The sequence below is a fragment of the Narcine bancroftii genome, chromosome 4 (assembly GCF_036971445.1).
Source record: "Narcine bancroftii isolate sNarBan1 chromosome 4, sNarBan1.hap1, whole genome shotgun sequence".
Taxonomy (NCBI): domain Eukaryota; kingdom Metazoa; phylum Chordata; class Chondrichthyes; order Torpediniformes; family Narcinidae; genus Narcine; species Narcine bancroftii.
Window position 1 is genome coordinate 753,105 of NC_091472.1, and position 72,089 is coordinate 825,193.

The 72,089-nt window shown below is 47.4% G+C and overlaps 1 protein-coding gene across 1 annotated transcript; it reads right to left on the reverse strand.

The window, feature by feature from the left end:
- Positions 1–22,891: 22,891 nt before the first annotated feature.
- On the reverse strand, positions 22,892–49,247 carry LOC138760257 (ribosomal protein uL30-like). The gene is made up of 7 exons (XM_069930585.1): positions 49,143–49,247; positions 48,896–49,004; positions 41,159–41,322; positions 40,901–41,038; positions 38,254–38,363; positions 24,230–24,440; positions 22,892–23,220 (listed from the first exon to the last, which is right to left on the reverse strand). The coding sequence occupies exons 1-6, from the start codon at positions 49,154–49,156 to the stop codon at positions 24,232–24,234; spliced, it is 744 nt and encodes a 247-aa protein (XP_069786686.1). The 5' UTR covers positions 49,157–49,247; the 3' UTR covers positions 22,892–23,220; positions 24,230–24,231.
- Positions 49,248–72,089: the final 22,842 nt, after the last annotated feature.

A 72,089-nucleotide genomic window follows, 5' to 3' on the forward strand; every position in this document is an offset into this window, starting at 1 on the left:
TGTCTGAGGGCAAAGACCATGTCAGTAGTTCCTCTGTTTGCGCGAAAGCCGCACTGTGATTCTGGGAGAATATTTTCAGCGACACTAGGTATTATTCTATTTAGTAGAATCCTAGCGAAGATTTTGCCTGCAATGGAGAGCAGCGTGATTCCCCTGTAGTTTGAGCAGTCTGATTTCTCGCCTTTGTTTTTGTACAGGGTGATGATCCTGAGGCAGTTTTCCTTGGTCCCAACAAAGCTTGAAAAACTCATGCAGTTTGGCATGCAGAGTTTTGCCACCAGCCTTCCAGACCTCTGGGGGATTCCATCCATACCTGCTGCTTTGCCACTTTTCAGTTGTTCGATTGCCTTATATGTCTCATCCAGGGTGAGGACCTCATCCAGCTCTAGCCTTAGGGGCTGTTGAGGGAGCTGGAGCAGGGCGGAATCTTGGACTGAGCGGTTGGCACTGAAAAGAGATTGGAAGTGTTCTGACCGTCGGTTGAGGATGGAGATCTTGTCGCTGAGGAGGACTTTGCCGTCTGAGCTGCGCAGCGGGCTTTGGACTTGGGGTGAGGGGCCGTACACAGCATTTAGAGCCTCGTAGAAACCCCTGAAGTCGCCAATGTCCGCGCTGAGCTGGGTTCGTTTGGCGAGGCTAGTCCACCACTCATTTTGGCTCTCCCGGAGTTTGCGCTGAAGATGGCTGCATGCGCGACGGAAGGCTTGTTTCTTCTCTGGACAGGACGGCTTTGTAAGGTGAGCCTGGTGGGTAGCTCGCTTCTTTGCCAGCAGCTCCTGGATTTCCTGGCTGTTTTCGTCAAACCAGTCCTTGTTTTTCCTGGAGGAGAAGCCCAGTACCTCTTCAGTGGATTGCAGTATGGTAGTCTTCAACTGATCGCAGAGGGTTTCAGGGGACGGGTCCGTGAGGCGGGTTGCATCGTCGAGCTTTGCTTTGAGGTTTGCCTGGAAGTTTCCTCTCGCTTCGTCTGACTGCAGGTTTCCAACATTGAACCTCTTTCTGGGGGCTTTACTGTTCCTGGGCTTTGGCTTGAAGTGAAGGTTGAGCTTGCAGCGAATGCCACATTGACCGGAATCATGTAAAACAGCAATAATCACAGAAATTCCAAAAATGGGAAAGGATCTGCTGTTGTCAGCATCATACAGGCCAATATCTTTATTAAATACAGATTACAAATTAATACCAAAACTACTACCAAACAGGCTGATTGACCGTGTACTGAAATTGGTGAAGTAGGATCAAACTGGATTTTTTTTAAAAAGATGAGTGGCCGATAATGTTTGTAAACTTACTAATTTAATCCACACAGCCCAAATTAATAAAATGCCAATGGTGGCTGTTATGCTAGATGCAGAGAAAGCCTTTGACAGGGTTGAATGGAATTATTTGTTTAAAGTGTTACAGAAATTTAAATTACTGGAAAAATGTATTAATTGGATTAGAGTACTATATAATGGACTGTTAGCAAAGGTCAGGTACACAATCCTTTATTTGGACATCTATAATCCAGAAAGATCCAAACTCCGGCAATTGGGGAGAGAGATGGCAGCGCGAGTCGGGTAGGTGACGGGAGAGACTGGCAGTGCAGCTGGAAGGGAGTGGGGGTGGATACAGCAGCGCAATTCGGGTGGGCTTCAATCTGGCTTTCCGAAATCCATAAAAATCTGAAATTCAGAACATACTGTCCGCCAAGGGTTCCAGATAAAGGATTGTGTACCTACAGGAATAAATAGATTTGTGTCAGATGACTTCAAATTGAGCAGGTTACTCACTGTTCACTCTGGTGATAGAACCACTGCCAGAGCTGATTAGGAAAGAAACTATGATAAAAGGAATAAAAATAAAAGGGAAAGAATATAAAATCAGCCTATGTGCAGACGACATCATAGTGTATTTAACAGAGCCAGATAGATCAATAAAAAGGCCATATTTGAAACTGAAAGAGTATGGAGAGATATCAGGGTACAAGGTTAACAAAAGTGAAGTGATGCCAATTAATAAAGTTGATTATACGGAATTTAATGATGAATTCCCTTTTAAATGGCAGTCACAGGTGATACATTATCTTGGCATCAGAATAGATAATAACCTAAAACATTTATATAAATTAAACTACGAACCACTAATAAAAAATATACAGGAAGATTTAGAGAATTGGAAAGAGTTACCGTTAACTTTAATAGGGAGACTAAACTGTATTAAGATGAATGTGTTTCCACGGGTGCAATATCTGTTCCAATTACCATTTCCCCTGACAGAAAAGAAAATGTTTATGGAAGGGTAAGAAATTAAGAAGAGCACTAGAAAAATTAACATGGAGATACAAACAAGGAGGGCTGCAACTACCAAACTTCAAAATTATTCTAGGGCAGGGCAGCTAAGATATTTATCAGATGTTTTATCAGAGAGGCGAAAAACCAGACTGGAGTAGGATAGAATTAGATAAAATGGGAGAAAATGTCCTGGAACATGTACTTTACAAATGGGATGAAAAGCTTGTACAATACAACAATTCACCAGTATCACATCACATACTTAAAATATGGAAAAGAATACACATGGAAGACAATAGACAATAGATGCTGGAGTAGGCCAATTGGTCCTTCGAGCCAACATTTATCGGATTTGGCTGATCTTTCCCTTTCAATAACCAATCCTAGCCTTATCCCCATAACCTTCAACTCCCCTGTCCACCAGAGCCTTATCCAACTCTCTCTTAAATCTATCCAATGAATCCACCCCCACCACCCTCTGTGTATTCCACAGACCCTCAACTCTCTGTGTAAAAATTTTTTCCTAATTTCTGTCTTAAATGGATTTTCCTGTTTTCATAAACTATGCCCTCTAATCCTAGTCTCACCCATCATTGGGAAAATGTGCTCTGATTTCACCCTGTCAAGCCCTTTGATAATCCTAAATGCCTTATCCTTCTAAATTCCATCGCATATAATCCAAGTCTTTCTAACCTATCCACATATGACAATCCTGCCATCTCGGGAACTAACCTTGTAAACCTGGGCTGCACTCCCTCTATAGCAAGTATGTCCTTTCTTAAATATGGGGACCAGAACGTGACTCAATACTCCAGGTGAGGTTTCACCAGGGCCCTGTACAACTGCAGGAGGGCTTCTCTTCTATACTCCAATCCCCTCTTTATGAAAGCCAACATACCATTCACTTTCTTCACCGCATGCTGAACCTGCATGCTAGTTTTTTAATGACTGGTGAACAAGAACACCCAGATCCTTTTGCATTACCCCACTCCCTAGCTCAACACCATTTAAATAATATTCTGTTCTCTTGTTTCTGCCTCCAAAATGGACAACCTCGCATTTACTCACATTAAATTTCATCTGCCATCTTTCCACCCACTCCCCTAAAGTATCCAAATCCCCTTGCAATTTCCTGACATCCTCCTCGCTCTTTACACTCCCACCCAGTTTAGTGTCGTCTGCAAATTTGCATATGTAGTTATTTATCCCCTCATCCAAATAATTTACATAAATGATTAACAACTGAGGGCCCAACACCAACCCCTGCGGGTCCCCATTCGTCACATCCTGCCATCCAGAAAATGACCTGTTTATCGCAATCCTTTGTTTCCTATTTCTCAACCAATTATCTATCTATGACAGACCCCTACCCCCGATACCATGCTCGTTGATTTTTCAAACTAGCCTCCTGTGTGGGACTTTATCGCAGGCTTTCTGAAAGTCCAAGTACAGCACATCCACTGGCTCTCCTGAGTCCACCCTCCTTGTTACGTCCTCGAAACATTCCAGGAGATTAGTCAAGCAAGATTTCCCTTTCAGGAGCCCATCCTGACCAGCACCGAGACTATTCCCTTCCTAAATGTTCTGCTATTTCTCCTCTAATCATGGATTCCAGTATCTTCCCCACCTCCGACGTCAGGCTGGCCGGTCTAGAATTTCCCGTAATCTCCCTCCCTTCTTAAAAAGTGGTACAATGTCGGCCACTCTCCAATCCACCGGCACCTTCCCCGAATCTATGGAACTTTGGGAAATGTCAATGAGTGCCTCCACAATTTCCAGAGCAACTTCTCTTAGCACCCTGGGATGCAGCCCATCAGGGCCAGGGGACTTATCAGGCCTTAGTCCTAAGAATTTACCCACAACCACCTGCTTCTGGATCTGGATATCCATCAAATTCTCTGTTCCCTTTGGTAATTTCACCAAGTCCCTAGATACTGCTTGACCCCCTACCCCTATTCTGATCATAAACTAAATCCTCCTTGGTGGAAACAGATGCAAAGTAATTGTTAAATTCCTCAGCCATCTCCATGTCCCCATTGATAATTTCATCTTTCTCTGTTTTCAAGGGCCCAATTTTGGCCCTAACCAATTTCTTCCTTTTAACATATCTGAAGAAGCTTTTGCTATTCCATTTTATATTACTTGCCAATTTGCCCTCGTACTTCATTTTCCCCTCCTGAATGACTTTCTTAGTTTCTCTCTGTTGGTTTTTAAAGGCCTCCCAATCCTCTAACCTCCCACTCTGCTTTGCCATCTTATACTTACTTCTTTTAGATCTGATACTGCACTTGATCTTCTTTGTCAGCCACGGCTCCCGTTTGCTCTTTGAAGAGCCTTTCCTCCTCTTTGGGATGAATCTATTCTGAATCCTGTGAAAAATGTCTAGAAATACCTACCATTTTTGCCCAGTTGTCCTCCCTGCTAGAATGTCCTTCCATTTTATTTTGGCTAGCTCCTCCCTCATAGCTGTATAGTCACCCTTATTTAGCTGTAGCACTAATGTTTCTGACTTCCTTCTCTACCAAAACTGCTATGGACACAAAACCCATTAATCCTTTTACAATAGATCATTCATTTTTCAAGGTATGGGTTAGAAAAGGAATCAATAGAAGATTGTTTTTTGGGGAATAACTTATTAACATTTGAGCAATTAAAAGATAAATATGGAATAACACAAGGTACAATGTTTGCATATTACCAGTTGAAAATTTATTTAAAATGAGACTACCAGAAAAGAGCAGCGATGAATATTTAATCAAGATACAAAGAGAGTTAAAAAAATTTATAACCAACATATACAACAAACTGCAATATAAGATATAAACCGAAACAAAGTTGGGAAAAAGATTTAAATATAAGGATAAAGAACGAAAGATGGGAGGAGTTACGTACAGGAACTATGAGAAACACAACAAATACTAGATTACGTATGATACAATATAACTGGCTACATAGACAACATATTACTCCTTAAATTAAAAGAGTGGGGCCCCACAGCATCGGACAGATGCTTCCGCTGTAAGCAAGAGACTGGAACAACATTACATGCAATTTGGACATGTTCAAAAGTGATAACCTAATATTAAACAAAATCACAAAAAATAATATACCAAAAGATCCAGAAATGTTTCTGTTAAATAGTAGGAGACAAAAAACTAGGACTAAAGTTAGATAGAGCCCAAAAATGATTTATTATGAGAGCACAAGCAGTAGCAAAAAAGTATATTATGACAACTTGGAAAATGGAAGCAAGCCTAAAAATACAACAGTGGTAAACAGAAATAAACAAGTGTATTCCATTCGAAAAAATGACATACCATCTGAAAGACAAGTGGACATTATTTCAACAAATTCGGGAACCGAACATAAAATGTTAGAAAGTGCCGACCTCAAATCTCCAGCTCCTAAAGTGATCATGAATACAAACACAATAAGATTCAAATATGGAAACCTGGTGATACGACTTCTTTGCTTTTTGTTGTTTTCTTTGCTTTGTGTGTTTTATTATTTATTAGTTTTGGAAGGGGGTTGGGGAGGGATAAGGGGGGGGGGAACAGGGGAAAAAAAGAAATGTCACTGTGTATATTTTATTGATGAACATTTGTAAATATTTTTATTGCTATGATTCATGGATCAATAAACAAAAAATATTTGAAGAAAGGAAGACGCAAACCCCTGACTCGTATTCCAAGTCAATTTTTCCAAAGAAACCCTGGGCATTTTATCTTTCCATAAAACTTTCCAAACCGCCAATTTAAATCCTGACAATGCAATTTGTTGAAACATCGAAACATAGAAGATAGGAGCAGGAGTAGGTCATTTGGCCCTTTGAGCCTGCTCCGCCATTCAACGAGATCATGGCTGATCTTAAAGTTCAGTACCCCATCCCTGCCTTCTCTCCGTAACCTTTAATTCCCTTATACTGAAGAAATAGATCTAATTCCCTCTTAAATATATTCAATGAACCTGCCTCTACTGCCCTCTGTGGCAATGAATTCCACAGATTCACCACTCTCTGGGTAAAGAAATTCCTCCTCATCTCGGTCCTAAATGGTTTGCCTATTATCCTTAAACCACGGCCCCGGGTTCTGGATTTTCCCGTCATTGGAAACATCCCATCTGCATCCATTCTGTCCAGTCCTGCCAGAATTTTATAGGTCTCTATGAGATCCCCTCTCAATCTTCTAAACTCCAGCAAGTACAATCCCAAATTGCGCAATATTTCCTCATAAGTCATTCCTGCCATTCCAGGTCTCAGCCTGGTGAATCGCCTCTGCACTCCCTCCATTGCAAGAACATCCTTCCTTAGATAAAGTGACCAAAACTGCACACAATACTCCAGGTGGGGTCTCACCAAGGCCCTGTACAGCTGCAGTAAGGTATCCTTATTCCTATTCTCAAACCCTCTTGATATGAAGGCCAACATACCATTTGCCTTTTTAACCGCCTGCTGTACTTGCATGCACGCCTTCAGTGACTAGTGCACAAGAACCCCTAGGTCTCTCTGCCCTTCCCTATCTCCCAATCTATTGCCATTCAAATAGTAATCTGCCCTCCGGTTTGTATTACCAAAGTGGATAACCTCACATTTATCCACATTGTAGTGCATTTGCCATGTATCTGCCCAGTCCCTCAATTTATCCAAATCACACTGGAGCTTCCTGACCCCCTCTTCCATGCATCATCTGCAAATTTGGAGATATTACATCCAATCCCCTCATCCAGATCATTAATGTAAGTTGTGAACAGCTGGGGTACCAGTACAGATCCCTGTGGTACCCCACTAGTCACCGCCAGAGAGATGAGCCATTTACCCAACTCTCTGTCTTCTATCTGCCAGCCAGTTCTCAATCCACATCAATACCTTGCCCCCAATCCCATGAGCCTTGATTTTGCATGCCAGTCGTTTATGTGGGACCTTATTGAAGGCCTTTTGGAAGTCCAGGTACACCACATCCACTGGCTCTCCCCCATCTATTTTACCTGTCACCATCTCAAAGAATTCCAATAGATTTGTCAAACACGATTTACCTTTTGTAAATCCATGTTGACTCTGTCCGATCCCTTCTCTGCTAGTTTATAAATTAACTGTTGAAATACACCTGACAAAATTCTTTCGCTGATCTGATTTTATTTCTTTTGGCAGACCAAATGAACTGAAAATTTTTCTCGAGCCGCAGACACAGTTTTTGCCTTAATGTTCCCAAGTGGTATGGCTTCTGTACTCCTGGAAATGGCACACATAATGGTCAACAGATATTCATTTCCAGTTTTCGTTTCAGGCATTGGACCAACACAGTCCACAATTACTTTAGAAAAAAGTTCTCTAAAAACGGAGTTTAAAGATGACATTGTGGGTCCTTCATTAGGTTTTCTTGCTACTTGACAAGTGTGACAAGTCTTACAAAATCTCTTACCATCCTTTTCCAAATTAGGCCAGTAGAAGTGTTTCATCATTTCTTTTACCCCAAGGTGCCCACCCAAATGTGTTTCATGATCCATGTTCAAAATCTCATCTCTGTAGGCTTTAGGATCTAAAAGCCAATGAACCTCCACCCATTCTTCATTGGCCAATATCACACATAACCTATATTTTCTCATTAATAAACATCCTTTGAAATAATATCCAACTGGCACTTTTTAATTTCTTCACCAGAGAGTGATTTCTCTCCAACTTCAGCAAGGTCACCATCTCCACTTTGCTTTTCTATCAATTTTGCCCCAAGTTCTGAAAAATCTTCCAACTGCTGCTCACTGTCACAAACCTTTCAATCATTTTGGACATCACTGCCTTCACTGTCACAACTGCAAGTTTAAAATCAGAATCAGAATTCTGACTGAAAGAAATATTTAAAATGCCAGAGATTCACAGCTTGTCTTTGATCGCCCAACCAGTTTGCTTCCACACCTGACAGCTTGTTTCTTTCTGTATCTCGCAAGCTTTCTTTAAATCAATTTGTCCAATTTCTTTTTCACTGGCCAAGGTTTTAAACATCACTTTCAACTTGGTTGCACAGCTTTTTCTACATGCCAACAATTGGATACTTTACTCCAGAGACAACATTATCTCTTGACACAAGAGATTTAAATTCCTCCCCAACTTTATCAACAGTTCCTTTTCCATACAAGTGGGTAATGTTGTTTCCTGTTCTCTCTAAGGAAAAAACAATTAGCTACCACATGTCCAGCTTTCTTACAATAATTGCAAAATGAACCAAAAGGTTTACCCTATTTAATTTCTACCTTATTTTGGATTTTCATGTAACCCTTTTGAAAAGGTATTTTGGGCACAAATTTCACATTGTGACTATTTTATCCAATGTAGCAGAATTATGTCCCTTCTAAAAATTTCACTTGGCTTTAAATTAAGATCTGGATTTAACACATCAAAACCAGCTGTAACTTTATTCTTTTTTCTGGCTTCCTCAGCATCAAATTTCCTTTATTTCCTTGCTTCTTCCACCGCAAATTGCCTGTCTTTTACCCTCCTTTAAGTTTTTCCCTTTTTCTGTCCCTCTGTTTTGCTTTCTCTCTCTCCCACTAATCTAAATTTTTCCATCTCTCTCTCCCTCAAACTTGTTTTTCTCTCTCTCTCCAACTTCCATTTCTCTCTCCCTCCAACTTCCATTTCTCTCTCTCCCTCCAACTTCCGTCTCTCCCTCCAACTTCCGTCTCTCCCTCCAACTTCCGTCTCTCTCTCCAACTTCCGTCTCTCTCTCCAACTTCCATCTCTCTCTCCAACTTCCGTCTCTCTCTCCAACTTCCGTCTCTCTCTCCAACTTCCGTCTCTCTCTCCAACTTCCGTCTCTCTCTCCAACTTCCGTCTCTCTCTCCAACTTCCGTCTCTCTCTCCAACTTCCGTCTCTCTCTCTCCAACTTCCGTCTCTCTCTCTCCAACTTCCGTGTCTCTCTCTCCAACTTCCGTCTCTCTCTCTCCAACTTCCGTCTCTCTCTCCAACTTCCGTCTCTCTCTCCAACCTCCTTCTCTCTCTCTCCAACTTCCGTCTCTCTCTCTCCAACTTCCGTCTCTCTCTCTCCAACTTCCGTCTCTCTCTCCAACTTCCGTCTCTCTCTCCAACTTCCGTCTCTCTCCAACTTCCGTCTCTCTCCAACTTCCGTCTCTCTCCAACTTCCGTCTCTCTCTCCAACTTCCGTCTCTCTCTCCAACTTCCGTCTCTCTCTCCAACTTCTGTTTATCTCTCTCTCCAACCATTTATCTCTCTCCCTCTCCAACTTCTGTCTCTCTCCAACTTCCGTCTCTCTCTCCAACTTCCGTCTCTCTCTCCAACTTCCGTCTCTCTCTCCAACTTCCGTCTCTCTCTCCAACTTCCGTCTCTCTCTCCAACTTCCGTCTCTCTCTCTCCAACTTCCGTCTCTCTCTCTCTCCAACTTCCGTCTCTCTCTCTCTCTCCAACTTCTGTCTCTCTCTCTCCAACTTCCGTCTCTCTCTCCAACTTCTGTCTCTCTCTCCAACTTCCGTCTCTCTCTCCAACTTCTGTCTCTCTCTCTCCAACTTCTGTCTCTCTCTCTCCAACTTCTGTCTCTCTCTCTCCAACTTCCATCTCTCTCTCTCCAACTTCTGTCTCTCTCTCCAACTTCCATCTCTCTCTCCAACTTCCGTCTTTCTCCAACTTCCGTCTCTCTCTCTCCAACTTCCGTCTCTCTCTCCAACTTCCGTTTATCTCTCTCTCCAACCATTTATCTCTTTCTCTCTCCAACTTCTGTTTTTCTCTCTAACTTCTGTTTTTCTCTCTCTCTCCAACTTCCGTTTTTCTCTCTCTCTAACTTCCATTTTTCTCTCTCTCCAACTTCCGTTTTTCTCTCTCCCTCCAACTTCCGTTTTTATTCCCTCTCGCTCATTAGCTCATGCTCATTCTACTGTAATTGCTGGTGAAGAGATCTACTCTCAAGAAATTGCTTTAACTTTATCTCTTCAAAAATACTTTCTTTTATATAGTCGTCAGCTATAATTTTCTGAATCACTGTTTTTGTCATCAACACTTTAACCTCCAGAAGTGTTATCTCCTTAGCAATAAGCAACAACTCCTCCTTTTTCAAATCTGAAAAGTTTGGTATTCCAAACACATTTTTAATATCTATTTGGACAAGTTCACTTGGCCCACACATAAGTTTTGTTTCCAAAACACACTCGTCTGTACTTTGTACAGAATCTCACTAGGTTTGGAAAGTTTCACTTGGCCCATACTTAATTTTGGAGTTTAAAACATTCACATTCTGCAGAATATGATCCAGAATGATTTGATGACCATGGCTCTGGTCATATCCGAATAAGGGCTAACAAACTCATCCAGTACATTCAGGAAGTAGAGATTCCTGTTATTGGATGGGAGGGGACCGTTGAAGACTATACTAAGACATTAGAAGAGATGGGTTGCCTTAATCAGTTGGGCTCTATCCAGTCCGTAAAAATGTGGCTTGCATTTGACACACACCGAGCAGTTACGGGACAGTTCCCGAATCTTCTCAACTGAGTCAGATAAATTTCTAGCCCTCACAAAGTGCTACAGCCTTGTGACCCAATGGTGTCAGAGATTGTGTCATGCAAGAACTTCAGACAATCCCCTTGTGCATTGGCACACGTTACCAGGACAGAGCACCAGCTCATTAAGCTTCCCAGCCAGTGTAAGATCTCAATAATTATATGTGGAGAGTTCAATTCTCCACCCCATGATCTTACCATTTTTTATTCTAGCCTTGTTTGTTGTTAAACATAAATGCAATGACCCTCTAGTCTATCAGCAGGGAAAATGGTCTACCAGCCAAATAATGCCTCCACTCTGGCCTGGGCCTCTTTCTCCATTGCCGAGTGTCGAGTGCCTGTGTTCTGGGCTCTGGAGTGTTCTAGAGAAAAATGCCACTGGCCCGCCAGCCTGATTCAACGTGGCTGCGAGGGTAACATCAGGAGGCAACACTTTCCACTTGGAGTGGGATGGATTCATCAAAGGGTTGCATCGCTACCTTGGCAATCTCATCCTTGATGCCCTCGAAGGCTTTACGAGCCTCATCTGATGGGGTAAAATCCATTGTCTTCTGCGTAATTGGGAACCCATTGGGCATAATAATAAAAGAATCCGAGGCACCTTTTCAGGGCTTTCAGGTGCTGGGGCAATGGGAGTTCCCTAAGGGGCCGCGTTCTCTTGGGGTCTGGGGACATGATACCTCCCTCCACCACATAGCCTAGTATCACCAGCACTTCTGATTATATGTCAGGTTTAGGGTTTTTGCCATGGTGAGGAATTCCCTTAGATTCGTTATCCAAATACAGGAATGTTGGCTTTAGTTTGTGATCGCCCACCATGTGGTCCATCTCCCTTTGGAACACCGATAGCCCATTCATCGGACTGAATGGCACCCTGTGGAACTGATAGAGTCAGCTGTCAGCTTCTAAAGCCGTGTAGGACCTGTCCTCAGATGGGTTGGGATCTGATGGCATGCTGACTTAAGATCTGTGGTGGAGAAGACCCAATATTGGGAAATCTCGTGCACCATGTCGGCGATTCAGGGTAGGGAGCAAGCATCCAATAACGTAAGTCTATTCGCAGTCTGGCTGGAGATTATTACCATCCGGTTCTTCTCCCCAACTTTTACCACCAGCATCTGTGCTCACCAGGGGCCGAGCTGGGCTCAATGATGACTTCGGCCCACAGCCTCTGGACTTCAGTTTTAATGAAATGCCTGTCCTCCAGGCTGTATCTCCTGCTTTTGGCAAATAGCGGGGCCAGAGGGACCCGAAGGGTGGACAGCCCACACCTACTGCCCAGCTTGCTCTCATTGGCTGGACAGAATTCCTCGTTCTGCCCTGTCAAACTGCCTCGTTACACTTTCCAGCTGACACTGGAAGTCTAACCGCAGGATAACCGACGGGCAGAGGTTGGGCATTACCATGATTTTAAAATCCCTGTACTTCCTGCTCTGCACCCTTCAGTCTACCCGACAGTATCCACACGTATCTGCAGACTGGGCTTTAGATGCCAGGGATATTCAGCACTTTTCCGGAGACACCTTCTGTGCACAGAGCTTTATTAAATCGGGGGGATAAAACTTTTGATGCTCCCTGTGTTAAACAAACAACCCGGGACACGACTGTTTACCTCAATGATCATCAATCGTGCCAGCTGGTGAAGCCTGTTCTGATCCAGCGTCACGGAGGCCAGAGTTAGGTCCGATTCAAAGACACCATTGTACTGTTCCTGTCGGTAATATGTCGGACTCGACATCTCAGAAGACGCCGCCCCCTTACGGAATTTCAGCAAGCCCTGCGATTTTGCAAGCAACAAAGGACAAATTACTACATGGACTCTCAGTTGGGTGTTTCCTCGATGATATCATCGTCGCGGGCTGAACAGAACCCCTTGAAAAGGTTTGAACCGGACGACACAGACTAATATACGATTATGAAAGGTCAAATATGTCTTCATGTGACCTCAGTAACATATCTCGGGTTTACAATCGACAGCGATGGGGCGCGAATGAATCCAGCAGGAACAGAAGCCGTTCGCAAGGCCCCGGGTCCCAACCAACAAATTGGAATTACAGTCCTCCCTAGGACTTGTTAATCACGACCTAACATCGAAGTACTCGAGATGGCAGAGGTCGACAGTATCGAGTCCACGCTGCTGAAGATCCAACTGCGCTGGGTAGGTCACGTCTCCAGAATGGAGGACCATCGCCTACCGCAGGGGGCAACCTCTGTACCTGCAGGAGTGTAAGGGGACAGGACAACTCCTGGCCGGCTGTCAATCGGTCAACCTGAAGGGATAAAGCCCCATCCAGTCGGGTGTCAATCACCCTCCGGGATATAAGCCTGTGTCAGCTTCCCGAAGTTCACTCAGAGTTACTGCAGCTATAGCCAGCCTGGTTCTGTGGAAGTGGTTGTGGATTAAAGCCTGTTGTACAGTCTTTACCTTGTGTGTGTCTGATTCTGGCTAACAGCGCACCACAATTTAATCCACAAAATTTTCTCACGGCTGCCATGGTAAAACTCTTGAGTGCAGGGAGCCTCAAAGTCGACCCACACCACCCAGAGGCCCAGACACGCTTCAAGATCTGGCAGCACGCAGACAAGGCAATCAGAGAGGCACACAAAGGCGGCATCCTGGACTCAGATCAGAAGAGGTTGGTCCTATTCCGGTCAAAGCTGGGTCCCCACACTTTCCAGGCAACCAAAGGCTACTCCACAAACAAGAGCACAATGGACACTCTCGAAAACTTGTACAAGCCCCCCATGAATGCAAGATACCTCCTCAACACCTGAGCTGAGCAACCCGGGGAGACGGCTGAGTCTTACCTGGGACACCTGCAAGAGTTGGCCCGACCATGTCTGGCTGAACCTGGGGTAAGTGCAGAGGAGAAGCTGATCTGGGATGCCTTCATCTGAGGGCTACGCTCGAGGGCCATCCAGCAGAAGCTGCTGGAAGACAATATCTACGCCCTAACCAAGACAGTGGAAGTTGTCCAAACCCTAGAAGCGGCAGCCCTGCACATCAAAGCCTTCAATTCCAGGTTCGCCCAGGCTCCCTCATTGCCCTCTAACACTGCACCTGCAGCCCCAGACTGAGCTGGGAAGGAAAATGTCACTGTGGCAGGTGCCCAGCGCCCCTGTAAGTACTGTGGGCTCCTGATGTGAGTCAGCCCAACAATTGTGCCAAAACTGCCCAGCTAGGAACCAGTACTGTTCCTGATGCGGCAAGAGAGGCCACTTCGCTACAGTGTGCCTCTCAAAATGAGCCAACAGCTCAGCAACTCTCTATAACCTTCCCACCTCCCCTGCAGACTCCTCCATGTGCGCGTGCCGGGCGGCGCCATTGTCCCCGCTACTACTTCTGCCTTCCCCAACTTCGACGGTGCAACATCCAGCCCTGCCAGCGACTGTCGCTGCGTATGCGCCGAGCTCCTGGACCAGCCCCAGCCCTTGCCAGCACTGCTCGCCAAGAACTACAGCGACGTCACTTCAAGCTCATGGTGTGACATCACTTCCAGCTGATGTCATGATGTCACTGCTGCCGGCTGTGATGACATCACTTTCCTGGCACAACGAACAAGGCTGGGGAAGGAGGCTAGCTATGCAGCGGGCCCCCACATGCCGCCGCCATCTTGGGCCAGGCAGTGGCCAACACGGAGGGCACCCGACAACGTTGAGCACATGGTCAATATGGGCAGTGACCAGGCCGCCCTACTGACACTCTCCACGCCTCCGGATGCTATCGACTACCATACGCCACACTCCACAACTGATGTTGATATGGTCAACATGACCAGGCCACCCTATTGATGCTCCCCATGCGTCCAGATGCCATAAATCGCCGCGCACAACCAGAGAGCGATGACTCCGACTCCGAGACGGTTCTGGCCACTACCACACTGACCAGGGACATTCCCCATGATCTCGGGCGCTCAATGATGGGCGTGCGAGTCAATGGGCAGGTAACAAAGTGCCTGTTGGACAGTGTCAGCACCGAGAGTTTCGTTCACCCAAGTGTGGCCCACTCCCTAAGGTTAAAGGTCCACCCCACCACCTGCTCGATCGTCCTCGCCACCAAGGATAAGACTGTTGGTACCCTATGGCACTGCTCGGTCAATATAATGGTGGGAGGGGAGACCTGCACAGGATTCAGGCTCTTGGTCATGCCCAAACTCTGTGCACCAATCCTGGGCCTGGATTTCCAGTGCCACCTGCAGAGTATCACCCTTGCCTTCGGGGGGCCCCAACCTCCACTCACATTGCACAGCACGCCAACCTACCAGCCCCGGCCAACCCACAGCCTCTCCACACTGCGCATCACCCCACCGGTGGTCTTCCTACATCTTGCACTAGGCTGCAAGCTGATCGCCGCCAGAAGTAGGCGCTATTGCGCTGCAGACAAGGACTTCATCAAGGCAGAGGTGCGGCGACTCCTGGTGGAAGGCGTTATAAAGCCCAGTAACAGCCCTTGGAGAGCCTAAGTCCTGGTGGTCAAAGGGGGAAGTAAGACGAGGATGGTCGTGGATTACAGCCAGACCATTAATCGGTACACCCAGCTGGATGCCTACCCCCTGCCGAAGATTGCCAACATGGTCAATGAGATTGCCCGCTACCAGATTTTCTCCATGATTGACCTGAATGCCTATCCACCCGAAGGACAAGCCCTACACCGCCTCCGAGGCAGATGGGTGCCTGTACCAGTTTTTCCGGGTTTCTTTTGGGGTCACGAATGGGGTCTTCGACTCCCAGTGGGAGATGGATCGCATGGTAGACCGGCATAAGCAGAAGGCGATGTTCCCATAGCTGGATAACATCACAATCTGCAGCCGTAACCAGCAGGACCACGATGCTATTCCTTCAGACGGCCGCGGAGCTGAATCTCACTTACAACAAGGAGAAGTCTGTCTTCAGCACCACCCGCCTCATCATCATGGGGTATATCATGGCCCATGGAGTCGTTGGTCCAGATCCAGAAAGGATGCGCCCATTAAGGGAGTTACCCCTTCTCCCCCCCACCCCACGCTAAATGCCCTCCGCAGTTGCCTGGGCCTGTTCTCTTATTACTCGCAGGGGGTCCCTCACTTCTCGGACAAGGTCCATCCACTGGCCCAAGCCACAACTTTTCCCCTCCCTCCTGAGGAGCAGGCAGCCTTCACCCGCATCAGGCAAGACATCGTGGATGCCACGATGCAGGCTGTGGATGAGGTCTTCCCCTTCCAGGTGGGGAGCAATGCCTCCGAGATGGCCCTTGCTGCTACCCTCAACCAAGGGGTGGCACCCTGTCATCTTCTTTTCCAGGACCCTCCATGGCTCCGAGCTAGGGCACTCCGCCATTGAAAAGGAGGCTCAGGTGATTGTGAAAGCGGTCCGCCACTGGTGCCACTACCTGGCAGGCAGGAGATTCACTCTCTTACAGACCAGCGGGCCGTGGCGTTCATGTTTAACATTTCCCATAAGAGCAAGATAAAGAACGACAAGATCCTGCGCTGGAGAGTCGAGTTGCCACAACATCCAGTACCGCCCTGGGAAGTTTAACGACTCCCTTGATGCCCTCTTTGGCACCTGCGCGTCTATGCATGACGACAAGTTGCAGGCATTGCATGAGTCCCTCTGCCATCTGGGCGTCACCCAGTTGTACCATTTTGTTAAGTCCCGAAATCTGCCATACACCATCAGGGATATGACCAAGGCCTGTCGGGTCTGTGCGGAGTGTAAACCATGCTTCTTACGCCCCCACCCAACACCCCCCCCCCCCACCAGGCCCACGTTGTAAAGTTTACAATCCCATCCCACCCCATCCTATCTTCCTGCCTCCCACGAACCGAAACATATACTTCCTCACGGTAGTGGTTGAGTACTCATGCTTCCCTTTCACCATCCCTTGTCTGGACACCTCCACGGCCACCATCATCAGGGCCCTGGGACAGATCTTCACCATGTTTGGCTACCCCACCTCCATCCACAGCAACCGGGATTCTAGTTTCTTGAGCGACGAGCTGCGCCAGTAACTGATGGCGAGGGGCATCGCGACCAGTCGCACGACAAACTATAACCCAAGAGGCAACGGGCAAGTGAAACGCGAGAATGGGGTGGTCTGGAAGGCAGTCCTCCCGGCTCTCAAGTCAAAAGGGTGGGCCATTGAATTCTGCCAGGACGCCTTGGCCGAGGCACTCCATGCCATTCGGTCACTACTGTGCACGGCTACCAACGAGACTCTCACAAACGTCTGTTCTCATTCCCCAGGAGGTCGGCGACTGGAATGTCACTCCCAGTATGGCTCACGTCCCCAGGACTGGTGCTTCTGTGTAAGTATGTAAGGACACGCAAGGCTGAAGCCCTGGTGGAACAGGTTTTCCTCCTTCATGAAAACCATAACTACGCTGACATCAGGTTCAGCAGTGGCAGGGAGGACACCGTCTCAACCAGGGACCTGGCAGCAACAGGAGCACCCACCACTCCATGCCACGCTCAAACCCAGGACAATGCTGACCGGACATACACCCCCATCCCCATGCAGCTAAGGGGCACGCAGCGCCTCCTTGACCACCAAGGGCCCACTTCAGACTTAAGAGATAAACCCGCACCCCCCACCTATCCAATACGACTCACATACATCGACCCCGGCTCCCCTGGCTACCCCTCCACGTGGCACACCAGCCACACACACCCCTGTTGCCAGCCCCCCCCTTCCCCTCTGACCAGGAGCCAGTCCTACGACGGTCAGAGAGACCCCGGCAGCCGCCGAATCGTCTCAACCTGTAAATATTGTGTGTACATAGTTTGCCCCACCCCCCCCCCCCAACTTCCAGGACAATTTTAAAGAAGGGGGTGAATGTGGTGGTAAACCTCCGGCCTACTGCAGGGGGCATCCTCTGTACCTGCAGGAGTGTAAGGGGACAGGAAAACACTTGGCCGGCTGCCAATCAGTCAGCCTTAAGAGATCAAGCCCCACCCGGTTGGGTATCAATCACCCTCCGGGATACAAGCCTGTGCCAGCCTCCCAAGGCCTCACACTGAGTTGCTGCATTCACAGCCAGCCTGGCACTGTGGAGGTTTTTGTGGATTTTTGTGGATTTCAAGCTTTGCTGGGACCAAGGAAAACTGCCTCAGGACCTTCGTGATGCCACCATCATCACCCTGTACAAAAACAAAGGCGAGAAATCAGACTGCTCAAACTACAGGGGAATCACGCTGCTCTCCATTGCAGGCAAAATCTTCGCTAAGATTCTCCATAATAGACTAATACCTAGTGTGGCCGAGAATATTCTCCCAGAATCACAGTGCGGCTTTTGGGCAAACAGAGGAACTACTGACATGGTCTTTGCCCTCAGACAGCTCCAAGAAAAGTGCAGAGAACAAAACAAATGACTCTACATCACCTTTGTTGACCTCACCAAAGCCTTCGACACCATGAGTAGGAAAGGGCTTTGGCAAATACTAGAGCGCATCGGATGTCCCCCAAAGTTCCTCAACATGATTATCCAACTGCACAAAAACCAACAAGGTCAGGTCAGATACAGCAATGAGCTCTCTGAACCCTTCTCCATTAACAATGGCGTGAAGCAAGGCTGCGTTCTCGCACCAACCCTCTTTACTATCTTCTTCAGCATGATGCTGAAACAAGCCATGAAAGACCTCAACAATGAAGACGCTGTTTACATCCAGTACCGCACGGATGGCAGTCTCTTCAATCTGAGGCACCTGCAAGCTCACACCAAGACACAAGAGCAACTTGTCCGTGAACTACTCTTTGCAGACGATGCCGCTTTAGTTGCCTATTCAGAGCCAGCTCTTCAGCGCTTGATGTCCTGTTTTGCGGAAACTGCCAAAATGTTTGGCCTGGAAGTCAGCCTGAAGAAGACTGAGGTCCTCCATCAGCCAGTTCCCCACCATGACTACCAGCCCCCCCACATCTCCATCGGGCACACAAAACTCAAAACGGTCAACCAGTTTACCTATCTCGGCTGCACCATTTCATCAGATGCAAGGATCAACAACGAGATAGACAACAGACTCGCCAAGGCAAATGGCGCCTTTGGAAGACTACACAAAAGAGTCTGGAAAAACAACCAACTGAAAAACCTCACAAAGATAAGCGTAGACAGAGCTGTTGTCATACCCACACTCCTGTTCGGCTCCGAATCATGGGTCCTCTACCGGCATCACCTACGGTTCCTAAAACGCTTCCACCAGCGTTGTCTCCGCTCCATACTCAACATTCATTGGAGCGACTTCATCCCTAACATCGAAGTACTTGAGATGGCAGAGGCCGACAGCATCGAATCCACGCTGTTGAAGATCCAACTGCGCTGGGTAGGTCACATCTCCAGAATGGAGGACCATCGCCTTCCCAAGATCGTGTTATATGGCGAGCTCTCCACTGGCCATCGTGTCAGAGGTGCACCAAAGAAGAAGTACAAGGACTGCCTAAAGAAATCTCTTGGTGCCTGCCACATTGACCACTGCCAGTAGCCTGATATCACCTCAAACCGTGCATCTTGGCGCCTCACAGTTCGGCGGGCAGCAACCTCCTTTGAAGAAGACCGCAGAGCCCACCTTACTGACAAAAGACAAAGGAGGAAAAACCCAACACCCAACCCTAACCAACAAATTTTCCCCTGCAACCGCTGCAACCGTGTCTGCCTGTCCCACATCGGACTTGTCAGCCACAAACGAGCCTGCAGCTGACGTGGACATTTACCCCTCCATAAATCTTCGTCCGCGAAGCCAAGCCAAAGAGAGAGAGAAGAGAGATCTCATACCTCATACAGGGTAGTATTTTTTACATACAAATGTTTTTAAAAGGGATGGATTGTCGGGGGGGGGGGGGGGGGGGGGGGGGTGGGGGTTGAGTGGGTGGTGGTTAAGTGTAGGTCACTTCATATCTCATTTAAAATACAAGGGCTTTGCTGAAGCCAGACATTCAGGCACCAGTAATTTTGCAGAAACAATGGAGATGTAAATGGAACAAAGTCCGGGTCAAGTGCTGATAAAGATCTTTCAAGCATTGGGGGTTTGGAGCCTTGGGAGTTGTTTTTTTTTACAAGCAGAGAGAGGAAGAGAAATAGGATTCTTCTTAGAGGTCATTTCTGCAGTGGCCTTTGAGGCCTGGCCATCCACTCTCTCTACACCAATCCCAACCTCACCATCAATCCCAGTCAAGAGTGGACTGCTGTGTCTGCTGGCACTTGCCCTCCATGCCCCAACACACAGGATCGACCAGATTCCCCTTGTCTTCACCCCACCAGCCTCTCCCACCAACTGCTGATCCCACATTAACATTGACCTTCCTTCCCCAGCTCTCTACTGCCTTCCCTGCCCATTTCCCAGAGCCATCCCCCTCCCCCCCCATTCACTGCTGTTCCCTCTCTTCTCCACCCATTACCTCCTGGCTGTGGGATCGTGCTCCTTCCCCAGCCCCTCTGCCTCGATTTTGTTCAGGCACCTGCCCACATTTTGCTCACACCTTGATTTTTTTTAAAATTTTTAACACAATAAACCAAATTGACCAAACTACATAGACATTTTTCTCTTGAATATGTAGTGTCATTTTCTCCCCCATTTCCCCCCTCCCTTCCCTCCCTCCCTCTCCCCCCTCCCATTTATTCAAAGTTCAATCTATAAGATATATTAAATCCGTTAAACAATGTTGTCACTCAATAAAAATGAACAAGAAATTCCACGGAGTCAGTTCTTTTCATTCTCTTCTCCTTCTGTCATTTTAGGTGGTAGATGTCCACGGTAGGATTTCTCTATTGTATTTCATGTATGGCTCCCATATTTGTTCGAATATTATAATATTATTTCTTAAATTATGTTATTTTTTCTAATGGAATACATTTATTCATTTCTATATACCATTGTTGTATTCTCAAGTTATCTTCTAATTTCCAGGCTGACATAATACATTTTTTTGCTACAGTTAGGGCTATCGTAACAAATCTTTTTTGTGCATCCTCCAAATCAATTCCAAATTCTTTGTTTTTTATGTTACTTAGGAGGAAGATCTCTGGGTTTTTTGGTATATTGTTTTCTGTGATTTTATTTAATATCTGGTTTAGATCTTCCCAAAATTTTTCCACTTTCTCACATGTCCAAATTGCATGAATTGTTGTTCCCGTTTCCTTTTTACAGCGAAAACATCTGTCAGATACTGTTGGGTCCCATTTATTTAACTTTTGAGGTGTAATGTATAGCCTGTGTAACCAATTATATTGTATCATACGTAACCTCGTGTTTATTGTATTTCTCATAGTTCCGGACATGTTTCATTCTTTATCTTTATATTTCAATCTTGTTCCCATTTTTGTTTAGTTTTACCGTTTGTTTCCTTATTCTCCTTTTCTTGCAGTTTGATGTACATGTTTTTTCATTATCATTGTGTCTGTAATCACATACTCAAAATTGCTTCCTTCTGGTAAACTCTGACTGTTTCCCAATTTGTCCTTCAAGTAGGATTTCAGTTGGTAATATGCCAACACTGTATCTTGAGTTATATTATATTTATCCTTCATTTGTTCAAAGGATAATAATTTATTTCCCGAAAAACAATTTTCTATTCTTTTGATCCCTTTTCTCTCCCATTCTCTAAAGGAAAGGTTATTTAAATGTGAAAGGGATTAGTTGATTTTGTATCAATATTAATTTTGGTAGTTGGTAATTTATTTTATTCCTTTCTACGTGAATCTTCCAAATGTTGAGCAGATGGTGCAATACTGGTGAATTCCTACATTGCACCAATTTTTCATCCCATTTATATAGTATATGTTCAGGTATCTTCTCCCCTATTTTATCTAGCTCTAATCTGGTCCAATCCGGTTTTTCCCTTGTTTGATAAAAATCTGATAGGTATCTTAATTGTGCTGCTCTATAATAATTCTTAAAGTTTGGTAGCTGTAACCCTCCTTGTTTGTACCATTCTGTTAATTTATCTAGTGCTATCTTCGGTTTCCCTCCTTTCCATAAGAATTTCCTTATTATTTTCTTTAGCTCCTTGAAGAATTTCTCTGATAGGTGAATTGGTAATGATTGAAATAGGTATTGTATCCTTGGGAAAATGTTCATTTTAATAGTTTACCCTTCCTATCAGTGTTAGGGGTAAGTTTGCTCACACCTTGATGAAGGGATCAAACCCAAAACATTCATTCTATCTTTAACTTTGCTATTTTAAGGACATTGTGGAGCCGGACACCCCCTACCCCTCATACATGGCGTCGGGCCTCACCTCCTGACGTCCCACAGAGACATGGAGCCGGCCTTCTGCTCACGCCCCGCACAGACGGCGCCGGGGCCCACCTGCTCATGCCCTACACACATGGCACCGGCTTTCTCCTGCTCATTTTCCGCAGACATGGTGCCAGGTCCCACCTTCTCTCTGCCCCGTATAGACATGGCGCCGGGTCCCGCCTGCTCTCTGCCCCGCAGACATGGCGCCATTGTCCACCCCGCATTGACGCCCCACCTCAGTGTGTCACCTGCCTGCCGCTTGGTGCTGATGTGTCTGTGCTTCTCCTTGGAGAAAGTCTGAGCGCTGAGGTCGGAACTGGCAGCAGGGCCTCGGGTTGGAGCAAGGACCGGCAACTCGATGACCGGACCGACCCCCCCCCCCCCTTCCTGGGCCGATGCGTCGCTGCACCGCCGCTGAGCTGTACGCATTGAGGTTCCCGCAGCCCAGCCTGGCAGTGGGTGGAGGCGCCGCCGCCAACACCGGCATCAGGAACGGGCTGGTGAGCCTGAGCCTAGCAGCGGGGCAGGGCCAGGCACTTCAGGCCTCACCTGTATGGGGTGGGGGGGCTTCTCGAGCCAAAAGTAGTAACCTCTCCCTCCTCCCTCTCCATCCCCCCCCCCATTCACCTTGACAGGTGGCTGCACCTGCAAACCAACCTTCTAAAATTCACGCACAATCGCTTGTTGTTTAAATAATAATCGGAACATCTGTCGTTCCTTCCAAAGTGGATAACATTGCCAACATGGTCCTCCATCTGCCAGTCCTTTCCCACTCACTTAACCTGTCTACTCTCTGCCAAACCTCTGTATCCTCTGTCAAGCAGGTTGATTTGTCCTTGACAGTTGGAGAAACACCCATACAGATAATTGGAGTCTATTCTATCACCCTCTTGACATGTTTGAAAGTTGCTTTGGGAGAATCAATATTCAATTTATTGTCAAACCAATAAAACAGTGCTATATTACATGAAATGTTTTTGCCTGCTGCAAGGCAGACAGATTTGCCACTGGCAGGAATTGCCTGAGCACCTTCTACAGTTCTTACAGTCAGACTTAAGAGAGGGAAGCAAAAGAGAGTCCCCCCAGTCACCAAGTGTCCATAGATTTGCCTCCAGCGCTTCTGCAGCCCCACAGGGTCCTGTCCAAAACATGGGCAACCCAAGCTCCAGATCTGAATTCCCCTCATGGTCAGGACCATTCAGCCCTCTCGGCACCTCCGTGCATTAATCCACGCGGAACCTGCAAAACAAAAACATCAATGATGGATATACATCAGAAACAGGAGCAGGAATTGGCCACCCGGCCCGTCGAGCCTGCTCAGCCGTTCACTATGATCATGGCTCATCTGGTGATCGGCTCACTTCCACCTACCTGCCTTTTCCCCATCTCCTTTAATTCCCTTACTGGCTATGTTTCCTAGTTCTGGTCTCCCCCACCAATGGAAACAACTTATTGTATAACAATTTTCTACATTTCTGTAAGATCCCCTCATTCTTCTAAATTCCAGCGAGTCCCAGATGACTCAACCTCTCCTCATAGGCCAACCCCCTCATCTCTGGAATTAACCTGGGGAACCTCCTCTGCGTTGCCTCCAAAGCAAGTGAGACCAGAAATGAATGCAGTTCTCCAGAAGCGGGCTCACCAGCACCATGTAAACTTGCAGCATAACCTCACAGCTCCTAAACTCAATCCCTCCAGCAGAAAGGCCAACATTCCATTTGTGAATGCTGCATTGAAGGGCTGTCACCTGGTTGATGAAAGACCAACGTGGTTCTTAATTATAACATTGCTATTCTGGGTATGTGGCAGGAAAAGCTGATATTCCTTAGCTATCCTGAGGAATCCAAGCAGACAGTGTCAAATCCTGATCCACTGCAGGCTAGAATGTAAATTTCTGAAGAAAACTCATCTCCACAGAACTGTAGAAACTTTCCAGTATTTTCCTTTTAAAACCATTTCCTTGCCTGAAAAAAATTAAGATCCTGCTCCTGAACTCAATGCCCTGACTACAAAGGTAAGTATGGCAAACACCTCCTTCACCATCCTGTCTACCTACATCTCAACTTTCCTGATACTCCCTGTTTCAAATTCCAATTCCAAGCATCTAAAGGAAGAGTAGCCCCGATACTCATTCACTCCTTTTTGATCTGAAAAAGAGATGCTCAGTATTACTTCCAGCTTTCTCTCTGTGAAGTTAATATACTTTTCGTACCACTGATCACGGAGCTGGTCAGAACCTAGTCCTTACCTTTAATTGAGCTGACGGATAAGCTTGTTGATTTCTTTTCTACGGTTTCCAGTCTCTCCAAACTCGTTGAGAAATCCCACTTTATTCCTTGCTGCATGTCGAGCGACTGACAGCCTGAAGGGCCAGAGAAAGTTGTTGGCCTCCTTGAAGGATTTTCCGACTGTGTAAATCTCACAAATCAAATCCTCAAGACAGATCATGCCCCACTTTCCTGTAAAAACAATGGCAAAAATCTCCAATAAACTCTTACTTGTCTCCGTCACACCTGCAAAGTGAAGTTGCCCGTCCTACTCTTACCAAAGGGCAGGGGAGTTTTGAGCCACCCAACTAAATTAATTTTAAAAAACAGTAGTTTTCTTTATGCACTTGTTACAATTGTGACTCTTTATCAATCCTGCTACATATTAATTTGGATAACAAAATGTTAACAAAAAAACAAATTGTCTCTGACATTATCAAGAATCGGGCAACTTGTCATTTTTAAAATAACATATAACATAACATAACAATTACAGCACGGAAACAAGCCATTAGGCCCTTCTAGTCCGCACCGAACCAACACCCCTTTCTAGTCCCACCTCCCTGCACAATGCCCATAACCCTCCATCTTCTTCTCATCCATATACCTGTCCAACCTTTTCTTAAATAATACAATTGACTCCGCCGCCACTATTTCTCCCGGAAGATCATTCCACACGGCTACCACTCTCTGAGTAAAGAAGTTCCCCCTCATGTTACCTCTAAACCTCTGCCCCTTAATTCTTAACTCATGTCCTCTTATTTTAATCTTTCCTCCTCTTAACGGAAATAGTCTATCCACATCCACTCTGTCTATCCCTTTCATAATCTTAAATACTTCTATCAAATCCCCTCTCAACCTTCTACGCTCCAAAGAATAAAGACCCAATCTGTCCAATCTCTCCCCATACTCCAGATGCTTAAACCCAGGCAACATTCTGGTAAACCTTCTCTGCACTCTCTCCACTCTGTTTATATCCTTCCTATAATTAGGCGACCAGAACTGCCCGCAGAACTCCAAATGAGGCCGCACCAACGTCTTATACAATCTCAACATCACCTCCCAACTCCTAGATTCCATGCAATGATTGATAAAGGCCAGCATACTAAAAGCCTTCTTCACCACCCTATTCACGTGAGTTTCTACCTTCAGGGAACGATGTACCTTTACTCCTAAATCTTTCTGCTCTTCTGTATTCCTCAACGCTCTCCCATTTACCACGTATGTCCTATTCTGATTCTTACCAATTCTGATTCTACTTACCAATCTACATCAATCACCATTTCATGATCAGAGTATTCTGAATATTTTTTATCTAGCTGTTACTCGTAGGCATGGTTTTAACGACATTCTCCGACGTATTCTTAGATTTTAAAATGTATCCATTTTATACAATATGTTTCCATAACCTGAAATTGGCATGTTTGTGAGACATACTTTTCCAAGAGCCATATGCCTTCTGTACAATGAACAGTACAGTACGGGCCTTAGTCCACCATGTTGTGCCATCCTATATAGACCACTCCTCAATCAATCCAATCTTTCTCTCATCCATAGCCCAAAAAAAAATCAAATTTTTTCTTTCATTGCTATGCTTAAGAATCTTGTAAATACCCCATTGTAACAGCCTCCAGCACTAGACAGACTGAGTATTCTAGGTCCCCAACTCTGTGTCAAATACATTTCTCTGACATTTCTAAATGTTCCTCCACTCAAACTGAACAGTTGTTCCCTGCATATTGGTCAATGTTGACCTGGGAAAAAGGAGGTGGTTGTCCACCACATCCATGTATAAAATGCACTGGTTGTCCACTCATCCATAAATAAAAAGCACTAGTGACAACAGTAGATGGTTTTCCACTCCATCCATGTATAACAAGAGCTGGTTGTCCACCCCATCCATGTATAACAGGAGCTGGTTGTCCACCCCATCCATGTATAACAGGAGCTGGTTGTCCACCCCATCCATGTATAACAGGAGCTGGTGTCCACCCCATCCATGTATAACAGGAGCTGGTGTCCACCCCATCCATGTATAACAGGAGCTGGTTGTCCACCCCATCCATGTATAACAGGAGCTGGTGTCCACCCCATCCATGTATAACAGGAGCTGGTTGTCCACCCCATCCATGTATAACAGGAGCTGGTTGTCCACCCCATCCATGTATAACAGGAGCTGGTTGTCCACCCCATCCATGTATAACAGGAGCTGGTTGTCCACCCCATCCATGTATAACAGGAGCTGGTTGTCCACCCCATCCATGTATAAAAGGAGCTGGTTGTCCACCCATCCATGTATAACTGGAGCTGGTTGTCCACCCCATCCATGTATAACAGGAGCTGGTTGTCCACCCCATCCATGTATAACAGGAGCTGGTTGTCCACCCCATCCATGTATAACAGGAGCTGGTTGTCCACCCCATCCATGTATAAAAGGAGCTGGTTGTCTACCCCATCTATATATTAAAGGCGCTGGTTGTCCACCCTCCATGTATAAAAGACACTGCTCTCCACCCCACCCATACATAAAACATGTGCCCCTCTATAAAGTTGCCTCTCAACCTACATCACTCCAAAGAGAAAAGCTCCAGCCTACTCAACCTTTCTTCATAACACATTTAGACATAATCCTAGTAATTTCCTCAATACCTTCTCCAGAGTCGCCACATCCTTCCAATAATGAGCAACACAAGACTTTGTGTGGTCTAACCGGACATTTGGAAAGCCAGAAGACGATCTGCTTTTATACTCAATGAAGTCCAAATGAAGCCAAATACTCCACACGCCACCTTTACCACTCGATCGACATGTGTGACCACTTTCAAAGAGCTATGGATCTGGATGCCCAGATTCCTCTGCACAGGAATACTTTATGGAACCCTACCATTAGACATTCCCAATGTATTTGGCTTCTCATTCTTGTCCGGATTAAACACCATCTTCCACCTCCCTGCTCATATCTGTAACTGATCTCTATCCTATTCTATAATAGGTAAGCGTCACTTAAAAGCTGTTTGGGCAATGTCCGACCACATATACATCTGTCATCTGTGGTCCTATAAGGTTATAATAGAGTTGAGAAATCCCGATCGGAGAACTGGACTTAGCAGACGTATGATTTTTACTGATAGAGGGGAATGCTCATACAGTGTTTGTTAAATATAAAGACATTTATGAAGAAAAAATCAAACTAGGCAACAACACTGGGCATATTCCTGAAGAAGCCAACACCTCCCCAAGAAGGGCCTCAGCCAGGTCCTTAGTTCCTTCAGGGATGACAGATCATCAATGGAGGTTATTCAACTTGAAACCCTTCCAGGGGAAGACTATGAGGAAGATAAGAACAGTGATGGAGGTGATCCAGATCCCCTTTGTTCAATGGTGTGTGATATAGGCTACAAAGTGTTTACACAGAAGTTTAAAAACAAAAAAGATTAAAGTGTAATTTAGACTAAGTTCTGAATCCCATATACTGCAGTTTTGCAAAATGTATATAGTAATATGGTAACATAACATAAAACATAACATAACATTTACAGCACGGAAACAGGCCATTAGGCCCTTCTAGTCCGCACCGAACCAAACACCCCTTTCTAGTCCCACCTCCCTGCACAATGCCCATAACCCTCCATCTTCTTCTCATCCATATACCTGTCCAACCTTTTCTTAAATAATACAATTGACTCCGCCGCCACTATTTCTCCCGGAAGATCATTCCACACAGCTACCACTCTCTGAGTAAAGAAGTTCCCCCTCATGTTACCTCTAAACATCTGCCCCTTAATTCTTAACTCATGTCCTCTTGTTTTAAACTTTCCTCCTCTTAACGGAAATAGTCTATCCACATCCATTCTGTCTATCCCTTTCATAATCTTAAATACTTCTATCAAATCCCCTCTCAACCTTCTACGCTCCAAAGAATAAAGACCCAATCTGTCCAATCTCTCCCCATTCTCCAGATGCTTAAACCCAGGCAACATTCTGGTAAACCTTCTCTGCACTCTCTCCACTCTGTTTATATCCTTCCTATAATTAGGCGACCAGAACTGCACACAGAACTCCAAATGAGGCCGCACCAACGTCTTATACAATCTCAACATCACCTCCCAACTCCTAGATTCCATGCAATGATTGATAAAGGCCAGCATACTAAAAGCCTTCTTCACCACCCTATTCACGTGAGTTTCTACCTTCAGGGAACGATGTACCGTTTCTCCTAAATCTTTCTGCTCTTCTGTATTCCTCAATGCTCTCCCATTTACCACGTATGTCCTATTCTGATTCTTCTTACCAAAGTGAAGCACCTCACACTTATCAGGTGTTCGCACAATATTCATGTAGCCTAATGCCCAATTTCACAGGACGAATCGTGGACATCAAGTGGTGCACACTCGGTATTTGATCATTCTCTACACTGTCCAGAAATCTAATCTTTATATTAGCTGCAAACTTTTGATATCTTGAAAAAGGGCCCAGGTCTGAAACATTGATTATGTATCTTTACCACCTGCGGATGCTGCGAGACCTGCTGAGTTCCACCAGCACTTCTGTGCTTTTTCTTTGGCTTGGCTTCGCGGACGAAGATTTATGGAGGGGGTAAAAAGTCCACGTCAGCTGCAGGCTCGTTTGTGGCTGAGAAGTCCGGTGCGGGACAGGCAGACACGGTTGCAGCGGTTGCAGGGGAAAATTGGTTGGTTGGGGTTGGGTGTTGGGTTTTTCCTCCTTTGCCTTTTGTCAGTGAGGTGGGCTCTGCGGTCTTCTTCAAAGGAGGTTGCTGCCCGCCAAACTGTGAGGCGCCAAGATGCACGGTTTGAGGCGATATCAGCCCACTGGCGGTGGTCAATGTGGCAGGCACCAAGAGATTTCTTTAGGCAGTCCTTGTACCTTTTCTTTGGTGCACCTCTGTCACGGTGGCCAGTGGAGAGCTCGCCATATAACACGATCTTGGGAAGGCGATGGTCCTCCATTCTGGAGACGTGACCCATCCAGCGCAGCTGGATCTTCAGCAGCGTGGACTCGATGCTGTCGACCTCTGCCATCTCGAGTACTTCGACGTTAGGGATGAAAGCGCTCCAATGGATGTTGAGGATGGAGCGGAGACAACGCTGGTGGAAGCGTTCTAGGAGCCATAGGTGGTGCCAGTAGAGGACCCATGATTCGGAGCCGAACAGGAGTGTGGGTATGACAACGGCTCTGTATACGCTTATCTTTGTGAGGTTTTTCAGTTGGTTGTTTTTCCAGACTCTTTTGTGTAGTCTTCCAAAGGCGCCATTTGCCTTGGCGAGTCTGTTGTCTATCTCATTGTCGATCCTTGCATCTGATGAAATGGTGCAGCCGAGATAGGTAAACTGGTTGACCGTTTTGAGTTTTGTGTGCCCGATGGAGATGTGGGGGGGCTGGTAGTCATGGTGGGGAGCTGGCTGATGGAGGACCTCAGTTTTCTTCAGGCTGACTTCCAGGCCAAACATTTTGGCAGTTTCCGCAAAGCAGGACGTCAAGCGCTGAAGAGCTGGCTCTGAATGGGCAACTAAAGCGGCATCGTCTGCAAAGAGTAGTTCACGGACAAGTTTCTCTTGTGTCTTGGTGTGAGCTTGCAGGCGCCTCAGATTGAAGAGACTGCCATCCGTGCGGTACCGGATGTAAACAGCGTCTTCATTGTTGGGGTCTTTCATGGCTTTGTTCAGCATCATGCTGAAGAAGATTGAAAAGAGGGTTGGTGCGAGAACACAGCCTTGCTTCACGCCATTGTTAATGGAGAAGGGTTCAGAGAGCTCATTGCTGTATCTGACCCGACCTTGTTGGTTTTCGTGCAGTTGGATAATCATGTTGAGGAACTTTGGGGGACATCCGATGCGCTCTAGTATTTGCCAAAGCCCTTTCCTGCTCACGGTGTCGAAGGCTTTGGTGAGGTCAACAAAGGTGATGTAGAGTCCTTTGTTTTGTTCTCTGCACTTTTCTTGGAGCTGTCTGAGGGCAAAGACCAAGTCAGTAGTTCCTCTGTTTGCGCGAAAGCCGCACTGTGATTCTGGGAGAATATTCTTCTGTGCTTTACTGAGGTTCTAAATGGGTACTTTATCTCACTATTCGCCAAGCCGGACGTGGACAATATAGAGTGGATAATTAGGACAGTGCTCCTATATCAGCCAGAGAGTGGTGCCACAGGCAGTTGTTGAGGCTGGCTCATTGGGTACATTTCAGGCAGAGATTGACAGGTTCTTGATTATGATCACAAGATAAAAGAGCAGAAGTAGGCCATTCGGCCATCGAGTCCTCCCCACAGCTCTTTTCCCCATATTCCTTGATGCCCTGACGTCTCTATTTCCCTTTAAACTTCACCAATGATTGAGCCTCCACAGCTGGATGTAGAAACGAATTCCACAAATCCACAACCCTCTGGATAAAGAAATTTCTCCTCATCTGTTTTAAATGGGACCCTTCTAATTCTAAGACTGTGCCCTCTTGTTCTGGATTCACCCACCAAGGGAAACATCCTATTCACATCTACTCTGTTCAATCCTTTCAGCATTGGAAATGTTTCTGAGATCCTCTCATTCTTCTAAATCCTTCAGATATAGTCCAAATGCTCTCAATGCTCCTCATGTGCATTCCAGGAACCATCCTGGTCAAGAGGAGAGACGAAATCACCTGGCATTACACTCTGTTGAATTCAGAAGAATGAGAGATCTCATAGAAACATATCAAATTATGAAAGGGATGGATAAGATAGAGGCAGGAAAATTGTTTTCAATGGTAGGTGAGACCAGAACTAGGGGACACAGCCTCAAAATTATGGGGAATAGATTTAAGATGGAGATAAGGAAAAACTTTTTCACAGAGAGTCGTGAATCTGTGGAATTCTCCAGCCAGGGAAGCAGTTGAGGTGACTTCATTAAGGTCATATTTAAGGTTTATTTAGATAGATTTTTACATTAAAAAAGGAATTAAGGGATATGGAGAAAATGCAGGTCGGTGGAGTTAAGTCAATGATCAGATCAGCCGTGATCATATTGAATGGCCGAGCAGACTCAACGTGCTGAATGGCCGACTCCTGCTTATATTTCTTATATTCTTACACCAAGACTGAAGGTGCAAGCAAGACCCTCAAAGCTGGCAACAGGATCTGGACAGCTAGAAAAGTAAGAGATATGAAATTTAATGCAGATGTGAGGTGTTGCACTTGCAAAGACAAACCAGGGTAAGACTTCAAGACTGCTGGGAAACAGAGGGATCCGACAATGCAGAAACTGCTTTCCTTGAAAGTAGTCACACAGATTGATCTGGCTGTAAAGAGAGCTTTGGGCACAAATGGAAGTATTGCATTGGAGGTGGGAACAGGCTTTTTCCAGAGGTTGTACGAGACAAGAAATGGCATGGGTTGAGGATGAAATTCTTTCAGAGGGTGTGGGGAGTGAGGAACAAGCTGCCATGTTTAAGGGGAATTCCTACACAGTAGATGTGGGGAGTGAGGAACGAGCTGCCATGTTTAAGGGGATTTCCTACACAGTGGATGTGGGGAGTGAGGAACGAGCTGCCATGTTTAAGAGGAATTCCCACACAGGGGGTGTGGGGAGTGAGGAACGTGCTGCCATGTTTAAGGGAAATTCCTAAAGAGGGGTGTGGAGAGTGAGGAACGAGCTGCCATGTTTAAGGGGAATTCCTACACTGGGGTGTGGAGAGTGAGGAACGTGCTGCCATGTTTAAGGGGAATTCCTACACAGGGGTGTGGAGAGTGAGGAACGTGCTGCCATGTTTAAGGGGAATTCTTTCTCGGGGGTGTGGGGAGTGAGGAACGAGCTGCCATGTTTAAGGGGAATTCCTACACTGGGGTGTGGAGAGTGAGGAACGTGCTGCCATGTTTAAGGGGAATTCCTACACGGGGGTGTGGAGAGTGAGGAATGTGCTGCCATGTTAAAGGGGAATTCCTAAACGGGGGTGTGGAGAGTGAGGAATGAGCTACCATGTTTAAGGGGAATTCCTACACGGGGATGTGGAGAGTGAGGAACGTGCTGCCATGTTTAAGGTGAATTCCTACACAGGGGTGTGGAGAGTGAGGAACGTGCTACCATGTTTAAGGGGAATTCCTACACTGCGGTGTGGAGAGTGAGGAACATGCTGTCATGTTTAAGGGGAATTCCTACACGGGGGTGTGGGGAGTGAGGAACGTGCTGCCATGTTTAAGGGGAATTCCTTCACGGGGGTGTGGGGAGTGATGAACGAGCTACCTGTTTAAGGGGAATTCCTACACGGGGGGGGTCTGGGGAGTGAGGAACGTGCTGCCATGTTTAAGGGGAATTCCTACACGGGGGTGTGGGGAGTGATGAACGAACTACCTGTTTAAGGGGAATTCCTACACAGTGGATTTGGGGAGTGAGGAACGAGCTGCCATGTTTAAGAGGAATTTCTACACAGTGGATGTGGGGAGTGAGGAACGAGCTGCCATGTTTAAGGGGATTTCCTACATAGTGGATGTGGGGAGTGAGGAACGAGCTGCCATGTTTAAGGGGAATTTCTACACAGTGGATGTGGGGAGTGAGGAACGAGCTGCCATGTTTAAGGGGAATTCCTACACAAGGTGTGTGGGAAGTGAGGAACATGCTGCCATGTTTAAAGGGAATTTCTACACAAGGGGTGTGGGGAGTGAGGAACGAGCTGCCATGTTTAAGGGGAATTCCTACACAAGGTGTGTGGGGAGTGAGGAACGAGCTGCCATGTTTAAGGGGAATTCCTACACAGGGAGTGTGGGGAGTGAGGAACATGCTGCCATGTTTAAGGGGAATTCCTTCACAGGGGTGTGGATAGTGAGAAACGAGCTGCCATGTTTAAGGGGAATTCCTACACGGGGGTGTGGATAGTGAGGAACGTGCTGCCATGTTTAAGGGGAATTCCTACACGGGGGTGTGGATAGTGAGGAACGTGCTGCCATGTTTAAGGGGAATTCCTACACAGGGAGTGTGGGGAGTGAGGAACGTGCTGCCAAGTTTAAGGGGAATTCCTACACGGGGGTGTGGAGAGTGAGGAACGTGCTGCCAAGTTTAAGGGGAATTCCTACACGGGGGTGTGGAGAGTGAGGAACGTGCTGCCATGTTTAAGGGGAATTCCTACACGGGGGTGTGGATAGTGAGGAACATTCTGCCATGTTTGAGGGGAATTCCTACACGGGAGTGTGGGGAGTGATGAACGAGCTGCCATGTTTAAGAGGAATTCCTTCACGGGGGTGTGGGGAGTGAGGAACGTGCTACCATGTTTAAGGGGAATTCCTACACTGGGGTGTGGAGAGTGAGGAACGTGCTGCCATGTTTAAGGGGAATTCCTTCACGGGGGTGTGGGGAGTGATGAACGAGCTACCTGTTTAAGGGGAATTCCTTCACGGGGGGGTCTGGGGAGTGAGGAACGTGCTGCCATGTTTAAGGGGAATTCCTACACGGGGGTGTGGGGAGTGATGAACGAGCTGCCATGTTTAAGGGGAATTCCTACACGGGGGTGTCGGGAGTGATGAACGAGCTACCTGTTTAAGGGGAATTCCTTCACGGGGGGGGGTGGTCTGGGGAGTGAGGAACGAGCTACCTGTTTAAGAGGAATTCCTACACGGGGGTGTGGATAGTGAGGAACGTGCTGCCATGTTTAAGGGGAATTCCTACACGGGGGTGTGGATAGTGAGGAACGTGCTGCCATGTTTAAGGGGAATTCCTACACGGGGGTGTGGATAGTGAGGAACGTGCTGCCATGTTTAAGGGGAATTCCTACACAGGGAGTGTGGGGAGTGAGGAACGTGCTGCCAAGTTTAAGGGGAATTCCTACACGGGGGTGTGGAGAGTGAGGAACGTGCTGCCATGTTTAAGGGGAATTCCTACACAGGGAGTGTGGGGAGTGAGGAACGTGCTGCCATGTTTAAGGGGAATTCCTACACTGGGGTGTGGAGAGTGAGGAACGTGCTGCCATGTTTAAGGGGAATTCCTACACGGGGGTGTGGAGAGTGAGGAACGTGCTGCCATGTTTTAGGGCAATTCCTACACTGGGGTGTGGAGAGTGAGGAACGTGCTGCCATGTTTAAGGGGAATTCCTAAACGGGCATGTGGAGAGTGAGGAACGTGCTGCCATGTTTAAGGTGAATTCCTACACAGGGGTGTGGAGAGTGAGGAACGTGCTGCCATGTTTAAGGGGAATTCCTACACGTGGGTGTGGAGAGTGAGGAACGTCTTGCCATGTTTAAGGGGAATTCCTACACGGGGGTGTGGGGAGTGATGAACGAGCTACCTGTTTAAGGGGAATTCCTTCACGGGGGTGTGGGGAGTGAGGAACGTGCTACCATGTTTAAGGGGAATTCCTACACTGGGGTGTGGAGAGTGAGGAACGTGCTGCCATGTTTAAGGGGAATTCCTTCACGGGGGTGTGGGGAGTGATGAACGAGCTACCTGTTTAAGGGGAATTCCTTCACGGGGGGGTCTGGGGAGTGAGGAACGTGCTGCCATGTTTAAGGGGAATTCCTACACGGGGGTGTGGGGAGTGATGAACGAGCTGCCATGTTTAAGGGGAATTCCTACACGGGGGTGTCGGGAGTGATGAACGAGCTACCTGTTTAAGGGGAATTCCTTCACGGGGGGGGGTGGTCTGGGGAGTGAGGAACGAGCTACCTGTTTAAGAGGAATTCCTACACGGGGGTGTGGATAGTGAGGAACGTGCTGCCATGTTTAAGGGGAATTCCTACACGGGGGTGTGGGGAGTGATGAACGAGCTACCTGTTTCAGGGGAATTCCTTCACGGGTGTGTGGAGAGTGAGGAATGAGCTACCTGTTTCAGGGGAATTCCTTCACGGGGGGTCTGGGGAGTGAGGAACGAGCAGCCATGTTTAAGGGGAATTCCTTCACGGGGGGGGGGGGTCTGGGGAGTGAGGAACGAGCTACCTGTTTAAGGGAAATTCCTACACGGGGGTGTGGATAGTGAGGAACGTGCTGCCATGTTTAAGGGGAATTCCTACACGGGGGTGTGGGGAGTGATGAACGAGCTACCTGTTTCAGGGGAATTCCTTCACGGGTGTGTGGAGAGTGAGGAATGAGCTACCTGTTTCAGGGGAATTCCTTCACGGGGGGTCTGGGGAGTGAGGAACGAGCAGCCATGTTTAAGGGAAATTCCTACACAGGGAGTGTGGGGAGTGAGGAACATGCTGCCATGTTTAAGGGGAATTTCTTCACTAGGGGTGTGGGGTGTGAGGAACTTGGCCACAAAGCTGTTAATTCCAGAATCCATATCATGAAAAGCAGCGTCCCCAACCCTAACCCCTGTGGACACCACCAGCAACTGGCAGCCAACCAGAGTACGATCCTGGTCTTCCAACTCTGTTTCATGCCAATCAGCCAATAGCCTCTTGTTAAGTAACCTCACGTGCAGCACCTTGTCAAAGGCCTTCTGAAAATCTAAATCATCGAATGTGTCTCCCATATCCAGCCGGCTTGTCACTTTTTCAAAGAATTTTAATAGGTTTGTCAAGCAAGATTTCCCTGAAGGACACCCTGATGCTTTGGCCTGTCCTGTCACTTGCCTCCAAGTTCTCTGTAACCTCATCCTTTACAATTGTTTCCATCATCTTCCCAACCATTGACGTGAAGCTAACCGGTCTATAAATTCCTTTTTGATGCCTCCCTCCCTCCTGAATAGCGGGGTGACATTTGCAATTTTCTAATCCTCCGAGACTATGCCAAAATCTATCGATTCCTGAAAGATCATGACCAATGCGTCCACAATCTCTACCACCACCTCTTTCAGATCCCGAGGGTGTGATCTATCTGGTCCGAGAGACGCATCCACCTTGAGACCATTCAGCTTTCTGAGCTCCTTCTCCCTTTAAATAATAACTGCACTCACTTCCCTTCCATGACACTCTTCAACATCCAGCACACGGCTCACGTCTTCCACAGTGAAGACTGAGGCAAGACACTGATTTAGTTCCTCTGCCATCTTCTCATCTCCAGGGTCATTTTCTAATTTTACCTTCCTTGTCTGCCCTCCCTTTGGCTTTCAGATTGGCTTTGACTTCCCTCATCAGCCACAGTTGTGACATTTTTCCATATGAATATTCCCTCTTTTTTAAGGGTCTGTATTTATCCTCCACCTTCCCCATTTCATCCATCCATTGCTGCTCTGCCGTCTTCCCTCCCAGTCACCCCTTCCAGTCTACTTTGGCCAGTTCCTCTCTCATGCCCCCATAATTCCCTTCACTCCATTGAAATATCAACACATCTGGCTTTCTTCCTTGTTAAATCTCAAATTGAACTCACTCTAAGCTCTCCAATCACCTTTGTTACTCACACAACACCTATTCCAGTACAGTTGATCCCCTCGTGGGCTCATTAAAAACCGTTCTCCGAGGCTTTCTCTAAATTATTTCTCGAGATCCAGTCCCAACTTGGTTTTCCCAATCTACTTGCATGTCAAAATCCCCCACAATGACCATTGTGCCCTTCTGACACACCTTTTCTATTTGTTGTCCACATCCCGGCTACTGTTTGGAGGTCTGTATATAACAGCTAACTGTGTCTTTTTACCCTTGCCATTTTGTAACTCAACCCACAATGATTCTGTATCTTCTGCTCCTGTCCCCTCTTTCCAATAATTTAATGTTGTTCCTGACCAACACCACCACACCACCCCACTGCTTACCTGCCTATCCTTGAACATTCAGCTCTCAATGACACTGTCCTTTAGCCACGACTCCATGACCATACCTGCCAGTGTGCAGCTGTACGACAAGGTCATCCACTTTATTTCTTATGCCTTTTACATTTAAATATGAAACCTTTAACCCTGTATTTGTTACTTCTCTGATTCTGCGTCCTGTTGCATTGCAACTCATCCCCATGGCTGCAATGTTACCGTCTGTCTTTCCTTCCACACAAACTCCCTATGAGCTGGCCCTACTAGTGTGCTCACCACCTTTTCCTCTGCCTCTTCACTTTGGTTCCCACCCCCATGAATCTAGTTTAACCCGCGCCGCCCCTCCCCGAACTGCATTCCCAGACCTCCCTGCCAGGACGTTGGTACCCCTCCAGTACAGGTGTAACACATTCCACTTGTACAGGTCACACCTTCACCAGAGAAGGTTCCAATGACACAGACTTTAATCCCTGTACCCACACCATTTCTTTAGCCACACATTCATCTGCACTGCGTTCTTGTTCTGACCTTCCCCAGCATGTGACACCGTGAGTAATCCAGAAGTTCCCAGCTTGGAGATCCTGCTTGTCAGCCTCTTTCCGAATTCCCTAAACCCCACTCCTGCCCCTATCATTGGTTCCAATATGTTCCACGCCCTCAAGTTAGGTTGAACGATCCAAGCCTAATTCTAGCATGCTGTTCAGATTATGGATGAGTAGAGCAGAGGAACACTGGTCCTTTGGCCCATCTGTCTGAACCAAACAAAATGCCCAAGTTAAACTGAAACTCTGCTGTTTGAAAGTGACACCTATCCCTCGTTCCCCTGATGATTCCTGTGTGCGCATGAAAGCCTCTTCAACACTACCCACGTATCTGCTTTCACTAGGTTGATCCAGGCACGTACCCCTCTCTATGTTTAAAAATAAATACCCCGAACATCTCTCTCCTCCTTTCCCCACCTCACTGGAATGCACAACCTCTCGTTAATGACATTTGTACCTGGGGAAACCGTACTGTCCACCCAATGAAAACCTCACGTTATTTTATAAAATTCCAGCAGGTGTGATGCTCCAGAGAAAACAATCCGTTTGCCCGACCTCCCCAATAATTGGTTCTAATCCCCCAGTGTCTGCATGGAGTTTGTACATTCTCCCCGTGTCAGTTTTCCCCAGGGGCTCTGGTTTCCTCCCACTGTTCAAAATGTCCCTGGGGTTGTAAGTTAATAAGGTGTAAATTAGGTGGGACAAAATGTCAGAGATTGAAAGATTCTCCCCTCAGTAATTCGTTATTAACTTGGAAACAAGAACCTCAATTCGATTTCTTTTTACCATTGTGATGTTAGGCTTGTCTGCATTACCTAGGTGTTGCTCGATGATCGCGTTGTCAGTGAGAGGGACACGCTTCTTGTTGACTCTAGCTTGACCTCGTTTCAAAACAAGTTCCCGGATGGATTTTAAATTCGGAAACCTGCAGAGTAAAAGCCCACCACTATGAACTGAGCACGTTGATGAAGCAAGTGACAGTACATGCTGACTGCACTGACAGAGATAACACAAACCCCATGCTACTCAACCCTCTCCACACCACCATTTACCTGGTAGAATTTTTAAAAAACATTAATTATCTAAAAGCTGTGCTCAATTCCTCTCCTGCTGCTGCCGGTAATCCTGCTGCACTTCCCTACCCTTAAGGTTTGTCTTTGAAAAGTTGCACTGAGTTTCCATCCTCTAATCGGTACTGAGAGGGCTGAATTCTTCTGATGGGCTGGGCGGAGGGGCATTGAGAACAGAGGCAATTCTGCAATGACATATCTAATCTTTCAGATCTCATGTTCAATGTCTGCCTTCTTTCCCAATGTATGAAGCCCAAGAGTCTGCAGGAAAGTTCTTTTTGGCACAGCAGAAATGTGGAGGATGCTTAGGGAGAACATGTGTGGGGTCATGGATCGGTTCAACCGCCACCCCACAGGAGAGGCTAAAGGTGGTAAAGGAATTACAGTTAACGAGAGCTGGTCAGGAGGAAGAAAGCAGTCACAAGGGTGAGGAAGCAGAAGTCAGGAAGGGCCCATGAGAATTATATGGTTGCCAGGAAGGAGTGTATAAAAAAAAGGACTTTGGAACTCAAAGGATGTTATCCATGTACTGAAGAACAAAAGAATGATGAGTGAGGGTGGGACTATTAGTGATAAAGGGGAGAACATGTGTCTGGAGGCAGAGTAGGCCCTAAATGAATACCTTGCTTCAATGTTCACGGAAGATGGATCTTGATGAACACGAGGTCAGTGCAGAACAGGCTAATGTGCTGGAGCATACTGAGGTAAAGAAAGTGAAGTGCAGATCTTCTTAAAAATATTCGGATAGACAAATCCCCAGGATGGGACAGACTGTAGCCCAGGTTACAACAGAGAAGAGTTCATTGGGAGTGCTCATGAGGACTTTTGCGACCTTCCCGGCCACAAGAAAGGTACTAGAAGATTGGGGAATGGTAAATATAAGAAAGGTAAGAATCCCAGGAATTATAGACCAGTGAGGCTTATGTCAGTGGTAAATGATTGGAGAGAGGCAGTTTTCTCAGGGATGGGCAGCATGGTTTTGTGACTGGAAGGTTGTACATCACAAATCTAATTGAGTTTTCAAAGAGGTGACAAAGGAAATTAATGAAGTTAAGGCAGTGGATGTAGTGGATTTGGATTTTAGTAAGGAGATGACAAGGCTCCCCATTGCAGGCTCATTCAGAAAGTCATGACGCATAGATCCATGACACGTTGGGTGATTGGATTCCAAGTTGGCAAAAGTGAATGGAACATCTTCCTGGAGGACAGTGATCCGTGGCATTCTGCAGGGATCTACTCTCTTTGATTTTTATAGATGAAGTGGAGGGGTAGGTCAGAAAGTTTGCAGATGATAAGAGCTTGAAGGTGTTGCGGAGAGTGTATCCACTGGTAATATTGATAGATTGCAACAGGATATAGACAGGATGCAGAGTTGGGAGAAGAGGTAGATACAGTTCTTTTCCAGTTAAGGGTGAAGTGATGCACTTTTGGAAAGCCCAACTTGGAAGGTGGAGTACATGGTTAATGGCAGGATTCTTAAGAGTGTGGAGGAAAAGTTGGCTCTTGGGGTCCAGGTCTACAGATCTCTCAAGGCCACTCAAGTTGATAGGGTAGTCAAGAATGCATATGGTGTGTTCAACTTCAATAGTCGGGAGATTGAGTTTAAAAGCTGTGAGGTGGTGGAGGCCCGAAAAATAGAGACAGTGAACACTCTTAGATATGCACGTGGCTGCAAGAATAGTGAGTTGTGTGTAGTAGGTGGGGAAAGATTAGATTGTTGTGGAGTAGGTTTACATAGGTCAGCATATTGTGGGCTGAAGGGCCTGCACTTTGCTGCAATCTTCCATAACTTGGAAATTATTTATTCCTCCATCAAATAAAACAGATGTAATCAATTTTGCATTGGTGTTTATGGGATATGACTATGTAAAAATGAACCTCTGGGTTAATTCATTAATTATACAGCCAAGGAGGCCATCAAATGGGGCAATACTGACGTGGTGCACAGAAGGACAAGGTCACAGTGACTCAAACAAAACCAGTCTCAAAGCATCATCCCACTTCCCATCATAGAACTAGCATGGTTAGTGCCGTGGCTCGCACAACGGTGCTCAGCACCAGCAATCAGGACCGAGGTTCCAATTCCACATTTTCTGTAAGGAGTCTGTATGCTCTCCCCGTGTTGCGTGGGTTTCCTCCGGGGGCTCTGGTTTCATCCCACTGTACAAAATGTACCAGGGGTTGTAGGTTGATTGAGTGTAAACTGGGCAGCATGGACTTGTGGGCCAAAAGGTCCTGTCCCCGTGCTGTAGGTCTAAATTTAAAAATTTATGAATTTAAACTGTCGCTTTATCCCCAGAAGTCAAAATAGCCCCACTGCTATTGGACACGATGTTCTGCTCCGATATGCCATCTGAACTGAATGATCCACAAGCAACAATTCTTTCCTTACCCCCAAGCAACGTAGGGCTCCACCACCTTCAGCATCTGCAGCGACGTCTTACTTAACTTCACAAACACTCCACTGTACAGTTTTCTGAGCCGCAACATCTGAATAACTTGCCGCACTTGAGGACTGACCCCCTGAATCCTGCAAAAATAGTTGGTGGATTTAAAGACGAAGCATTTGAGCCAGCCGGACAACTATATCTAGTAAATCTGTACTTTGTAGATGCCAGGGGCGGGACCCACGGTCTAGGTTGGGACTCACGGTCTCAGCCGCACTGCAAATGCCAGCTTCTGGTCCTCAGGCACATCCTTCTTCTTTGGAGACTTTGCCATTCGTGCTAACCGGACTTCATCCCGGTGTCTCTGCCTGGAGTCCTTCATAAAATTCTCAAATCGCTTAAAACGAATTTGCTTTCCCTTCTGAAACTGAAAAGAATGAGCAGCGATGGTTCAAAGTGAGAGCTGCACGAATGCAAAATCAGCATCGAATTCAGTAGCCAGATCCAAATCAAATTTGAAACACCAGATCCCAAAACTCAATTAAAATGTGTTAGTTGTACTTTAAAGATTAAATCTGGATGGGATAGACGAAATCACATTTTACAAATTTGTTTGCCTTTTTTGAGGATCGATGAAGGTAGTGAGCACTGTTACCTCTAATTTTTAGTCAGTGTGCAAAAATCTTTGGGTGTGCACATTTTTTTCCTGTCACTTAAGTCCATGTGCGCTAAATGCCTGTGCAACGATGAAATGGTTGCAGGATCATTTTGACACAGGTTAGTTCTCATGGCTAATCAAACTATTTTGGCCTGTTTTAATAAAATACCAGTATGACTGCATTCTACAAAGCAATGTACATCGTTACAATTTTATTTTCCACCAAATGAGGGAACTGCCCTTTTGTGCGCACATGAATTCCCTTTGTGCTCTGGCACAAAACGCGCGTGCACTTGCACAGCTTAGAGCAGGGGGTGCCCAACCTTTTTATTCCTCTGTCCCCCTTGGGCATTTTTATAGGTTCCCATGTACCCCTAAAAATTAAGGATTTTAAAAAAAAAACATTGTGCAATCTGACTGCAGATTACAATACCATGCATTGTGATTATTCTCTCAGACCCAATGCACCCCCTGAAAAGTGCAAATGTACCACGGGGGGGGGGGGGGGGGGGACATGTTCCCCAAGTTGGGAACCTCTGGCTTCGAGGGAACAATGGTGATGAGTGGCTTTTGGGTTTAAAATGGACTGACCTGTCAGTAACAGAGGGTAGTAGTTGCAGGATGTTGCTCCATGACCAGTATTGTACAGGATCGATGTTGGGATCTCTGCTGAAGCTTGGATGAAAAACTAAGTAGGTGGGTAAGTTTGCCGAGAAGGCTCAGATCTGGACAATGGAGACGGCCATCGATGAATACAAAAGGACAGTTACATATCTGGACAGAAATGGCAGATAAGGTAAGTGTGGCACTTTGAGAGGTCAAATGTTTAGTAACATGTACAGTTAATGACTGTTCAAGACATTGATGTGCAGAGGGATCTTTGTGAAGCGTACGGGAGGGTGAAAGGTGAGGATTGGGGAAAGGAGGCCTAGAATTTCTCTGCAGGGTTCTACTGCCTGGCCCAACTACTGATGGACCCATACAGGCCTTAAGCAGCCCATTAAAGGAGCTGATGGTGGTCCTGCGACTGCAAGGTCTGTGCCAAAGATAGTAGCACGTGTGATCGGCAGCGGCCTCGAGGGGTTGCGGACTCTGAGGAAGCAGACCACTGGTGGAGGGCTGCAGAAAATGGGGAAACCAACCCCCATATGAGGAGAAGCAGAGGAGTTGACCCTATGGGACGAGGACCATGGCGGTAGACTAATGAGAGGCTCTGAGGCTGAAGAACATACAGGCAGCTGATGACTGTGGTCAAAGGATTTGCACCAGGCTACAGACTGGCTGAAGGGATACCAGGTATCGGAAGTGGGATACGAGAGGGTGCCGAGGGCACTGACTACTTCCTGATTGTGTGGGAGGTTTGGATCAGAATTGCCGATAGTTTGGACTGAAGATTGTGTGGCTACAGAAGCGCTGGAGGTGAATCCATGGACACTCAGTGATTCTGGGGCAGGGAACACTCTTTTGTTTCTTTTCCTGACTATAAGGGTTGCCAGTGATGGGAATATTTGTCTGCCTTACAGCAGACTAAAGTTGAATTTCTGTATTATTACACCTGTTTTAATACATGACAATAAAAGAATCTTATGTCATGAGATGGGATTCAGGCCCACAACTCCTTGAAAGTGCCCACACAATTAGAGCGGTGGTATACTTGCCTTCATTGGATATTAAACTATAAAAGTCATGTTGCAGCCCGATAGAATTTGATCAGTTTGCATGGAATATTGTGCACAATTCTGGTTGCCTCATGTCAGGAATGATATGGAGGCTTTGGAAAGGACAGAGAAGAAATTCTCCAGGGTGTTGCTTGGATTAGAAACTATGAGGTTCAAGGAGAGACCAGAGAAACTTGGTCTGGGAAATGTCTAAAATTATGGGAGGGTTGCAAGGCAAGGTACTCAGAATCTTTTTGCATCAATCCATAGAACATGACAGCACAGAAACAGGCCCTTCAGCCCTTCTAGCATGTGCAGACCACAACCCTCTGTACCTGACACATCCACTTATCTGTCCAAATTCTTCTTAAAAGTTAAAATTGAGCCCGCATTCACCACTTCAGCTGGCAGCTCGTTCCACACCCCCATCATTCCCTGTGTGAAGAAGTTTCCCCTTAACCCATGTACTCTGGTTTGTATTTCACCCACTCTCAGTGGAAAAGTCTATCTACATTTACTCTGTCTACCCCCCTCATAATTTTAAATACTTTGATTAAATCTTCCTTCATGCAGTCATCCCTCCCCACCAATCACATCCCCAACAGCTTCCCCTGGGCCCGCAGGAGGTGCAACACTTGCGCCCACACCTCCTCCCTCACCCCAGTCCGGGGCCCCAAACAGGCCTCTCACGTCAAGCAACACTTCACCTGTACACCCAGAGATCTGATTTACTGCATTCGGTGCTCCATTTGTGGCCATCACTACATCTCCTGCCCTACCACACTCCCACCCTTTTACCCTCATGCTTGCTGGCATTCTTCCATCTCTCAAGCCTGAAACGTTGGTTCAGTCTCTCTGCCGTTGCAATGTAAAGGACACGGTTTGACCTGCTGAATCCCTGCAGCATCTTGTGTATTTCCTCCAACTGCAGTGTCCATAGAATCCAGAACCATCCTGTGATCCTTGAACCCAACCCCCCAGTTTCCTCAGATCCTCTTCCTTAGATCATTCATATAAACAACAGGTGCTGGGGTAGGCCACTTGGCCCGTGCAATACTATCAGTGCAGAGACAGCCCGTGGTGCTGAGGAGGCAACTCAGCCTGTGCAATACTATCTATCAGTGCAGAGACAGCCCGTGGTGCTGGGTAGGCAACCGCCCCGTGCAATACTATCTATCAGTGCAGAGACAGCCCGTGGTACTGGGTAGGCCACTCGGCCCGTGCAATACTACCTATCAGTGCAGAGACAGCCCGTGGTGCTGGGTAGGCAACCGCCCCGTGCAATACTATCTATCAGTGCAGAGGCAGCCTGTGGTGTTGGGTAGGCCACTCAGCCCCTGCAATACTACCTATCAGTGCAGAGACAGCCCGTGGTGCTGAGTAGGCCACTTGGCCCGTACAATACTACCTATCAGTGCAGAGACAGCCCGTGGTGTTGGGTAGGCCACTCGGCCCGTGCAATACTACCTATCAGTGCAGAGGCAGCCCGTGGTGCTAGGTAGGCCACTCGGCCCGTGCAAAACTACCTATCAGTGCAGAGACAGCCCGTGGTGCTGGGTAGGCCACTCGGCCCGTGCAATACAACCTATAAGTGCAGAGACAGCCCGTGGTGCTGGGTAGGCCACTCGCCCCGTGCAATACTATCTATCAGTGCAGAGACAGCCCGTGGTGCTGGGTAGGCCACTCGGCCCGTGCAATACTATCTATCAGTGCAGAGACAGCCCGTGGTGCTGGGTAGGCCACTCGGCCCGTGCAATACTATCTATCAGTGCAGAGACAGCCCGTGGTGCTGGGTAGGCCACTCGGCCCGTGCAATACTATCTATCAGTGCAGAGACAGCCCGTGGTGCTGGGTAGGCCACTCGGCCCGTGCAATACTATCTATCAGTGCAGAGACAGCCCGTGGTGCTGGGTAGGCCACTCGGCCCGTGCAATACTATCTATCAGTGCAGAGACAGCATGTGGTGCTGGGTAGGCCACTCGGCCCGTGCAATACTATCTATCAGTGCAGAGACAGCCCGTGGTGCTGGGTAGGCCACTCGGCCCGTGCAATTCTATCTATCAGTGCAGAGACAGCCCGTGGTGCTTGGTAGGCCACTCGGCCCGTGCAATACTACCTATCAGTGCAGAGACAGCCCGTGGTGCTGGGTAGGCCACTCGGCCCGTGCAATACTCTCTATCAGTGCAGAGACAGCCCATGGTGCTGGGTAGGCCACTCGGCCCATGCAATACTACCTATCAGTGCAGAGACAGCCTGTGGTGCTGGGTAGGCCACTCGGCCAGTGCAATACTATCTATCAGTGCAGAGACAGCCCGTGGTGCTGGGTAGGCCACTCGGCCCGTGCAATACTATCTATCAGTGCAGAGACAGCCCGTGGTGCTGGGTAGGCCACTCGGCCTGTGCAATACTACCTATCAGTGCAGAGACAGCCCGTGGTGCTGGGTAGGCCACTCGGCCCGTGCAATACTACCTATCAGTGCAGAGACAGCCCGTGGTGCTGGGTAGGCCACTCGGCCCGTGCAATACTATCTATCAGTGCAGAGACAGCCCGTGGTGCTGGGTAGGCCACTCGGCCCGTGCAATACTACCTATCAGTGCAGAGACAGCCCGTGGTGCTGGGTAGGCCACTCGGCCCGTGCAATACTACCTATCAGTGCAGAGACAGCCCGTGGTGCTGGGTAGGCCACTCGGCCCGTGCAATACTATCTATCAGTGCAGAGACAGCCCGTGGTGCTGGGTAGGCCACTCGGCCCGTGCAATACTACCTATCAGTGCAGAGACAGCCCGTGGTGCTGGGTAGGCCACTCGGCCCGTGCAATACTACCTATCAGTGCAGAGACAGCCCGTGGTGCTGGGTAGGCCACTCGGCCCGTGCAATACTACCTATCAGTGCAGAGACAGCCCGTGGTGCTGGGTAGGCCACTCGGCCCGTGCAATACTATCTATCAGTGCAGAGACAGCCCGTGGTGCTGGGTAGGCCACTCGGCCCGTGCAATACTACCTATCAGTGCAGAGACAGCCCGTGGTGCTGGGTAGGCCACTCGGCCCGTGCAATACTACCTATCAGTGCAGAGACAGCCCGTGGTGCTGGGTAGGCCACTCGGCCCGAGCAATACTATCTATCAGTGCAGAGACAGCCCGTGGTGCTGGGTAGGCCACTCGGCCCGTGCAATACTACCTATCAGTGCAGAGACAGCCCGTGGTGCTGGGTAGGCCACTCGGCCCATGCAATACTACCTATCAGTGCAGAGACAGCCCGTGGTGCTGGGTAGGCCACTCGGCCCGTGCAATACTATCTATCAGTGCAGAGACAGCCCGTGGTGCTGGGTAGGCCACTCGGCCCGTGCAATACTACCTATCAGTGCAGAGACAGCCCGTGGTGCTGGGTAGGCCACTCGGCCCGTGCAATACTATCTATCAGTGCAGAGACAGCCCGTGGTGCTGGGTAGGCCACTCGGCCCGTGCAATACTACCTATCAGTGCAGAGACAGCCCGTGGTGCTGGGTAGGCCACTCGGCCCGTGCAATACTACCTATCAGTGCAGAGACAGCCCGTGGTGCTGGGTAGGCCACTCGGCCCGAGCAATACTATCTATCAGTGCAGAGACAGCCCGTGGTGCTGGGTAGGCCACTCGGCCCGTGCAATACTACCTATCAGTGCAGAGACAGCCCGTGGTGCTGGGTAGGCCACTCGGCCCATGCAATACTACCTATCAGTGCAGAGACAGCCCGTGGTGCTGGGTAGGCCACTCGGCCCGTGCAATACTATCTATCAGTGCAGAGACAGCCCGTGGTGCTGGGTAGGCCACTCGGCCCGTGCAATACTACCTATCAGTGCAGAGACAGCCCGTGGTGCTGGGTAGGCCACTCGGCCCGTGCAATACTATCTATCAGTGCAGAGACAGCCCGTGGTGCTGGGTAGGCCACTCGGCCCGTGCAATACTACCTATCAGTGCAGAGACAGCCCGTGGTGCTGGGTAGGCCACTCGGCCCGTGCAATACTACCTATCAGTGCAGAGACAGCCCGTGGTGCTGGGTAGGCCACTCGGCCCGTGCAATACTACCTATCAGTGCAGAGACAGCCCGTGGTGCTGGGTAGGCCACTCGGCCCGTGCAATACTATCTATCAGTGCAGAGACAGCCCGTGGTGCTGGGTAGGCCACTCGGCCCGTGCAATACTACCTATCAGTGCAGAGACAGCCCGTGGTGCTGGGTAGGCCACTCGGCCCGTGCAATACTATCTATCAGTGCAGAGACAGCCCGTGGTGCTGGGTAGGCCACTCGGCCCGTGCAATACTACCTATCAGTGCAGAGACAGCCCGTGGTGCTGGGTAGGCCACTCGGCCCGTGCAATACTACCTATCAGTGCAGAGACAGCCCGTGGTGCTGGGTAGGCCACTCGGCCCGTGCAATACTATCTATCAGTGCAGAGACAGCCCGTGGTGCTGGGTAGGCCACTCGGCCCGTGCAATACTACCTATCAGTGCAGAGACAGCCCGTGGTGCTGGGTAGGCCACTCGGCCCGTGCAATACTACCTATCAGTGCAGAGACAGCCCGTGGTGCTGGGTAGGCCACTCGGCCCGAGCAATACTATCTATCAGTGCAGAGACAGCCCGTGGTGCTGGGTAGGCCACTCGGCCCGTGCAATACTACCTATCAGTGCAGAGACAGCCCGTGGTGCTGGGTAGGCCACTCGGCCCATGCAATACTACCTATCAGTGCAGAGACAGCCCGTGGTGCTGGGTAGGCCACTCGGCCCGTGCAATACTATCTATCAGTGCAGAGACAGCCCGTGGTGCTGGGTAGGCCACTCGGCCCGTGCAATACTACCTATCAGTGCAGAGACAGCCCGTGGTGCTGGGTAGGCCACTCGGCCCGTGCAATACTATCTATCAGTGCAGAGACAGCCCGTGGTGCTGGGTAGGCCACTCGGCCCGTGCAATACTACCTATCAGTGCAGAGACAGCCCGTGGTGCTGGGTAGGCCACTCGGCCCGTGCAATACTACCTATCAGTGCAGAGACAGCCCGTGGTGCTGGGTAGGCCACTCGGCCCGTGCAATACTACCTATCAGTGCAGAGACAGCCCGTGGTGCTGGGTAGGCCACTCGGCCCGTGCAATACTATCTATCAGTGCAGAGACAGCCCGTGGTGCTGGGTAGGCCACTCGGCCCGTGCAATACTACCTATCAGTGCAGAGACAGCCCGTGGTGCTGGGTAGGCCACTCGGCCCGTGCAATACTATCTATCAGTGCAGAGACAGCCCGTGGTGCTGGGTAGGCCACTCGGCCCGTGCAATACTACCTATCAGTGCAGAGACAGCCCGTGGTGCTGGGTAGGCCACTCGGCCCGTGCAATACTACCTATCAGTGCAGAGACAGCCCGTGGTGCTGGGTAGGCCACTCGGCCCGTGCAATACTATCTATCAGTGCAGAGACAGCCCGTGGTGCTGGGTAGGCCACTCGGCCCGTGCAATACTACCTATCAGTGCAGAGACAGCCCGTGGTGCTGGGTAGGCCACTCGGCCCGTGCAATACTATCTATCAGTGCAGAGACAGCCCGTGGTGCTGGGTAGGCCACTCGGCCCGTGCAATACTACCTATCAGTGCAGAGACAGCCCGTGGTGCTGGGTAGGCCACTCGGCCCGTGCAATACTACCTATCAGTGCAGAGACAGCCCGTGGTACCTTGCGCTTCTGCTCCAAGGCCTGCTTCGCCTGAGTCGCTTTGACCGCCTGATAGACCTTCCTCTTCTTCAGCAGGGACTCGGGGACCAGGGGCAGCCGCCTTTTCTCTCTGTGAAGTGAAAGCAGTTCAGCTGCAGCGGCGGAAAACGGGGGGGGGGGAGGAACGGACACGGAGGACGGACGGACATTGTAGACGGTGAAAGGGCAGGGACGAGGGGGACGCTCGGGGCCGAGGCCTGACACTCACTCCACGCCGTCCATCTTCCAGCAGCTCCACGCGCCGGCTCCGTCCGCATGCGCCACGTCGCTGCCCTGTCCGCGGCTGCCCCCTGCCGTCTGGGAGAGCAACGACACGGCCCTGGCCGATGCTGCCCCCTGCCGTCTGGGAGAGCAACGACACGGCCCTGGGCTCTGCTGCCCCCTGCCGTCCGACCTGGGGTCCTGCTGCCCCTCCCTGTTCGGCCCTGGGCTCTGCTGCCCCCTGCCGTCCGACCCTGGGCTCTGCTGCCCCTCCCTGTTCGACCCGGGGTTCTGCTCCCCCCCTGCCGTCCGACCCTGGGCTCTGCTGCCCCTCCCTGTTCGACCCTGGGCTCTGCTGCCCCCTGCCGTCCGACCCGGGGTCCTGCTGCCACTGAGGCACAATGAGTGGAGATTAAATAGCCTTTAATCAGCATAAACCAAACCCCTCTCACATGTTGCAGCCCCGGTTCTCAGGCAGGTCCCGAGGATGGAGGGGTGTGGGCAGAGCCCCCTTTATGGGAATGCTGAGGGGAGAGGTCACAGGTACGGGACAGGGTCCACGACGCCTTTCCCAGTCAGGAATTGAGTTCATTTACAAGGACAAATAAAGGGTGAGTTGGGGAAATGAGAGGCCAGCCAGCGAGAAGCAGCCCAGTGAGTGAGCGGCCTAGTGAAGGCGTAGGAAACGAAGCTTTGGCGAGCAGGGCTCCCACTGAGGCAGGGTTGGTCAGTTTAATTAACTTAATTTAATGTAAGAGCTGGTTATGGATGCAGTTGGGGTCATCCTGTGCTCCGACTGCAGGATGTGGGAGGTCAGGGACAGATGTTCCTGATCCCAACACCTGCAAAAGGTACATCCAGCTGCAGCTCTTGGGACATCGAGTTAGGGAACTGGAGATGTAGTTGGATGAGCTTTGCATCGTAAGGGAGGAAGAGACAATGATCAATCAGAGTTACAGGGAGATGGTCACCCCAGACAGACAGGAGTCAGCTGACTGGGCGACTGTGAGGAAAGGGAAGGGGGAGGAGACAGACAGTGCTGAGTGCCCCTGCGGCCATTCCCCTCAATAATAAGCCTACTATTTTAGATACTGTGGGGGGTGAGGGGGAACAGCCTACCAGAGGCAAGTCGTGGTGGTTAGTTCTCTGACACAAGGGCTGGCCCCTCGGCTCAGAAGGGAAGGGGGGAAAAGAGGAGATCTCTTGTAATTGGGGACTCGCTGGTTACGGGAGCAGATAGGAGGTTTGGTGGACAAAATCGGGGCTCCCACCTGGTAGCTACCTCCCAGGTACCAGGGTCAAGGACATCTCTGATCGAGTTCACAGTATTCTGGAGGGGAAGGGCGAGCAGCCGGATCTTGTGGTCCACCTGGGGACCAATGATGTAGATAGGAGTGGGGATGAGGTCCTGAAGAGGGAATATAGGGAGATAGGGAAGAAGTTAAAAAGCAGGACCTCGGGGTTGGAGATCTTGGGATTGGTTCCTGTGCCATGTGCCAGAGAGGGCAAGAACAGGAAGACGTAGTGAATGAACGTGTGGCTGAAAAGTTGGTGCAGGAGGCAGGGGTTCAGATTTGTGGATCATTGGGAACTTGTCTGGGGAAAGTCTGACCTGTACAAAAGGGACAGGCTTCACCTGGACTGGAGGGGTCCAATATCCTGGCGGGTAGGTTTGGTAGAGCTGGTGGGGAGGGTTAAAATTAGTTTGGCAGGGGGTGGGAATCAGAATGAGAGTGTGGAGATTAGGGTAGAAGGACAAGTAGATTTGAAGGGAGAAAGGAATCAGATTTTTAAAGTTAATAAAGGGGGGGTGGTAAAAGTAGATAGAGATCAAAGGAGTGAATGTGGGGACATTCTCTCATGTCAATATTTCAATGCAAAGAGCTCAGTGAGAAAGAGGGGTGAGCTTAGAATAGGGGAAAGGCATGTAAACACTAATGGGGATGTATTATCAACCCCTAATGGGCTGAGGGAATTAGAGGAGCACATTTATAAGGAGATATCATATATGTGTAATAAACATAAGGTGGTGATTATAGGAGATTTTAACTTTCCACACATTGACTGGGATGTCCCTACTGTAAAAGGGCTGGATGGGTTGGAGTTTGTCAAATGTGTTCAGGAAAGTTTTCTAAATCAATATGTACAAGAACCGACTCGAGAAGTGGCAGAATTGGATCTCCTATTATGGAACGAGGTAGGTCAGGGGACAGAGGTTTGTGTTGGGGAACACTTTGGGTCTCGTGATTACAATACTATTAGTCTTAGGCTAGTAATAGAAGAGAATAGAGATGGGCCACAGGTTGAGATTCTTGATAGGAAGAAAGCAAATTTCAAGGGGATGAGAAGATTTGAGGGTGTCAATTAGGGTAAGATATTTTCAGGGGTGGATGCAGCTGATAAATGAAGGATATTCAAAGGAGAAGTTCTGAGAGGGCAGAGTCAGTCTGTCCCCGTGAGGATTAAAGGAACGGTTAGAAACTGTAGGGAGCCTTGGTTTTCAAAAGATATTGGGAACTTGGTTTGGAGGAAGAGGGATGTGTACAACAGGTATAAACAGCAAGGAAGGGATGAACTGTTTGAGGAATATAAGGAGGGTAAAAGAAATCTTAAGAAGGAAATTAGAATGGCGAAAAGGAGAAATGAAGCTGCTTTGGCAGGAAAAGTAAAAATAAATCCAAAGGGTTTTGACAGGTACATTAAAAGTAAAAAAATAGTGAGGGATAAAATTGGGCCCCTTGAAGATCGGAGAAGGAGGGCGGGGAGGCATCATGAGAAGCCAAAGGAGATAAATGAAATTTTAAACAATTTTATTCTTCCATATTCACTAAGGAAAAGAATATTGAGCCAGATGAAGTGAAGAAATATAGTAGGGAGCTCATGGATAATATAAGAATTAATGAGGAGGTAGTGTTGGCTATATTGAAAAAGATCAGGGTGGATATTTCTCCAGGTCCCGACAAAATATTCCCTCGGAACCTGAGGGAGGTTAATGAACAAATAATGGAGGCGTTGACAGAAATATTTAAAATGTCACTGGCCACGGGGGCAGTGCCGGAGGACTGGAGGGTGGCTCATGTTGTTCTGGTATTCAAAAAAGGATCCAAAAGTAATTATAGGCCTGTAAGTCTGATGTTGGTGGTGAGTAAATTAATGGAAAATGTTCTTAGAGATGGTATATACAATTATTTGGAAGGACAGGGATTGATTCGGAGTAGACAGCATGGTTTTGTACATGGTAGATCATGTCTAATAAATCTTGTTGAGTTTTTCGAGGGGGTTACTAAAAAGGTTGATATGGGGAAGGCGGTGGATGTTGTCTATTTGGACTTTTGATAAGGTTCCCCACAAGAGGTTAGTAAGGAAGGTGGAAGCATTAGGGATTAATGATGAAGTAGTGAAATGGATTCAACAATGGTTGGATGGGAGATGCCAGAGAGTAGAGGTGGAAATTGTTTGTCGAACTGGAGGGCAGTGTCGAGTAGATCTGCCTCAGGGATCGGTACTGGGTCCACTGCCGTTTGTCATATATATTAAGGATCTAGATGAGAGGGTGGAAAATTGGATTAGTAAATTTGCAGATGATACAAAGGTTGGCGGTGTTGTGGACAGTGAGGAAGATTATCAAAGCTTACAGGGTGATATAGGACAGTTAGAAGAATGGGCTGAATGATGGCAGATGGAGTATAATACTGATAAATGTGAGGTGCTACATTTTAGTAGGAATAATCAAAATAGGTCATACATGTTAAATGGTCGACAAATGAGGAGTGCAGTGGAACAGACACAGAGGACGGACGGACATTGTAGACAGTGAAAGGGCATTTAGGAGCCATGGTACATAATTCCCTGAAAGTTGAATCACATGTTCTGGATTGGAAAAGAGCAAATTTCGAAGGAATAAGAAGGGATTTGGGGTGTATTGAGTGGGACAGGATATTTTCAGGTAAGGATGTTAATGAAAAATGGAGGATATTCAAAAAAGAAATTTTGAGGGTACAGAGTAGTTATGTCCCAGTGTGGATCAAAGGAAAGGCTGGAAGTCATAGGGAAGCTTGGTTTTCGAGGAGTATTGGAAATTTGGTTAGGAGAAAAAGGGAGGTGTACAAGAGGTATAAAGAGCAGGGAGCTGAGAAGTTGAAGGAGGACTACAAGGAGTATAGAAGGAATCTTAAGAAAGAAATTAGAAAGGCCAAAAAAAGGCATGAAGAGGCTTTGGCTGACAGAGTAGAAATAAATCCAAAGGGTTTCTATAAGTAGATTAAAAGTAAAAGATTAGTGAGGGATAAAATTGGACCCCTTGTAGATAGCGAGGGTAGGCTGAGTGAGAAGTCTGAGGAAATGGGGGAATTTTTGAATGATTTCTTTGCCTCGGGTATTCACTAGGGAAAAAATGTTGATCCAGTTGAAGTAAAGAAAAATTGTGGGGAGGTAATGAAACATATAAGGATAACCGAGGAGGTAGTGATGGCTGTGTTAAAAAAGATAAAGGTGGATAAATCTCCCGGACCGGACAAAATATTCCCTAGGACACTCAGGGAGGCTAGTAGACAGTTAGTGGGGCCATTAACAGAGATATTTAGGATGTCACTGGCCACGGGGTTGGTACCAAAGGATTGGAAGGTGGCGCATGTGGTTCCTCTGTTTAAGAAAGGGTCCAAATGCAAACCTGGGAATTATAGGCCTGTAACTCTGACGTCTGTTGTGGGCAAGTTGATGGAAAGTGTTCTGAGGGATGCTATTTACAAATTTTTGGAGGTACAGGGATTGATAGGGAGTAATCAGCATGGTTTTGTCAGGGGTAGATCATGCTTGACAAACCTGATTGAGTTCTTCGAGGGGGTTACAAAAAAGGTTGATGAAGGGAAAGCTGTGGATGTTGTCTATTTGGACTTTAGTAAAGCTTTTGACAAAGTTCCTCACAGGAGGTTAGGAAAAAAGGTGGAGGCATTAGGTATAAATAAGGAGGTAGTGAAATGGATTCAGCAGTGGTTGGATGGGAGGTGTTAGAGAGTAGTGGTAGAAAATTGTTTGTCCAATTGGAGGCTGGTGACTAGTGGAGTTCCTCAGGGTTCGGTCCTGGGTCCACTATTATTTGTTATATATATTAACGATCTGCAGGTAGGGGTGGAGAATTGGATAAGCAAGTTTGCGGATGACACAAAGATTGGTGGTGTTGTGGACAGTGAGGTAGATTACCGTAGATTAAAAGGTGATTTAGGAAGGCTGGAGGTGTGGGCTGAGAAATGGCTGATGGAATTTAATACAGATAAGTGTGAGGTGCTACATTTTGGAAAGGCAAATCTAAATAGGTCATATACATTGAATGGTAGACAATTGAGGAGTGCAGAGCAACAAAGGGATTTAGGAGTTGTGGTAAATAGTACCCTCAAGGCTGATACTCAGGTAGATGGTGTGGTGAAGAAGGCATTTGGAATGTTGGCCTTCATCAATCGGAGTATTGAATTCAAGAGTAGGGAGGTTATGATGAAATTGTACAAGGCATTGGTGAGGCCAAATTTGGAGTACTGTGTACAGTTTTGGTCACCAAATTATAGGAAAGATATAAACAAAATAGAGAGAGTGCAGAGAAGGTTCACGAGAATGTTGACAGGATTTCAGGGTCTGAGTTACAGGGAAAGGTTGTGCAGACTGGGGCATTTTTCTCTGGAGCGTAGAAGATTGATGGGGGACTTGATAGAGGTGTTTAAGATTTTAAAAAGGACAGACAGAGTAAATGTGGATAGACTTTTTCAATTAAGAGTGGGGGAGATTCAAACTAGAGGGCATGGTTTAAGATTGAAGGGGGAAAATTATAAGGGGAACATGAGGGGAAATTTCTTTACGCAGAGGGTGGTGGGGATGTGGAATGAGCTTCCGGCAGACATGGTCGAGGCAGGATCATTGGTTACATTTAAGGAAAGACTGGATCGTTTCATGGATAGGAGGGGACTAGAGGGGTATGGACCGGGTGCTGGTCAGTGGGACTAGGAGGGTAGGGATTTGCTACGGCATGGACTAGTAGGGCCGAACTGGCCTGTTCTGTGCTGTAAGTGGTTATATGGTTATATGTGGATAGGGTGGTGAAGAAGGCATTTAGTATGTTGGCTTTCCCAAATCAGTGTATAGAACACAGGAGTTGGGATGTTATGTTGAAGTTGTATAAGGTATTGGTGTGGCCAAATTTGGAATATTGTGAGCAATTTTGGTCGCTGAATTACAGGAAGGATATCACCAGTATAGAGGGAGTGCAGAGGAGGTTACGACAATGTTGCCGGGGTTTCAGGGTTTGAGTTAGAGGGACTTATATGGTTGAGCAGGCTGGGACTTTATTCCCTGGAGGGTAGAAGGTGGAGGGATGATTTGATAGAAGTATTCAAAATTATAAGGTGGACAGATAGAGTCAATGTGGACAGGCTTCACCCACTGAAAGTGGGAAGATTCAAACAAGAGGGCACGGATTGAGAGGAAAAGGGGAAAAGTTTAAGGGAAACATGAGGGGGAATTTCTTCACGCAGAGGGTGGTGGGGGTATGGAATGAATTCTGGCAGTGGTGGTAGAAGTGAGATCGATGTGAATATTTAAGGATTAGATGGGTTAGGTACGTGGACGGGAGAGGTGTGGAGGGTTATGGGCCAAATACGGGTCAGTCGGACTGGGTGGGAAATGATGTTCAGCATGGACTAGTTGGGCCAAACTGGCCTGTTTCTGTTCTGTAAATGATTATATGGCTATATGTGATGACTTGGATGTCCTTCCATATGCATCATGTGTCCTTGCTGTCAAGGAAATGACTGTGAATAAGCTGGGCCTGCACCCGCTTTGCTTCCCTGATGGCCTTAGTGTGGTGAATCTATGTTGAATCTATGTGGTGAATAGCTAGAAAGTTTCTACAGTAGCGAACAGCTTCAATGAATATTGGAAACTTGGTTCGAAGAAAAAGGGAGGCGTACATTAGATATAAGAAGCATGGATTTAAGGGGATGTTTGAAAGATACATTGAATGTAAGAGGAATCTTAAAAGAGGAATTAGGAAAGCTAAAAGAAGGTACGAGGAAACTATGGCAAGCAGGGTGAAAACTAATCCAAAAGAGTTCTACAAATATGTTAATGGTAAAAGGAAAGCTAGAGACAAAATTGGACCCTTAGAGAATCAGAGCGGAAAACTGTGTGTGGAGCCTAGAGAAATGGGGGAGATATTGAACAGTTTATTTTCTTCGGTATTCACTAAGGAAAAGGATATTGGGAGATGTGAGATAAAAAAAATCAAATTGGGTAAATATTGGGAATATAGAGATTACAAAAGATGTAGATTTAGGGCTTTTGAAGAATATAAAGGTGGATAAGTCTCCGGGACCAGACGGGATCTTCCCCAGGACATTGAGAGAAGTGAAGGAGGAAATAGCAGAGGCTCTGGCGGTAATTTTCCAAATGTCATTAGATATGGGGATAGTGCCGGAGGATTGGCGCATTGCGCATGTGGTTCCGTTATTTACAAAGGGTTCAAGGAGGAAGCCTGGCAACTATCGGCCTGTAAGTTTGACGTCTGTGGTAGGTAAATTCATGGAGAAAATTCTTAGAGATAGTACTTATAAACATCTGGATAGACAGGGTCTGATCAGGAGCACTCAACATGGATTTGTGGGAGGAAGGTCATGTTTGACCAATCTGATTGAATTTTTTGAAGAGGTGACTAGGGATGTGGATGAGGGTAGCGCAGTAGATGTTGTCTATATGGACTTCAGTAAGGCCTTCGATAAGGTACCACATGGAAGGTTAGTTAAGAAGGTGCAGTCTTTAGGTATAAATTTTGAGATAGTCAAATGGATTGAACATTGGCTGAAGGAGAGAGGCCAGAGAGTGGTAGTGGATAATTGTCTGTCAGGTTGGAGGCCGGTGACCAGTGGTGTGCCTCAAGGATCTGTATTGGGCCCATTGTTGTTCGTTATATAATTAATGATCTAGATGATGGGGTGGTGAATTGGATTAGTAAATATGCAGACGATACTAAGATAGGTGGAATAGTGGATAATGAAGAAGGTTTTCAAGGATTGCAGAGGGATTTGGGCTGCTTAGAAAAGTGGGCTGAAAAATGGCAGATGGAATTTAATGCTGATAAGTGTGAGGTGCTTCATTTTGGTAAGAAGAATCAGAACAGGACATACGTGGTAAATGGGAGAGCATTGAGGAATACAGAAGAGCAGAAAGATTTAGGAGTGACGGTACATCGTTCCCTGAAGGTAGAAACTCACGTGAATAGGGTGGTGAAGATGGCTTTTAGTATGCTGGCCTTTATCAATCATTGCATGGAATCTAGGAGTTGGGAGGTGATGTTGAGACTGTATAAGACGTTGGTGCGGCCTAATTTGGAGTTCTGTGTGCAGTTCTGGTCGCCTAATTATAGGAAGGATATAAACAGAGTGGAGAGAGTGCAGAGAAGGTTTACCAGAATGTTGCCTGGGTTTAAGCCTCTAGAGTATAGGGAGAGATTGGACAGATTAGGTCTTTATTCTTTGGAGCGTAGAAGGTTGAGAGGGGATTTGATAGAAGTATTTAAGATTATGAAAGGGATAGACAGAGTGGATGTGGATAGACTATTTCCGTTAAGAGGAGGAAAGATTAAAACAAGAAGAGATGAGTTAAGAATTAAGGGGCAGAGGTTTAGAGGTAACATGAGGGGGAACTTCTTGACTCAGAGAGTGGTAGCCGTGTGGAATGATCTTCCGGGAGAAATAGTGGCGGCGGAGTCAATTGTATTATTTAAGAAAAGGTTGGACAGGTATATGGATGAGAAGAAGATGGAGGGTTATGGGCATTGTGCAGGGAGGTGGGACTAGAGAGGGGTGTTTGGTTCGGTGCGGACTAGAAGGGCCTAATGGCCTGTTTCCGTGCTGTAAATTGTTATGTTATGTTATATGATAGCTTGGGCTTCTTTTTCAAAGGCAGGATGTTTAAGTTCATGTCTGCGTAAAGTGCGGGAGAAGAATGCCACTGGTCTGCCCTTTTGATTAAGGGTTCCTGCCAAGGCATCAGTTTCCACTTGGAATAGGACATCCTCGTCAATGGACGAGAGTGCAGCTTTGGCAATATCAGCTTTAATTCTCTCAAAATCTTTCAGAGTTGTTGGAGAGAGGGGGAAAGATTTTGTGTCAAACAGAAGGTGTGCTTTCGTAGCGTAGTCATGTAGCCATTTGCAGTAGTAGGAAAAGAATCCCATACACCTTTTAAGGGCTTTTGCTGAGTCTGGGGGGTGGCAACTTCTTAAGGGGAGCCATTCTTTCCAGATCTGGGCAGATTTCGCCCTCATGAACAATGTAGCCCAGAATGAATAGTTCTGTTGCATTGAAAACACATTTGCCCTCGTTGAATGCAAGGTTGTTCTTTAGCTGTTGCTAGGAATTTTTTTTAAGTTGTTATCAAGTTCAGTCTGGGTTATCCCGCAGTTAGTGGCATTATCCAGATAGGGGAACATACCCTGCAACTCATACGTTCTAATGACCTTATCCATCTCCGTCTGAAACACGGACACTGTTGGTGACTCCAAAAAGGTACCTTTTAAACTGATATAACCCCGCCGCCCCCCACCATCAGCCTCAAAGGCCATATAGGGTCGTTCACTTTTTTTTAATGGGGATTTGGTGGTAAGCTGCCTTGAGGTTGATAGTCAAGTACACCCTCTTTTGTGCTATCTGATTAACCATTTCATTGATGCGTGGCAGGGGGTAGGCATCCAAGTTAGTATAACGGTTGATTGTCTGGCTGTAGTCAATAGCCAGTCGTTTCTTAGCCTGATTTTTCACAACTACCACCTGGGTTCGCCACGGACTCCTGTTAGGTTCAATCACTCCCTCTTTACGCAGTCTGCGGGTCTCAGCTTTAATAAACGAGCAATCCTCTTTTCTGTAAGAACAGCTCTTAGAGACAGTCAGTCAACACTCAGGAGACAGATTACTGAACAGGGAGGTGTGGTGAATCTCTGCTAAGCTGCCTGTCTCCCCTCTGGCAAGCCTTGCTGTACTAACATTGGCTGTGCATTATCTCTATCTAGGGTTAAAGACACTCCCCTTGGGTATAACTGTGTATGCATCCATTGTTTGACCATCTTTGTCTACTTCAACTGGCACTTCAGGAGGGAGGTTTGATCTTTAGCGTGGACGGACCGCAGTAACTAGTGCAGGGGATGGTAAATGTGGGTAATGGCCCATTGAAATTTAACACTACACTCTTCATCTGAGATTGAATATCCAACCCCAGTAACACGGGAGCGCAGAGATAAGGCATTGTGATGTGGTTGCACATTGATAGCTCTGACATTGCATTTGTTTGCCAGCGAGTCGAGGGCCAGTGCATAGGCAGCATCACTTTCCCTGGGTTTCTGGCGTCTAGTCAGCAATTGGTGTCAGGCAAGTACCACGTTCCGTGGCTCCGCATAGTAAGCGGTCAGACGTTCCTGGGCTATAGCCAGAGTTGTAACTCCTTGTGTTACAGCAAAAGGGAATTCAGGTGGGCCCAAACTCAGCAAATGCCCTTAAAAGGTGTATGGGATTCTTTTCCTACTACTACAACTGGGTATGTGATCACGCTATGAAAGGGCGTGATAGCTCTGAAAGATTTTGAGAGATGAAAGCTGATATTGCCAAAGCTGCACTCTCGTCCATTGACGAGGACGTCCCATTCCAAGTGGAAACTGATGCCTTAGATTGTGCTTCAGCAGGAACCCTTAATCAAAAGGGCAGACCTGTGGCCTTCTTCTCCCGCACGCTACGTGGACCTGAACTTACACATCTGTCCATTGAAGAAGAAGCCCAGACTATCACTGAAGCTGTTCGCTACTGGAGACGCTTTCTAGTGGGCAGCAAATTTACCCTGATCACTGATCAGAAATCTGTAGCCTACATGTTTAGTACTAAACACACAAGTAAAATTAAAAATGATAAGATGGCGCACTGGCGAATAGAACTCTCAATTTACAATTATGAAATCCTGTACAGACCTGGCAAGTTAAATGAGCTGTCATGAGCTCCTGCCGGGTGCTCAGCTTGAGGGGCTAAAGGAGACCCACAGCTGACTGTGCCACCCAGGGGTCAGGAGATTCTTGCACTACATAAGGGCTACGACCTTCCTTACTCCCTTGAAAAGTCAGAAAACTGACTAAAAGCGGTCCTGTTTGCGCAGAATGCAAACCACGGTATTTTAAAGCTCCGGAGCCCACTCTCATCAAGGCAACCCAACCTTTTGAGAGGATCAGCTTAGATTTTAAAGGGCCATTACCTTCTAACAACAAAAATGTATTTTTCCTTCCTGTAATCAATGAATATTAGAACACTACAGCACAGAAACAGGACCCTTCGGCCCTTCTAGTCTGTGTGACCATTATGTTTGCCTTGTCCCACTGATCTGCAGCCAGTCCATAGCCCTCCAAACCCCTCTCAACCATGTACCTGTCCAAATTCTTCTTAAATGTTAAAATCGGGCCCACATTGTGCGGACAGCTCGTTCCATACTCCCACCCCTCTCAGTGTGAAGAAGTTCCCCCTCATGTTCCCCCTAAACCACACATGTCAAACTTTGGCCCGTGATATAACCATATAACCATATAACCGTTTACAGAGCGGAAACAGGCCATGTCGGCCCTTCGAGTCCACGCCGGTTCACTGTAATCATTCTCAGGTCACTGGTCTGAGGGCTACTGGTACCATGTACTACCCGTCGCATGGTCAGGTGGTCGGCGACTAAACCGGCTCCCCCACTAGCTTGCCTGGTGCGGAGGGTGGTTAGACACCCTGCAGGATAAAAAAAAATGACCTGTCAAAGGGCGGATGAAGAATCTTATAGGGTCAACGGCCACATAGAAAACACGTGCTTCGAAACTCTCACTTCATTTATCATCAGATATAATTGCATTTGGTCCGCGAGATCATTTCAAAAATGTATTAGAGGTGGCCCGCTGGCCGCCGCGCCAGTATAGCGCATGCACAGCTAATACTATAAATCCCAAAATGCATTGGCATCAGCCCGCTAATCGCCCCCACCTCCTCTGTTTACGTTGCAGGGTCCCACCGTGGACTCTGGTTTTGGGGCCTGGCCGGTGTCAGGGGAAGCCAAGGCCGCTTCCCAGCGCCCGGAACCGGAGGCCTCGGGCCTGACCTCGCCAGGACCGTTGCCCACTCCCCCTCCCTGCCGCAGGCCAACCCGCGACTCACAGTGACGGGGCCGCTGATCCGCCGAGATGCCGCCCTGCAGCGAGAGTCGATGCCCCCGCACTGTCGTTGTCCAACCCGATCGCCCGCAAACCCCGCCCTCCCGCACACAGGCCTGAGTAAGGATTATGAACTTTAATCTCAGGATAAAACGATCTTCCAATAGTTTCATGTCACAGTGATAAATATATTCCTGGTTAAAAATGGTCCTGCACGTGGATACAAGCTCATTAGGCATAAAACTTGAAAAGTGTGTCAATCAAAGGATATCTGTACCAATGGAAAAAGGACATGGCAAATAACCCTGCTAGAGTTCATGCCCACAATCAGTCACCCATTGGATTGTTTCAGGAATCATGTTATTCTCCCACATTCTCAATAGCCCTCAGATTTTACTATTCGACAGCACACTAGCAAATCCTCTATAGAGAAATATTATTTATTGAATATTTTATTTCTCATTTGTTAATGCTTCTGGAAAGAGTTTATCCAAAACTATTATTAAACATTTATTTTAATAAGAAAAAGTTTAACATTACATATGTTGAAAGAAGAGAAAACATGCAGATGTTGTTGAAAATTTTCAATAAATATTTAGTTCGGCCCACGACTTAGTCCAAGTTTTTAATTTTGGCCCTCCATGAATTTGAGTTTGACACCCCTTCCCTAAACTTTTCCCCTTTCACCCTTAACCCACGTCCTCTGGTTTGTATCTCACCCACCCTCAGTGGAAAAAGCCAACCTACATTTACTCTGTCTGTCCCCCTCATAATTTTAAATACCTTGATCAAATCTTCCGTCGTCACATCCCAACTCCTGCACTCAGTACTTTGATTTATGAAGGCCAATGTGCCAAAAGCTCTCTTTACAACCCTGTCCACCTGTGACGTCAAGTTCAGGGAATTATGTATCTGTATTCCCAGATCCCTCTGCTCTACCGCACTTTGCAATACCCTGCCCTGACGTCTCAATGGCATCTGTCATTAAGGCACTTGACAAAATTTACAGTATTTTTGGTTTTCCAAGTTGCATTCATAAGACAGAGGCTCAGCATTTATGAGCACAGAGCTGCGTCAAACTCTGTTACGCAAGGGAATTGCCACCAGACGCACCAAGAGCTACAACCCCCAAGGCAATGGGCAGGTCAAAAGGGCTAACACCACAGTCTGGAAGACTGTTAACCTCGTGTTAAAAACACATGGTTACCCTGTTACCTGGTGGCAGGAGCTGAGGTGCTACGTTCAATTAGGTCTCAATTGTGTACTGCAACAAATCAAACCCCTCATGAACGTATGTTTACTTTTCCTAGGAAATCAGGGATTGTGATGGACTGGCCATCCTGTTTATCTGAGCATGGAATTGTACTGCTGAAGAGACACGCGTAAAACGAACCCTCTAGTCCAGCCAGTTCAGCTACAGTACACTAACCCCAATTATGCCCATGTTAAATTCCCAGACAGGAGCACGGACACTGTACCTCTAAGAGATCTAGCCCCGCCTGGTTCACCCCTTCTGCACGCCCCCACTCGGAGTGATCCTGAGAGGTTGGACTCACCCCCCCCAAGCCTGCAACCCCTAGTAGGCATTCAGATGGCCATGCTGAAGCCCCACAGCCTCATGCTGGTAATTCTGGAGTGGGTCAAGAAGTCCAGCCGTCTCACACTACAGACAAGGGAACTGTATCAACACCGTCAGTTCACAAGGTTTCCACTCCTGCACCTGTTACGATAAGGAAGTCCACTCGTATCCATAAACAACCCGAGAGGCTTCAGTATTCATAAACATCTCATTATATTCTGGTTGCCCTGCTAGTTACTAGCCTTGTTTTGGCTATGTCAGTGAATTCTCAATGCCATTTATTTTATTGTTGTATTATGTTTGCAGTAGATTTGCTTGCTTGCTTGCTTGAATTCTACTAGGCAGCTGCCCCTTTGATTTTAACCCTTCTTCTGCCGGTGGGGGGGGGGGGGAAGACTGTGGTGAATCTATGTTGAGCTGTCAGTCTACCACTCTGCCTAGCCCTGCCTTTCTGACATTGGGCGTGTATTATCTCTACCACTTAAGACACTCCCCTTGGGTATAACTGTTTATGCACCCATTGTCTTTCATTATTGTACCATTAGTTTCTGCTAGTAAAAGCCATGATTATGGTCTGACTACACCGCCTTTGTCTACTTCATTAAGTGGCACTTCACTTAGGCAGCTTGGCCATGCAATATCTAGGGCTACCTTGTCGTCTGCCCTGAAGGCAGTGTCTTTGTTCGTCAGCAACACATGCACCTCCGCAGACATCCATGACTTCTTATTAGAGCAAGTTCTGATGGATTTGGGCACAGTGACGTCATCAGTACACTTACTAATGTAGATGGTCACTGATGCCATCTATTCCTCCAGTCACCACCAGTTGATGCTTCCTTGAACCTGTTTTTGTCAGTGTACTCAAAGCAGTCCTGAAGTGCGTGAATGGCCCCTCGGTGGCCTGCTTCAGAACTGATCTAATGTCCGATGAGCGGTCTGTAAGCTGGCATTAGCGTTACCGAGATGTGGTCTGAGGGCGGGGCTCCACCTGATACGTATCGGAAATGTTCGAGTACACAAGGTCCAATGTTTTCGCCCCCCTCGTTGCAAAGTCCACATACTGATGGAGTTTAGATTGCCCTGATGAGGCTCGCCTAGTTGCAATCCCCAGCGATAATGATCAGTTCATCAGGGTGTGCGGTCTGCATTTTGTTTATCGTTCATATAGTTCCCAGATCACCTCCTTAGCATTAGCACCAGGGGACGTACACTCCAACTATGAGGTTGTACTGAATTCCCATGACAGATAAAATGGTCTACGCCCAACAGTCACAAATTCCACCAGCGTTGAGCAGTGACCAGAGACTCGTGCAGAATCCTTACACCATAAATACACAGGCCACCACCATGGGCTTTACCACATGGATTGCCATCTCTGTCAGCCTGAAATAAAGTGAGCCTGTCCAGCTGGATGGCAGCGTCTGAGACCCCATCGCTGAACCACACACCTCTGGAGTCGGATGTTCTCCATTTTGTTCATCAGGGAACAGATGTTGGTGAGTCAGGCAGCAGGGGTTCGCCTTCAGCCCAGCACGAACCCCTGCTCGCTTTCCGCGCTTCCTTCACCTTGTTCAGCACTCGTGGGGCAATATTATAGACCACCCAACAGTCAGAGAGAATTGGAGGAGCTAATCTGTAGGGAGATAGCAGACGGCTGCAGGAAACACAAGGTTGTGATCGTAGGGGATTTAACTTCCCACGTATTGACTGGGACTTCCAGACTGTAAAAGGGCTGGATGGCTTGGAGCTTGTCAAATGTGTTCAGGAAAGTTTTCTAAACCAATATATCGAGGGACCAACTAGAGAGAGGGCAATACTGGATCTCCTATTAGGGAACGAGACAGGACAGGCAACAAAAGTATGTGTATGGGAACATTTTTGGGCCAGAGATCATAATGCCATTAGTTTCATGATAATTATGGAGAAGGATGGGTCTGGGCCTTGGGTTGAGATTCTAAATTGGAGAAAGGCCAATTTTGAGGAAATGAGAAAAGATCAGGAAAGCATGGATTGGGACAGGTTGTTTTCGGGCAAGGACGTGCGAGATAAGTGGGAGAGGTTCAAAGGTGAAAATTTGAGAGTACAGGGTTGGTATTGAAACAAAATTCCGCTAATTCTGTGATGGTAGTAAAAGATGCTGGAGGAACTCAGCCGGACTCACAGCGTCCATAAGAGGTAAAGATCTCTCACCGACGTTTCAGGCCTGAGCCCTTCCTCACAGGCGGGTGAAAAGTAGGCAGGTGGTTGGATAAAAATGCTGGGGAAGGAGGGAAGGCAGGGGGAGGAACACAGGCCAACAGACAAAAGGTGTTGATTCGATATGGAGAGGAAGACAGGAGAGAGGAATGATGAGAATGGACTGGGGGAAGGGGTGTCTTTGGCTCTGAGACAGGAGAGAGGAACGGTGAGAATGGACTGGGGTAGTGGGTGTCTTTGGCTCTGAGACAGGAGAGAGGAAGGGTGAGAATGGACTGGGGGAAGCAGGTGCCTTTATCTCTGAGACAGGAGAGAGGAATGGTGAGAATGGACTGGGGGAAGGGGGTGTCTTTGGCTCCTGATGGAAACTAGAGAAGTCGATGTTAATGCTGTCTACTTGGAAGGACCCAGATGGAAGATGAGGGTTTTTTCTCCAGTTTACGGGTGGTCTCAGTCTGGCAGGGCATGAGACCCTGGACAGACATGTCAGTAAGGGAATGGGGCAGGGAATTGAATGGGTGGCCACTGGGAGATCCATGCTATTGTGGCGGACAGAGCTGAGGTGCTCAACAAAGTGATCTCCCAGTCTCTCTGATGTAGAAACCACAACAGGTTCATGAATGATCATCAGCCAGTCTCCACCTTGGCTCTCGTGGCTGACGGGCCCGAGCCTCTGTTGTGTACTCTCTCTCTGATCCCTTGCCTCCCTCGGGCCCTTCCTATTCTCCACCTCCTGATCCACCCCATCCTCTTTCCTTCCCTGACACCCTTCTCCTAATTGAATCTGCCCATAATCCCTAACTGGTCTTCACCATTCCCTCTGACCTTCCCCTCTGAGAGACTGTCCTCAGTACAGGCCTCACTTTAGTCCCCCTTCGCACACATCTCAATGAGTTCCGCCCATGCCACAAAGCTGAACTCTTCTTCCGTAGGGTCTGTCTCCTTCCACAACCACGATTCTCCAGCCCATCACAGACCCTTTCTCCTCCTTTAAACCTTCCTCTAGGCAACTCGTTCCTGTCTTCTGCCTGCTCTTAACCTTTATATTTCCAACTGCCACTGAGATATCAACCGTCATGACTTCAGCACTACCTGTAACTCATTCCAATCACCTCGGGACCGCTGCTGGAAGAGGAGGAGTGAGGGACTCAGGAGAGCTGTGAGGATCACAAACCAGCTTGAGGTGAGTGCATTTAAAAGGGAGCAGAGCTGGGACTGTGAGGGCAGAGATTCGGGTAGAGGAACAAAAGCATAATGCTGTGTGCTCTGAGTTGGGGAGGAAGGACGGGCAGAGGACAAGACATCAAGGGAGCCTGTTAGAGGGGTGGAAATGTGTCTATTTCAATGCTAGGAGTATTAGGAATAAAGGGGATGAACTTCGAGCTTGAATCAGTACATGGAACTACGATGTTGTGGCCGTTACAGAGATTTGTCTGGAGGAAGGGCAGGATCGGCTGATGCAGATACCGGGGTTTAGGGGTTTTAAAATGGATAGAATGGGAGGTGGGGGGGGGTGTTGGGAATAGCATTACAGGTCAGGGATAGTATCATGGCTAAAGAAAGGGAGGAGGCTGCAGAGTGAGGGTCCACTGAGTCGGCGTGGGTAGAAGTCAGAAAGAGGAAGGGAGCTGTCACTGTGCTTGGGAATCCTCTACACGCCCCAAATAGCCCTTGGGACATTGAGGGGCAGATCAGCAGGCAGATTTTGGATTGGTGGGAAATACAGGGTTGTACTTATGGGTGATTTCAACTTCTCTAATATGGACGGGCACCTGCTGACCGCAAGAGGGATGGATGGATGGGGCTGAATTTGTCATGTGTGTTCAGGAAGAATCCTGACAGTGTGTGGACCGGCCGACGAGAGGGGAGGCCACACTGGACCTGGTTTTGGGGAATAAACCTGGGAAGGGGGCGGACCCCTCACTGGGGGAGCATTTTGGTGAGAGTGACCGCAACTCCCTGAGCTTCAACACTGCTATGGAAACTGTCAATCTGGGCAAGTGTTTAGCTGGGGAAGGGCTAATTATGAAGGGATGAGGCAGGAATTAGCTAGAGTACATTGGAAACAGATGTTTAAGGGTGAAAGCACAGAAGTAACGTGGAGGAAGTTTAGGGATCACTTGGACAGGGTTCAGGAGAGGTTTGTCCCGTATCTTTTTCTTCCGTCACTTCTCCATCTTCATCACGTCGGGGTCACCAAATTGTCTGACTCTGGCTTTACCTTACTCTTAATTTAGTCTCTGTGTAGTCTGAGTCCAGCGCGTTCTTTGAATGAAGTGATAGGAGAAGGTATTCGGTTCAACAGTCAATTTATTACACAGCACAAGAATAAAACTTAACAGAGCTCTGGGTCAATCGTTAGTTCATAGGTCACCTGCACAGTGAGCTATTCGCTAAGACTGACCCCTATTGTCCAGTTGGCTCAATTTATATAGATCAACCTTATCATACAGAACAAAAGTTGGCTTCCTTTGCTAGATCTTTTTGCATAACGGTTATCACAAGTCATCTCCTGTTTTGCAGATATCTGGGGTGTAGCGCTCCCATCTTAATCCTCCAGGCCAGACTATCCTGTTGATTGAATCAGAAATTAATTCATCCCCAGATATTTCTAATCACCATTCTGTTCCTGTCTGGCCAATTTCTGCTGTACTCTTTAACACCTCCTCCTGCCTTAATCTTCCTCCTAGACTGGTTTTCCATTCCCTTTGTTTCTTGCAGGCCATTCTTTGTTCTGGTCTGGCCTGTTTTCTTCTTTGGCTTGGCTTCGCGGACGAAGATTTATGGAGGGGGTAAATGTCCACGTCAGCTGCAGGCTCGTTTGTGGCTGACAAGTCCGTCTCCTGTGCTACTCACCACCTCCTTCAGTTGGAGCATTCCTCCTAAATCGTTTTATGAATTTCCTCTCCCTGTATTTGGGAGTAGACAATTTTGCTCAGCCAACTTTGCTCCATGCTGTGATTGCCACTTAATCACATTCCTCTTTTTCCTGAACCATGTAGTACATATCAACTTATTAATTAATCATTTCTTTCATAATGTTTTAACCCCTAGATTCCAACAGTCCCCCTTTTGGTCTCATGAAAATGAGACCAACCACCTGTTACTTTATTAGTCCGAGACCTCAGGAATTATTGCAAGGACCGGCATCTCCGATCCCTTGTTAAACTTAACCTCGCAAACTTGGCCATTATGAACACACTTCAGTCCAGTGGGGGCCCCAACACAGTGTTCACGAACGTCAGTCCAATCCGCAAAGTACTGTTTTGGTTCATTATGGGCCTCCCAGGCTGACCACAAACACTTCGTACAGTGGTTTTCTTCCCCAGCCCCTTCAAGGGCTCGGAATACCAGTACCCATAGTCCCCACATAGTATTCATCCCAGCTCCCTTCATTGTTTTGATGCCAATAAATTGATTATACCGTCAACCACTGATACACAGTCACCGTAGTCCAATAGTCTCTTTAAAAAAGGGATGTGTTAAGTGTTCTTAGTCCGTAGTTGCTTCACAGGTTCTCAGTCACCTCCGTTCGAATCTGTTCCAGTGTCCGTGTCGGTGGGTCCGTTGCTGCACACCGACTCCAATGATACTACGTCTCGCCTTTTCCCAGTAGTCGAACCGCGTGGGACGTCCTCTCCACCACTCTGTAGGGTCCTGTCCACCTTGGCTCCGACCACTTTCTCTTGATGACCTTTAGCAGAACCCACTCCGCGACTGAAGGTATCGGTGTTTCCCCTTCTCTGTTGGGACTTGTGACCTGTTGTGAAAAATCTGACACCAGAGCCGTTAGTTTTTCATAATAAAGCTTGCATCCCATTGAACTTACCTCATTCTTCGTAGTCTGAATTCCGGCTCCTGGTCCTGGAAACTGGTGCCCTGTTTGTAGTTCATATGGAGTAAATCCTGTCATAGAACTTACCAAACTCCTTATTGACATTAATGCCAGGGGCAACGCATCCACCCAATTTAGTTTGGTCCGTGCCTGTACTTTCCCGATCTTACCTTTTATTGTTTGGTTCATCCTCTCCACTCTCCCTTGGGATTGCGGATGATACACCGTTCCAAAGGCATGTTTCAATCCCAACATTGCTTCTACCTCCTGTCGATCGTTATTCTTAAAATGACTTCCATTATCGGACCTAATTTTTCTAGGAAATCCGTGTCTCGGAATATACTGGTTGATCAGGAATTTACATACCGTCCTTGCATCTTCTCTTTTGGCAGGGACTGCCTCCGGCCACCCTGTGAACACATCTACCGCTACTAAGAGGTATCGATAGCCACTTACCCTCTCAATCATGTCCGTATAATCAAGTACGATTTCCTGCCCAGGTAACTTAGGTAGCGGGAACTGTCCTTCATGTGGCTTTACAGTCGCCTTTACATTGAAAGTTATACATACCTCACACTCTCTAATATGGTTCTCCACCATCGCCGGCAGGAAGGGGTGCCACCAATGTAATACCTTGTTAATACCTTATCATCTGCTTCTTTCCACAGTGTGTTAGCCCATGCGCCTCCTCGAGGAGGGGTTTCATGAGTCCAGATGGTAAAACTGGCCTCCCGTCTATCGATCTCCATAGTCCTTGATCCTTGGTTTCCCCCCTTTCCTCCCATACCATCCTTTCCTGAGGTGATGCCTTTGATTGTCCTGTATTATTACTTCTACCCTACACGGTGGTAATAAGTCATGTGCTGTTCTGTCTGCCTGTATCATAATAAACTGAGGGCCGTATCCTGCTGCCCTTTTAGCGGCCATGTCCGCTTCCTGATTTCCCCGAGCCACCATCGTATCTGTTCTATCATGTCCTTTACATTTAAAAACTGCTAATGCCCTTGGTTTCAGGAGGGCCTCAGCCAGTTTCCTAACATCCTTCTCGTGTTTAATTGGGGTCATTGCTGCTGTTAAAAACCCACTTCTAATCCATTGACTAAGTTCAACCTGTATTGTCCCTACCACATATGCCGAGTCTGTATATATATTGACCTCCTTCCCTTCTGCCCATTCTAATGCTGCTATCATTCCCTGTAGTTTGGCCAGTTGTGCTGACTCCTTTCCTCTCACTGTCCCTGTAATGATTTCTTCAAATCCTCCTGTAGTTTTTCGTACCACCGCATAGGCAGCTTTCAATCCATCTGTGGGGTGTCTGTAACAACACCCATCTGTAAACAAGGTTTCATCTGGTTCTCTTAAGGGTGTAGCCTGTAAGTCAGGTCTTATTTTAATATCCTTTACTACCCTCTTCTCACAACAGTGTGGTTCTCCCTCTCCTATATTGTCTGCCATGTTAATGCCTTCATGGGTAAACGTAACATTTGGAGCATTCAGGATCTTTTCTAGTCTCGTCTACCTTAGCGAAGTCATTGTAAATGCTGTCGAGCTCACAAATGCTACAATGCTATGTGTTGTTAATACCGTCAGGCCATGTCCCATCACTATGTGTGCCACCTTTTGTAGAATCTTTGCTACTCCCGCTGCATGTCTCGTACATGGTGGGTGTCTGTCTTCCGTCGGGTCTAGTGTGATACTCACATACATGAGCACACATCTTCCACCCCCTTTTTTCTGAAAAAGAACACCATCAATCGTGTGTGCTTTTTCAGAAACATCCAAAAAGAAAAGGTCTCTATAATTTGGAATCGCCAAATCTATAGCTGTTGTAAGAGCTTGCTTAAGTAGAATAAAACTCATCTCAGCCTGTGCAGTCCAATCAAGTGTAGCTCCCAGATTCCTCATCCCCTGCTCATTCACCAAAGTTCGCAGTGGATGTGTCAACTCACCATACGATGGGATAAACTGCCTACTATAACCTGACAAACCCAAAAACAAAAGCATCTCCTTTACTGTCTTTGGTTTTGGATGATGTAGTATCGCTGTTCGATGTACAGGGGAAATCCCTGTGCCTTTCACTGAGACCATTCTCCCTAAAAAGGTGACCACCTGTCTGCAGCATTGCAGCTTTGAGCGAGAGACTTTAAAGCCTGCCTTGAACAGCTGCACTAGCAGGAGACGTGTGGCCTCCAAACAGGAAGTATGATCAGGTGCTGCTAATAGGATGTCATCTACATACTGGATCAGAACTACCCCACCTGGCAGTGCTAGCCCCCCCAGCTGTTCTTTCAACACCTGATTGAAAATCCCTGAAGATAAGATAAAGCCCTGCGGAAGCCTAGTATACCCAAACTTTCTACCTCTATACGTGAATGAAAACACATCTCTTAATGGTTCTGCCAGCGGCAAGCAAAAGAAAGCATTCGCTAAATCTCTGCAAGAGAACCACTTGTGGTTAGGGGTTAAAGCAGTCATGGCAGTATATGGGTTTGGTACTGAAACTGTGTCTGTTCACACAATACCATTGATGCGCCTTAAGTCATGGGCCATCCGATATTTGCCCGTGTCTTGTTTAGGAACAGGTAAGATGGGTGTATTCCAACTAGAACGCGAATGTTCCAACACCCCTGAATACATAAGGCCATCAATGGTCTCTGCCAAACCTTCCTCAGCTTCAGGTTTGTGGGGATACTGCATCTGCCAAATAGGGGTGTAATCTGACAGTTCGAAGGTTATGGGATCAACCTGCTGACAAAAACCCACATCTGCTGATCCCACTGACCACAGGTTCTCAGGGAGAGAATCTAGCATAGGGGCCGAGTCGGGGTGATCCATCTTCTCTCTACCATGAAAGCGTTCAATCTGTCTATGCTCAAGGAGGACTTGATCATATGTCGGAGACAAAATTCTGTATGCCTGACCAGATGAGGAGAACTGCACTGTCGGTATTTGGGTGTCAGACCAGTCACTTAGGGACATCAAGTTCCGACACATCGGTCCCAAATCTTTTGCCTGGTGAGTAGTGCCAATTGCAAGGGTGACATGAGGAATGGCCTCACCTGCCATCTCATACCATTCCAGCTGTTCAGAATTCAGTGCCACCGCAGCGGCCACTCCCTCCTTTCCTACCACTATGTAGTCCGAA

Coding starts and splice junctions, on each gene's coding strand:
- LOC138760257 (XM_069930585.1), bottom strand. Junction 41,323..48,895: donor CCTTGGAGCAGAAGCGCAAG/GTACCACGGGCT, acceptor CATTCTTTTCAG/TTTCAGAAGGGAAAGCAAAT. Junction 24,441..38,253: donor GATCATCGAGCAACACCTAG/GTAATGCAGACA, acceptor TTGTTTTTACAG/GAAAGTGGGGCATGATCTGT.